The 60948-nt window shown below is 41.4% G+C and overlaps 1 protein-coding gene and 1 long non-coding RNA gene across 2 annotated transcripts; both read left to right on the top strand.

Annotated features, from left to right (window-relative positions):
- Positions 1-29881: 29881 nt before the first annotated feature.
- Positions 29882-32328, top strand: LOC118210042. Its single transcript, XR_004761797.1, has 2 exons — positions 29882-32026; positions 32131-32328. It is a non-coding gene; the product is annotated as an uncharacterized LOC118210042 (long non-coding RNA).
- A 7959-nt stretch (positions 32329-40287) lies between these two features.
- Positions 40288-58976, top strand: LOC118210036 (NACHT, LRR and PYD domains-containing protein 12-like). The gene is made up of 11 exons (XM_035385861.1): positions 40288-40438; positions 43970-44115; positions 44627-44737; positions 45047-45157; positions 46075-46185; positions 46496-46606; positions 46917-47027; positions 48754-48823; positions 53555-53894; positions 54639-56469; positions 58784-58976. The coding sequence occupies exons 2-11, from the start codon at positions 44057-44059 to the stop codon at positions 58959-58961; spliced, it is 3033 nt and encodes a 1010-aa protein (XP_035241752.1). The 5' UTR covers positions 40288-40438; positions 43970-44056; the 3' UTR covers positions 58962-58976.
- Positions 58977-60948: the final 1972 nt, after the last annotated feature.

The raw sequence follows: 60948 nt of genomic DNA on the forward strand, positions 1-60948 counted from the left end.
CACACATGTGAATGCATGACACAGATGTGAGAAATATTTTATTTCAGTTTGACTGTTTCAAATGCAAGCTGTGCTCATTTACGCAGTCCAATGGCAGCTATTTTTGCAGTGCATCTGTATGGAGCTAACAGCGTCATTTAGAACTGATCATGTGACTAAAGTGACACACTAGCCTCAGTGAAGTGAATTATTTCTAATACTGAATGAATTACATTCTGTCATCAAACTGAAGATGAATTTTTTGTGAAATTTGTAATTATAACAACTGCGCTTCTTATGAGAGCAGGGAGGCTTCAGTGAAAAGCCTGGGAACAGTAAAAAAAAAGTGTTTATCCTTTACTACTTTCTCCATACATTAAGCCAGCACACCACCAACTTGCATTTTATTGGTCAATGATTGAGCGAACGTTTGGAATGTTAAAAATGTATTTTAGATGCTGGGAAGGGTTGGGTGGTACATTACAATACAGCCCTCAGAAAGTCATGCATTCTTTGTGGTGTGCTGTATTATACACTAAATAGCCATACACCTTGGATGTGACACAGACCCCACAGAGTAGACATTACAGGACTTTCATAGGGAGAGAGAAAGAGATTACAGCACACAGAGTGCACGAGAGAGCAGGGACTTGTTGCCTGTGGAGCCGTTTCTCTCGTGAGCACACATTCATCTTATCAAGTGCATGTCTGAAATAAATTAAACTTAGTTGAAGTGGTGAAATGTTTTCTTTATTTTTAATTGTGGTATTAAACAAAAATTGACAGTAAAGAAACAATATTCATAATATACTATATTAACTCTCTGCAGACTGAACAGCTGTGACCTCACAGAGGAGTCCTGCGATATTGTGGCCTCAGCTCTCCAGTCATCAAACTCACCCCTTAGAGATCTGGACCTCAGCTGCAATAACCTGAGAGATTCAGGAGTGAAGCTGCTCTGTACTGGACTGATGAGTCCAAACTGTAAACTACAGAGACTGGGGTGAGTAGTGCTGTGTACTGTGTGACCTTAACTGTTGTGGCTGTGTAAGGGTTTGAATTTTGTCACAGGGAAGAAAACAAATTTCCTGATTTCATTCATTTTCAAAACCTGTAACCTGAATGTTCGTGTGAATACAATTTAGCATATATGCGTATTGACTGGGGTGTGCTCATATGAAATTATCGCTAGACACTGCACCCTGGAGAGAGAGACACTCTACTGCTGCCATCTAAGTGTTCTCTGACACTAAAACCTCAGTCAGAGTAAGTGAGCAATTCATGACCTCTGTATTATTTTATCCATCTGGACACTGACTCTAGCAACTGTCCCAGAGGAGCTGCACATCCTGCTAGTGAAATTAACAAATATGCCCATTGAGTAACACAGTAAGGGTGTTGCCCCAAAACCTTATTAACGAGGCCAATGCAGTGATTGGTTCTTACAGAGATGCACACTTCAGTCAACGTATAAGTGAGCCATGTAGTTTGGTGCAGTGTAAGAGAAAACAGTTTATCATATGACAAAATATGAAAGTTGCCAATAACCAGGAATAGACAGCTTTAACAATGTTAAGAGGCAATCATTTGGATGGATTTTCCGCAAACATTATACAGATGCAAAAGCAATAGTTTAAATGTTTAATTGGGATGGCGGGTACGGTATGCCATCCCGCCAAGTTACGCCTTGGCGGGGCGGCATGCCCCATACCTATACAGCCCAGAGAGTTTGGCACTTTTCAGGGTTCCCTTCAAAAATAACCCCAATGACCACAGACTCTCAGCCCTTAAAAAACATTCATTTCTGTACCTTCTGACCTCATTTCAACAGACAGAATTCACAAACAATGTCACACGTCCGCACAATAAAGCCCCAAACTTAGGGGATTTTGTGTTTTTTCCTCCTTCTTCTTTTTGCCTGATTACATCATCATAAATGCTCCAGGCCCACAAAGAATACATCTCCCCATTGGAAATTTTGGTATATCAGCCAATAGAAACATCAGATACACACACAATATACACACAATATACAAAGTACACGTTTAAAAGTACAAAACTTTGCAGCCATAATGTCTGCAGTCTTTTAGCTCACTGAGTTGCCGTTGGAACTTTTTGTAACAGATGCAGGTTCATCCCCCCTCGGACTCACGCAATCCTCTAACTAATTACACTGGATTGATGACTAACTAAAAATAAAACATTTAAACTATTGCTTTGGCATCTGTAAAATCTTTGTGGGAAACTCATTTATATTTCACAAATCCAAATAACATACACCCACACTTTAGACAGTTCCACCTTCGCCTTCAAGTTTTACATTAGCTACCTTGCTAAAGATACAACAGATCGTGTGTTTAATGTTACTACAGACGGCTCTGAAATGAAGCACTTAAATCGGTGATGCATTTCTGTCTGGTAGGTAACATTACTGGTCGTACAGAAACTGGCACTAGATAATGACTTCTCCATGCCTGGTATATCGCTTTTTTAAAAGTCAAAATGGTTGTATTATGCCAGTACTGGTACTGTAACTACTTCTTAACTAGACTACTGTAGCGACCCTGCAACGCCATATTTCTAAATTAATGTTAGCTAGCCCTATATATCTCCTCTACCGACATGCAGACAATTAGTAGGTCTGTCATGTACAATAGCCCATCAAAACCACTTTCATTTAAAAATGACATACACTTTCATTTACTTGTCATTAATGGTAAAGTAAAAAGATTAAATCTATGCCTATGTGTTTCTTTCAGCTAGAATGTGTGTTTGTATGCATTTATGTGCATGCATGTCTCTTATAGCCTACATTTATATGAATTGCTATTATCAATTACTCATAACAAACCCAGTACAAAAAGAAATGATATCTGATGAAAAACACATTTTCAACATACAAAAATGCCAAGTTACTTACACATACAGTGTACTGTCTTTAAGTCATTAATTCAAATCTAGGCCTGCCATTAAAAATATTGATATCAAAATTGCACCAAGTTACATGAAACAATATCTTAGCTCACACAAATTAAACAAGCTGTATTCCAAAGCAATGCTACCCAATGTTTCCTGAATAGTTTAAAGTAATTTGGCCCTTTGGGACTTTGTATGACTGGCATGCCCTTATGATCAAATCTATCATGTCTGTATATGTTGCATGTCCTCCTACAAGGACCTATGGTGATGGTCCTTCTAACTGTAATTTTCTTCACTAGTTACAGAAACTTTCAATTACTTTTCTTCATCTTCTATAAACTTTTATCACATCCATACATATATTTGAGCCTGTTTCTGAAGTGACTCTGCCTTTAACTGTGTGTTAAGTAGGTGGTATACTTATTAAGATGTATAACTTTTTGAGCAAAAAGATGCAATGAGAACAACTGAAGAACAAAAACACACAGTGTTGTGCGTTCTCAAGGTGCAGTGTGCGACGGCCCCCAGGGAGAACTCCGACCTCCCCCTCTCAGCTATTGGTCCAAATATCACGTGGTTGGTTACGTCACAGTTGAGAGTTCAGAGGGCAGACTTCACATGCTAATGTACGGAGAGTCAGTGTCAATCTCTCTTCTGTAGAGATGGGAATTCTGTGAGTTCCCGCATGTTTGATGAATGGTGCTACTCATTTCAGCAAGTCATCAAAATGCCTAGCACACATTCGGAAATAAGAGAAGTGGACCCCCTCGTCTAAACTCCACATTTGCCGAATGTACAGACAAAACTCTCCATTCTCCGTCCTACTCTGATTTAGAGGGCGAGCATACCTACTCCTTTGCCTTTTCTATTTCTTTTGCATAGCTAGATAAACTAAAGCCACTTTAAACACTTTATACTTTTGTTTTGTGTTGTGATCTCGCGTAGCCCTTCTCTTTATACATCCATGGCGTAGCCGCGAGACGGAGGTCTGCGCGAGACTCCAGCCCCGGTTAATAGCTGCCATGTAATTATTCTGTGCCCCCCAGCAGCGTGGAGTGACATCAAACGGTGCGGTGTTCTCACTGAGTATACCGACAGCGGTGTTCGTGGACATGTTTGCCGGCGGTTCTCAATCCTGAAGTTCTTTCTTCTTACTGAGTATACCGCCAGCTTTAGCTTGCTATTTATATGCTTTATAATGGGCAAAATGCATTTTATTAATTTTTGGAGAGATTCTGGATATGTTTCTGGACCCGTAGATATTTTAGACCACTGTGCTGACTGAAAGCTTGTAATTCCCACTTGAAAATGATGCAACAGTGTCAACTGTCAAAACAGTTGATTTGTAGTGAAATACGTGATTATGTTATGATTTACAGCAATGCATAATTTAGACATTTTGGATAGATTTGGAGATTCTGGGTACACTGCTTAGTTTTTGCTTCATACATCTATAGTAGTTCTACATATCCACCCTTGTATTTTGTGAACTTGTGGTCAAGAAGTTTTTGATCCAGCACATGTATAGTTTAACCTGCTGCATATATGTAATATCTCAGTATTTCATTGCAAACTAAAAAAGTGCAAATTCATTTTTTATTTTTTGTCTAGACAATTGCATTTGTGGCACTTTATTTATTCCAAAATTATGAATATAAACTAAACTGCGTTAGTATTGTAAATTGTACAAATGTCTTGCTTCATTTAAGCCATTTTTTAAGTCTCTGTGGTGTTCACATCTGGAGTTATAAAGCTTTAAATAGGGTACCCCCTAAAGGGGCAAGATTTGGCATGTGCGCTAAGGGGCTAAAAAATGTGTTGACAGTTCAGAAATTTTACTTTTTAACTTTAGAACCAGAAATTAGGCTAATTTGACTGTTTACAAGCATTTTTGCCTACACTTAATGCTTCACAAAAATCAGTGGGGCCATTATAAAAAATCTAACCATATTTGAAGGCATTATTACATATTCCATCACAAGAAAAACTCACTGTGAAATGTTTTAGATGTTACTTGGTTGTTGTTTATTCATACATTCGTATATTTAGGTGGCCTAAAAAGTTACAGCTGCCAGCATCCTGAGGGACTGAAGAAATTGTGCAGCCATTTCAGAAGCAAAATGGCACCAATAAAAACACCGCTAACCATCTTATTCAAAATAGCCCCAGAAGGGATTTGGTATTGCTAAAATGAAATGTCATTCAAATTGTGACCCATGTATTGACATCATCCTCTTTATGATTTGTTTAAGTTATGCTGGGAAAGAGGCCCTATAAAATGTTTACTGACATGGCTAGACAGCTAAACCTAGATTTAACAACAATATTTTTACATTTATCTTTGCCTAGATCTTGTCTACAGTGTGGTATAAAACATTTTAGTTTTTCAGATGGGTGTGTTTTTTAATTATGGTGAAAATGGGGACACAAGCCTGGTCGAAACGAGTCCCCAACTGCAATGGAATTTTGAAGCCATGGTTTGAAACTGAGACATTTTGGCATCTACAGCGTTTTGAGTACATATTTCATTAAATTTCCATCCCATAACAATATATATGAGTAAACGCATACAGTATATTAGTTTTACTGTACTGTCACCACTAAATATTGGTTAATGTCGCTTGCCTCCATGGACAGTTATTAAATACTGAGGGAAGCAGCTAAATTTAATTATATTCTGGCAAGTTAGTGATTTATGTTGTGATTTGACTATACTGTAGCATTTATGACATTATGCATATAAATTAAACTGTTAAAATGTGTTTTTGGGAAAGATTGCCAAAATAGGTTTGACCTCCGTGATATAATGTTTTATGTATAGTAATTAGGGGTGTTAACAATTAATTGATTAACTATTAATCATTAATAAGAATGGTGATTGACCAATTTAATTGATTAAATAATTAATTTTCAATATACCATTTCAATGAATAACCTAACGGTGGTTATTATACTTCAGTTTAGAAAGTCGATTCTCCGTCATTAGAAACAAATCTCTTTGACTCGTGGAAAGTCAGGGCATTAGACTGCCAGCATTAGCAAAATGCTATTTGTCCATTCCTGGTAGTGGTGGGTGTTACAGGTCCTTTCAGGGACACAGATCCTTTGACTCCCTAAAAGGATTTGTTCCTTGATTTGTTCATTGATTCCTTCATAGCTCTCTCCCTGACTCCCGCGAAGGAGAACGAGAGTCATGCAGCGACTGATTCCGACTTCAGACTCCTAGTGAAAAATATTTAATCTACTGTGCTTTGTATGTGAATTCCTACAGGAACCTCACACAAATAGGCGGCACGAGTTAGCCTACTATATAATTTGCAAATGACAGAAGGGTTGATGATAATATAGTCTCTAGACTATCAAAAGTGCAAATTATTTAGCAGGATGTGACAATTTCTTATAAATTTGTAGCGTTATTAGTGCAGAAGTTATATTTATTTCGCGGAGCATTGTAATATGGCCAAAATTGTGATTTGCCGTTTCAGTTTTGCACTGTTTATTTTCATTCTCTGTCGGCCTGTCATGATTTTATGACCCATAATTCCATGCAGAATCTACTGAATGCCGTGCCGTTCACAATTGCAGCGGGATTGTGGGATATGATTTTATCTTCCAGCTTGGCCATGTTTGTATTTATTTTGGCTAACAGCGTTGTGTCAGTTTCCTGCCTCATGCATTGCTCTTCAAGCTGGCTGCACTAATGTTTAGACAATGCTTGTGAGAAAGCATGTCAGTGGTGCCTAGGGTCCTGGTGTGATTTTTCTATAAAACAGCCTTCTGGTTTTGTTTGGCATGTGCTCTGGGAGAGCGGTAGCCATTTATGGAAACTTTCCGAATTTTGTTTTGCTGCTTGTGCGTTCATGCAACTAATACCACACACACACACAAACACACACACACATGCTACCCAACCTCCCACAGTTGGTATAATTCTGTTCAAATCCATCATTGCCATCTCTATGTCTTAATGGCAATTGCATTGCACGTGTTTGTAGAGAATAAAATATATCACTCCTCGGGAGCCAGATTCTCTAATCGGAGTCATTCGTGTCCATATTAGCCGCCTCAACCAGTAAACTCCAGGTGAAGGTTTACACCCTCTGCTACACTGGCCCTTCGAGCCGGAGTGAGTGCAGCTAATTAAATAATATGGACAAGGCGGTTCCAGATGCACCAGAGCCCCAGAGTAGGCCCCGCACAGATCATCGTTTGCCTCCTTATTTAGCCGACTATGAAGTTGTTTCCCGACCTTCTGAGGATCCTCCTCTGTCTCTGTCAGTGCATTTCCCGCTCAGGCTCTCTCCCACATCCAAACTGCCATTCTGGAGGAGAGGATAAAGCAGATGGAGTAGGACACCCTTCATCACCAGCTAGAGGAGGACTCTCGTGCGGACCTTGAATATCAGTGGCTACAGGCTCAGGCTAAGGAAGCTCAACGTCTTCAGGAGGAGGCTCTCCAGGCTAAAGAATCTTTAACCATACAACTGAAGCAGTCGCTTGAAGAAATCAGAGAGTGACTGGGAGGTAGCCAAACGTGTCACCACCTTACTCACCGCTGACCCTGAATCCGCCAGTCCAGATGTTCCATTACCTCCTGCTAGTTTCCTGCATCTTCCTCAGGCTTCTGACATGGACCAGGCTGAGACCCTTCCTTCCGCTCACCCTTAGCATTCCACGCCTCGGCAGCCAGAGTATCCTCCACCAGCTGTGTCAGCCACAGCTATTCCGACTGCTTCAGCTGCACTGCAGGCAGTGCCACAAGTATATCGAGACTCAGTGCTGCTCTCTCCTGGATCTTCTCAGCTGATGTCACACACTGTTTCAGCATCTACTGCTCCACGTCCTGCACCCCATGTGACACAGTATCTAACTCCAGCACCCATGGCAGCCTTTGGGCTACAGCACTCTGTATCACATATTTTCACACTTTTTTTCCCTTGTCGGAATAAAGCCTAACACTTTACAATAAGGTCATGTGACTTCAGTATGAATCAAATTTGTCTTTAGTTAGTAGTTCAATAATGTTACTAATTTGTTATAGTTACATGATTATTTATACATTAGCAAAACACAGGATAAACTTAACCAGAATGTTATATATGTAAAAATGGAATGTAAATACCAATTTTCTAATAAATGGTGAATTTGTTGAAAGTGAAAGGCAGAGTCACACGCTGTGACACACCCCTTTTGTGGACAGAAGAGTTGGACGCAGGGAATTGTGGGAAAAGATCCGGATTTCACCAGCATTTACTGTGGGCTTAGCGAGAGAGAGACTATTGATAGAAAATAATTAAAGGAAACAAAATTATTCTCCCTTCCCCCTCATGGATTCCAGGTAACAAAATAATGTAGTAAAATAACAAACTGAAATAACCAGAACAAGACAGCACAACGGGGACGCTTTTCAGCCCTTTCTGTTGCTAAGGCTCTCTGCCTCTCTCTCTCTCTCTCTCTGCCTCTCTCTGCCCTGAACCTCTCTCACAAACCAAGCCCTGCCACACAGAGTAATCTGATGGATCAATCTTCATGTCAAAACATGCAACTCAAACTGATTAAAATAAATAGAGGCTATATTAATTTACAATATTAAGACAAGGACACAGTATTAAAGGGGAACAGAAGCACTCATAATGTTCTCTGGTTTGTTTGCTTTTTACGTTATAAAAGATATGGCCCTGCTTTCAAATCTGAAATCAACCTGTATTTACCAGAAAAAAAGCTAAAAAGTCCCTTTTTTGCATGAGGGTGCAGCGATACTGAAACAAGCTAGGTTGTGATGTCACTGAAATTAATCTGTCTCTAATCGATTGTTTTAAACTGACCTCTTATGGAAATAAAGTAGATGCCCTAATTGACTTGCCAAAAGAAATATATGGTAACATGAAATGTGTAGAGTTGTGAAAAACGTTGGAAAATCTTTAGCCTAGTTGTACGTAAGCTTCTGGTGTCTACTGTAAGTTGTTTCTCCAAATGTTTCAGCAGAAAATTTTAATCGTTAGGTGTATTGTTTCTCTTACACAGTCATTTTTTCCCAGAGGAGCTGCCCATTCTGCTAGTGAAACTAACGATTTGCCCAGTGAGTACCCCAGTAAGGGTGTTACCCCAAAACTTGATATCTTGTTATCCTAAAACCAGTTCTCTGAAACAATGAGTGGAGAGATCCACCTATGGGGAATGTCATCCAGTCTTGACCTTCGCAGAAGCATCCAATTGCACCAAGTCTGGCTCTGACAGACAGTAGCATGTCCAATGCTAAAGGAGGCCACACTGCAGCGCCTGGTGTTTGCTCTGTTTCCCGCCTTTCTACGCTGTAAAGCGTCTTTGTGACGGTTTGTAAAATGTCTGTCTGTAAAAAGCACCATGCAAATAAAACTGAATTGAATACTCCTCAGTGAACATATGCACTTCTCACGCACGGCAAGCAGTGCAGTCTTGGTGGATTTCTGCACCAGGGTTACGATTGTAAGCTAAATTTCTCTTTAATCATCTCATGTTTGAGACACACCTATGGGGAGATATAGACAGCTCCCAGAATGCCTTATGCTCACAGCTGAGATGCTGTCAGGTCAGCAAGGGATGCCTCCTCCCCTGAGGGGAGGGTGGTGTCTGGCACATCCCATGTGGGGAAGTACTAAAGACATTCCACCGCCCAAAGCTATAGCCAGGACCCAGGAACAATGTGAAGTACTAAAACCCATAGCAGATGAGGGGAGATGTGTGCGACTCACACAGAGCTCACCCCCAGAACTGAGTGGGCTACCGGCCACCTGGTGACGTTCAGGTGCTAGAACCTAGCAAAACCCAGCCTGCAGCTGAATAAATTTCCTGCAAGGAGACCCCATGGAATAGGGCCCACGATGCAGCCATGCTCCTCGTAGAATGAGCCCTCAGGCCCAAGGGGGGCGTTATCTTCTTTGGATCATATGCCATAACAATAGCTTCCACAAGCCAATGGGACAGCCGCTGCTTAGAGATGCTTTCCCTTTGCAGGCAGGTGACTAAGAGCTCTTTCTAAAAGCCTTAGTCTTTGCCATATACGTGTGGAGAACACACATCTCCACAAGCTCCAGCATCTCACGTGAAAGCAAGGAAGCTTTTAAGCATAATGGCTGGATTGAGTTTAAGAAAAACCCAATCCGTATTAGGGGAGAATATTGTGCATGAGAGATGCACTGAGAGCACATGGAGGTCACTGACTCACTTAGCTGAGACTAGTGCAAGCAGCAACGCTGTCTGGAGAGACAGCAATTTTAAATCTCATTTATAGACTCAAACGGCCTTAGAGACAGAGCCTCCAGCTCCAGTGATAAATCCCAAGGGGAAATGAACTTTTTAGCAACAGGCAGAGAACAGTGAGCCCCCTTCATGAACCTGTGAATGAGGGGGTGCTGCCCCACTGCATAGTCTTTGAAACCAACATGCCAAACAGTGAGAGCTGCCAGGTCGACCTTAATGATAGTAAAGGATTTATCTTTATTTGTAACAGAGCACTGGTAAGGCACTGACTGACAAGATGCACACCATCTTTAAAACACCTGACACTTATTGTCATAAAGTGGCCTGGTAGAGGGCGCTCTCGTGCTCTGGATGGTTGCAGCCACATGAGGGGGAAGCCCTAATGCGTTGAGGTTATGCCTCTCACGGGCCAAGCTCACAGAGCTACTAGCTCGAGGCAGGGGTGGCGTATTTCCCTGTTCATCTGAGACAGGAGGTCCATGCGTAGCGGGAGTGTGCATGGCTGTACATAAAGGAGAGGGATAATCACTGCAGTAACATTTCCACAGTCTGGGGATGGAGACACCATTCCCCATTCAGTGGGTTTCCCCTTGACAGCAGATCAGCTCTCATGTTCAGAATTCCTAGAACATCAGTCAATCAATCAAATTTTATTTGTATGGCATATTTCACAGCAATTGTCACAATACTCTCAGACAACCCTGACCTAAACCCCCACAGGAGCAAGTCTAAAGCAACATGGGTCATGTGTAACCACAGAAAGAAAACAAGAAACACAACAAACAAAAAAACATAAAAATCAAATGTGGAGAAATGTCCTGTTTTACAGATTTCATATTTAACCAGCTTAATTGGGACAATGCAAGTGACAAATGTTTAATAAAAGCTAAAAAAAAAAAAGTGGGGGCTTAATTTCTCTAAACATCGTTCTTCAGGATCACTTTACTTCTCTTGCTAGGCAGAGGGTAGAGAGCATAATGATCATAATACAGCAAGAAACAAGGAGACTCCTCACTCCTCAAGAAAGTTTTCAAATAATTTTCAAATGCCCCCACTTATTAAATTTTTTGTGCAGTTTATATTACTCCACAAGGTCTACCAAACATTTGGTACGGGGTTTTAAAAGAAAAAGAATGACTTAATACATCAGGCTTTTATTATCATTATTGTTATCATTGTTACAATAATAATTAAATGCAGCACAATAATTAGCCTTTTATAATCGCAATAGCGCGCGAGAATAAAATGAATGGATGGATTATAGGGCAAGGACATGCAGAAAATAGGTGCAATGTGTGGAATTTTCAAAATACGCCACGTTTTTAAAAATTAAAAGTTTCTTTAAAATTTTAAAAGTTTCTACCAGCAGTAAAAGTTAGTGGCAATAATCAGTTGTGGTGTTCTCATACAGCCACCTGATGGCGCTGCAGTGTAATTCCAGTTGAAAACGATCATGCCGTAGTTGCATTACTGTAAGATCGTGCCAGATGAACTGAAGAGTAGCACAGCTGGTACAGCACAGCTTCAGGTACAATATCGCAGGTCAGACCAATGATGTGACTGCTTAGATAAAACCTTCGTGTTATTTTATATACTGGTGTATATATTTAAGTTGTCTGTGATAGTACGCTGCTTAGTTCTTCACTGGCTCCACTAGCTAGGTTGGTTCATGAAGTAACGTTGAGGTAGGTTGGTCTGCTAGCTAGCTGCTAGCTAACGCCTGCCTGTGAGTCAAAGCCAAAGCTAAATTTACAACAACTCAGTTGTCAACTTGAGGGTCATGTTGTTTGAAGAAAATGATAAAAGAATGATATTTGCCAAAGGTGCGTTCAAGTTCAGCGAACAAGGCGAACGTTTGCAAACTATTTCGAACTTTATTTCCGTTAGCTTTGTGTTCGACGCGAATGTTGGCAGACATAAGCGAACGGTCTGGAAAGGTAGAATGATATTTGCAAAGTGTTAATAGTTAATATCATATAATTGTTTTATGTAACTGTAGTTCTATATTTATTTTCAATGAATAACTAGCTGAGGTAACAGAAAACGGCTCAGAGCGAGCTGTTATCGCTATGGTAACCAACCGACCCTCCTAACGGCCACATTTTAAACTGTCGTCTTCTTCCTCTTCTTCTTGTCAGTTTCCGGCAGTGTAGACGCAACTAGGCGTATTACTTCCCTCCACAGGATAGAAATTTAACATTTGCTGCTCATACTCTCATATACAGCCCTGACTCATGCAGGAACTGTAAAACTATGTTGGTGATCAGCTGGTGGTTCTCGCTTTGGCCAAAAAAAAATTAATGGAGAATGCAACTACTCCTAGGTCTGACGATCTCTTATAGAAAGTTTCCCTCTCTGCTTTATACTTGCCACACTCCAGGAGAGCATGCTTGACTGTTTCTGGGTTTCCACACTCACATAGTCCTGTTGGATGTTTTCCTACAATGTGCAAGTAATGATTTAACCCACAGTGTCCAGGCCTCAGTCTGCTAATTTTAACTGAATCTCTTCAGGTTCCAGACCAACAACTGGGTTTTTTAATCTGAGGATGAAAATAAAAATAGTGTCTTCCTTTAGTCTCCTTTTCCCATAATCCCTGCCATTTTCTTTCAGCACCCTCCTTGATTTTTCCTCTAAGTTCCACCCTTCCCAGGGATATATTTACATCTATAGCCGCGTTTCCACCGCAGGAACTATACCCCGGAACTAGGAACCTTTTGAGGAACTCGGTGCGTTTCCACCGCAGGAACTAGGGTCTAAATTTAGTTCTGGGGGCTTTGTTTTACCCCCCAAAACGTTCCTGCTCGGGGGGTAGTACTTTCCGAAAGTACAGGAACCTTTTGGGTGGAGCTTGCAGCGCTGAACATTTCTGATTGGTCGAGTACTCGCAGCATTTGTGTTGTATTTATTTTCCGCCATTACCCGCCATGTTTGAAAATATGCAGCGGCAAACCAATTTATTTTCATAATAACTTCAAATCAAACTTGTACGTTATGCGGCGCAGTAGCCTAGTTTTGGTTATAGCCTGTCAACGTCTTGGAATTATAACGTGTGCTCTTCTGTTCTTTTCTTGCTTTAGTATTCGTTTTATAAAATGCTAAGCATTCGTGCTGGGACAGCATATTACGTAGGCTACCAAAACATTCAAACGGATTAATTCGGTTGCTGAATATTTTCTTCCGGATTTTCTTTGTTAGCCCGTTGTAATTGACTCAAAACGTTTGATACAGTTATGTGAGGTATGCGGTAGTTCTGCATATTGATGATACAGTACAAGCAAACTGGAAATCACCATCCGCACTTTTTATCCGCGTAAACTAACAGGTTAATTCTAGTAATCTTCCCTTTAGCTTTTTCAGACTGCCGTAATTTTACTGACATTTTTCAATTCCACGAAAAGACCAGGAAGACTATGGACTAATTTATGGTGCATGGTTCGCATCTGGAGGGCACACTTCGCTGCTCGGCTAGCAGTAACTTCGAAGGAAAGCAAACGGTGGCTGTACCACTACTAATTTACATTTTCACGCAAGTCCGAGTTTTCGTTCTATTCTTGTCATTTTGCCATTAGCCTATATGGAATTGACGACGAGAAAGTAATCAAACAGCAAATTGTTTACAACGTGTGCATGTTTTCTGCTGTTGTTGCCAGTTATGCATATAAATGTGAATGCATTCTGTCGCTTCGGATGTCAAGACATGAAAGCGAATGTTCGCATAAAAACATAATGAATGTGTTTGAGAGGATATATGAAAATCAATAAATACAAAAGTAACCATATATAGTCATTGTTGGTAACCCGTTGTATAAGTGGAATAAACCCCTCCGGGCTGTCCCGGTTATTAGAAAATAATGTAGGCTACTTCGGTGGTAGTATGGGGTTACGGAAGAAATCATATGACAGACGGACCGATGACAACGTTGCTTTTTCATACGTCAGTGGGCTAATTTGCCTAATCTTCGCGGTACTTTAGACCCCGGTGGAAACGCAGACAACCATTGGCTGAAGGAACCTTTTAGTTCCTGGTAAAGTAGTTCCTGGGACTGAAAGTTCCGGGTAATTTCGGTGGAAACACGGCTTATGTCTCCTTTCTTAAGACTTTCCTTTGCTATAGCGTCAGCTATTTCATTTCCCTCAACTCCAGTATGCCCAGGAACCCAGCAGAACTTGACTTTGCAACCAGATTTCCCAATTCTGAACAAAACAGATAAAATCTCATTAATAAGGTCAGGCCGAGCTTTTGATTTAAGTCCTCTTATAGCCATCAGAGCAGCTGCTGAGTCAGAACAAATGAGGACTTTCTTTAGTCTTACGTCCTCTGTCCACCACAAAGCCCAAAGAATTGCCAGTAGTTCTGTTGTGAAGACAGAACTTCCATCAGTGACACGCCGCTCAATCCTAAGACCAAACTGAGCCAAATACAGTCCAAATCCTGCTTTCCCACTCTCTGGGTCCCTAGAACCATCTGTAAAAACTTTCAAATAAGACTCCATCTCTCTGTTGAGAGTTTCAAAAACAGAATATTATCACACTACTGTCCTTTTCTTGTAAAAAAGTGAGGTCAATGTCCGGCTCTTGCATTACCCAAAAGGTACAGGTAACCAGTATGATTTGCTATGCTTTCCTGCTCCATTCTCAATTTACTGGCCCACTGATTAACACTGTCATAAAAAGTTTTCCTTTTAATCTTGCCACCCGGATCCCATGACCCTTGTAAAAGACACCTGGCTGGGAGTGTTTGATTAGCTCCACTTAGTTTTACCCAGTACTGCGGCCCCAACTTAATACGCCTTAAGTATAAGGGCATTTCTCCCATTTCAATAAGCAGTGCAGGAATTGGGGAAGTTTTAAAAGCCCCACAGCAGAGTCTCAATGCCTTGCTCTGTAGAATGTCTAATTTCCCGAGCACCGACTTGGCAGCTGAGCCATAAACAAAACACCCATAGTCAAGTACAGATCTTATCATTGCCTGGTATAGCCTAGACGCTTTCATCGGACGCACGCGCGTTGCCAAGGTTATGCGCTTGGCCCTAAGTTAACTTCCGGTCTGTGTTTGTTTATTATTGGGTTTGTGTTTACTGGTTAACATGGCACCGATTACAAACGGAGTGAAAGTTAAACTGATGAGCAGACTGACGTTGGGCTCAGGTTGTTCTGCTGTGGGGTGCAACTTGGAACAAATGCCATTTTGAAAATTTGTAAAAATACATTATTTCACTTTGTAACCCCACTAGGAAATTGTGAAACGAATTGCTTGAATCCCTGCGATTATTATAGCTGGTGCTTGCCCATTGTTACTTCGTATTTTTGAGAAATAACTGCACATCGTTACCTATTAAAATGTAAGTCCTGTAAAAATACAAAATAAACTGTATAAATAAATAAACCAACATCATACATAGGCTACACATTTAGTAATACTAATACAGGCTTATTTACTATATCAACTTTAAGACTAGCAACAGGCTCGTAATTATCTCATCGTGACCCATTAAAGCCAATGGAGCAGACATTGATTCATACTTTCAAACTGCTTTCCCAACGGCTATTTTGCGTCCTGCGACTTGAGTTACAACAGTGAATATGTACGGATTCCTAGACGTGCTGATAGGGACCACCCTTTCTCATATTAACCTCAAATTCGCAAGACAGGACACTTACACTTACAGTATGCTAGCAAATTTGTTAAGTTCCATTCATTTATATAGGGTTGTGGATACATGTCAAGCGGCCAAAACCAGACTTCGTTTTTGAAGCTCATTTCCTGGTGTCGTAGTTCCTGGTTGCTCACTAGCGCCACTACGGATGGATCCAGTATAGGTGTTTTCATATCCGGTTTCCATGTAAGTCTACGGTACAAGTGCGATCAAAATACAAAGTCAATAATTTTTTCTCACAAGAACAAATAGTCATAATAGGTGTATTTTATTCGTCTTATGACTGTCCATGGGTCGATTTTATGATTTATTGCGTCATTTGGGCACAGTGCCAATATTTGTTCTGGACCAATGAGGTACAGCTTGCGTCACTTCCGGATTACTGCAGAGGACTGAGCTACAGTAGGGGCTACAATCTGGTCACTGGGGTGGGAGGTGGCGTTTCTTGGCTTTGACATTGCGGCTCCGACCACGGTCCACCTGTGCGAAGTCAGAAAATGCAGGCATCCCATTTTGTAGTGGTTTCATTATAGCGTGCGCTATTTACAGCTGCACTAGACGACCATAAAATAATCCTCCTCTGAAGTTTTGCGGTAGCCGAGTCATTTTTAGTATTTCCTTTAGCCCACTTAACCAAATAATTAGTTGGCAGAAAGCGTAATCAGCTAACGCTTATTTGCTATATGTGGTAGTCCAGTAGCCTATGCTAACAGTTCGCAACTTCGGCTACCAAGCCATTTGACTAGCTAGCTAACCCTAACCGGCAAATATTCCATCTGTCAAACGTGTTTGACGGCTTGTCAGTCGTGTACATTCCGTAAATGTCTACCTGGGCTATGCTGCACGAATGTGACAAAGCTAGAAGCTAGCAAGAAAATAATAATAATTAGAAATTCAATGTACATTATTTTTGTCTTTATGCAACAGGTGGAAAACTTGCTCTTCAAAGTGCGTTGTCATATTTACACACCTGTAGATCAGTTATTAAAATACTTGGTAGATTTGTTAATCACCGCTGACAGTGTTAATTTTTATTCGGTAAAAAGTGACTTGCGAACGATCGGTCAGCTAGCGTCACCCAGCAAGTAAACACCACAAACGGCAATGGAGTAGTAGCAGTTAATGGCTCATTAACTGACTGTGGAGAAAACCTACGACGATAACTTTCTTGGTTAACAGCAGGTCTACCAGACAGTTATATGAAAATTAGCCTAGTCAAATCACCAGTAGTCTACACATCTCTGATTGATTGACCATCAGTGCAGTCGATGTTCTTCCCCTGTAGTTCATATTGCTAATGCGTGAGCTAACCACGGATAGCTTACCTAGCTCACTGGCAAGCTGATATGCTAGCTAAGCATATTCGTTTTGCCGGGAAACATAAATTGAAGATAACTGAACATAATTGTATTATTAATGTCAAACATATAACTTGATTACATGACACAGTACAGTCACGGATGGAAATTAAACTCCGTAAACATTTGATCATATATTTTAAAACATAACGGCAGACAGTCAGCTAGCCTCAAGTTCGTTATGCAATCGTTCGTTCAGGTTGATGGGCTTTTCCGCACCGGACTGTCAATCACATTGTAAAAATCACAAGACCGCTTAACTCTATGGTTTTGGCTCCAAATCGAGAACATGGCCGCGCCCGCCATTGAGCTTCAAAACGTGTTTTACAGACCCACGGAGAGGCAATGGGTGACGTCACAGTAGCTTTGTCCATATTTTTTACAGTCTCTGATACATGTCCCCTTAGCAACCAAAAGCTAGCGCTGGACCACCTCTGACTTATTTGCGGGCACAGAAAAAAAAAAATCGTGAAAGTGTTGAAAAAATAACCACGGGAGGATAACAAGGACATTTTTTCCTACTTAACTAGGTACAGGTTGTTACCGATATTTCACCTATTTCATATATAGTTGCAAATCAGTTTACGTTTTCCTGTCTGTCGAACGAAGGTGGTCGAATAGGTGCTCTCACTGTAGCACTGACTTTGTTTCAGGTAACAAACTCATGATAAGCGATAGCTAATAATAGCTAGCTGACCAGTAACAAGCCTTCAATAGTTATGAACAATTAGCGAACTAAATCGATTGTAGCTAGCTAGCTAGCTAAACGTAGGTAACATTGTATACATTATACACAGAAACGTTAGTTCAATGCTAGTAGTTGATACGCTATAGCTACGTTTTGAACGAACATTATGATACCTGTTTCCAATGACTTGACAGCGTTACATTGCCTGATAATTTTTTGTTGTGGTAACCTAGCAAGATGACCCAAACTATTAAGAGCCACAATGTTTTTCCAGCAATGCATGCTATACAAATAAATACCTATAGTAATTGCATTGGCTACACATGCTTCCCAGCACTAGCTGTCTCATGTAATCATCGTTTTTAAGCAATATCATAGAAAGAGTGCACTTTTTACACAGAAATGTGCATGTAACCCAGAACAGTTATGGATTATGCAAGGAATGTATGATGCTCCGCAAGGCGCAATACTGTCAACAGTTATCTGTTTCTGTCGCTTGTTTTTCTGGTAGTGTAACGTTATCGCATTAGAATTTGGCCAAGTAACGGTTCTTTTCTTCGACTGGTAACCCCAAATAATACTGGCTTGCCATAGTTTTAACCAGCTAGCTAACATAATTTACTTGTTATTTATTTTGCTTGTTATCAGAAATAGTCTAAAGGGACTCTGTTGTTATTGATTGTTTGCGGAAGTGTGCCGGAAGTTAAGTTAGGGCCAGAACAACGCACATGCGCAGTAACGTTTGTTTATGTTGTTACCGTTGAAAGCGTCTATATTAAATGCATAGTCTCTCTCTCTGCCCCCCAGTCACATCCAGCCAGACTTCTCATGACATTTAACACTTTTCCCCTTTTGCTAGTGCTCTTGCTGTATGAACAGCCCAAGTCATTCGCTCTTCAAACCAGATTCCCAGAAATTTGAAGTTTTTCACTCTCTCCAGTGAAGATCCATACATGTGCAGTCCTAGGTTAGGTAACTTTCTTCTAAAACCAAATATCATAAATTTAGACTTTGCGGCTGAGATTTTAAAGCCCCATTTGTCTGCCCATTCTTCTACAGAAACTAGAGCCTTTTGGACTTGTTTTAAAATAAACTCTGCATTTCTTCCTCTTCTCCAAATGGCACCATCACCTGCAAATAAAGACTGTCCAAACCCTCTTCCAATGTTACTAAATATATCATTTATCATTATATTAAATAGGACTGGGCTAATTACACTTCCTTGCGGGGTACCATTTCCTATTTCAACGATTTTTGAGCTTTTCCCACCCACTTGTACTTGTATTGTTCTTCTCATTAGAAAATCTTTGATCCAATTGAACGTTCTACCTCTAACTCCTAAATCATATATTTTAATCATTAGTCCCTCCTTCCACAAGGAATCATAAGCTTTCTCAATATCCAAAAATACACTTACCACTATTTCTTTACTGTCAAATGCCTTTTTAACATCTTGGTCTAAAACTGTGACTGACTCCATTGTTGACCTACCATTTCTGAAGCCGTTTTGGAAATTGGCAAAAAGTCCCTTACTTTCTAAAAAATAAACAAGCCTATTGGTAATCATCCTTTCCATGATTTTACAAAGCACTGATGTTAATGCTATAGGCCGATATGAACTGGGGTCAGATGCATCTTTACCTGGTTTCAAGATGGGGACTACGACTGCATGTTTCCATTCCTTAGGTAGACAACCCTCTGCCCACACCGAGTTAAACAAAGCTAGAATTTCTTCAAGAACTAACTCATCCAAATGTTTGAATAATTCATAAGACAGCCCGTCTCTCCCAGGAGTAGTGTTTGCACCAGAATAAATGGCATCCCTCACTTCTTTAATAGTAAAAAACAAATTTATTGGATTGTCATTTTCTGAACTCCTATCCAGCTTCCACTGATTAGCTAACATCAGCTTGCTCCTCTTCATACCTCTCTCAACTCCCAGATTCCCAGATCTATGCACTGCTTGAAAGACATCAACAAACATGTCAGCTTTTCCTTTGTCGGATACTGCTTCCACCTCACCATTCTGTAAAACCGGAATTGGTTTTCTTTTATACAATCCTGACATTCTGTGTACCGTTGCCCACAGGTGCCTTACAGGAGTCTCCGGGCCTAGTGTTCCACAATATCTTCTCCAACTATTTCTTTTTGCATTTTTAATTACTCTTCTTGTTACTGCCCTTAATCTCTTATATTCCACTGCATAACACAGCATTGGATGTTTCCTTAATTTCCTATATGCCCTATTTCTGTTTCTTACAGCGGTGTCACACTCTTTGTTCCACCAAGGAACCAATGCACGAGATCTGGGATTCTTCTTCATAGGAATAGTGCCACAGGCTGCCTTATGGATCATCTTACTGAGAGACGCATTCCAATTGTCTACAGAGCCCTCACTGTCTATCTCTTCTACTAAACTTTGAGCCCTCTCCTGAAATTCATCCCATTTAGCCTGAGAAAAATTGTATCTGGGAACTCTCTCTTCCACTTCTATTCTCAGATTTCTACCGAAACTGCATACAATTGGATAATGATCACTGCCCAATAGATGTCCATCCATAACATCCCACTTCCCTATTCTGGCTAAGTCTGAAGAAGCAATAGTTAAGTCTATGTGACTGCAAGTATTCCTTAAAATATGATACCTGTTCGGCCTTCCATCATTTATCGCTACCAAATCATATTTATCCAGGAACTCTTCTACAACTATTCCATTGATGTCCTTGCTATCACTGCCCCATAGAGGGTTATGGGCATTAAAGTCCCCAACCCATATAATAGGACATCTTACATGCTCCATAATCTCATCAAACTCTGACAATGCCAAACGCTTACAAGGATTATAAAAATTAATAATAGTTATAGACCTATGGCTACTCCAAACTTCCACCGCCAAACACTCAAGATTAGGGCGTATTTCAAGCCTCCTATACTGGACTCCTATCTTAATAAAAGTTGTACACCCCCCGCCTGTTCTGTCAGACCTATCCATTCTCAAGCATACATATCCCGGAATTACAAAATCCAGGCAGGGCTTTAACCACATCTCTTGGATACATATCAGTTCAGGTTTCTCTTTAAATGCGTCGACAAATCTCTTTAATTCCTGGCCGTTTGCTATAAGACTCCGGGCATTCCATTGAAGAATATCAAACATTAATCCCCAGTATCTTCGTCCACGTACAACTGTGAGTTACCTATATGTTGTTTCTTCGTCATGTACTCATGTAATTTTTCTGGTAACAACTGTTTCGAACCAAGAAACCTTTCAGCTGCATCAACCACAATGTCCGATTTCTTGCTTGTTATTTTTGCACCTACCAACACATCAACAATGAAAGCTAGCAAAGATTCTCTGCTCAATATCAACATATCAGGGGGAAATTGTGGTAAAGTTGGACAAGCGGGCTGGCTCCCCAACACTGCACTGTTTGTCGTTAAGTTCCCAAGTCCCCGCTCTCTATCCACTCTTTTAACTGCCTCTGCATACGAAACTTTGTGCTGTTCTTTCACATTCTGGACTCACCTGGCTTGGACAAAGTGCTCACATCCTCGGAACGCTGCCGCATGATCCCCTCTACAATTACAACATTTGGGGGCCTCTGCCTTACATTCTTGGATTACATGATCTTCCCCACACTTCGCACATCTACGCTTGCCCCGACAAGAGCTAGCAATGTGCCCAAACCTCTGACCGTTATAACATCGCAATGGTGGTCTTACGTATTCCTTTACACGATACGCCATGCTTCCAATATGCACTCATTCTGCCAGCGAGCTGTCTGCAAACGTTAGCAGGACTGGCGGGTTCCCTTTGCCTCCCTCCTTACTTTTGAATCTAAAGATTTCGGTCACTTGCCCACCCTTAATGTTGTCTAAGATTTCCTTCTCAGACAGGCCGGCGTAAACACCATAAATTACTCCTTTGAGTCCCTGTCTCTCTCTGGGAATCACGCTCTCAACCTTCACTACCAACTTCCCCACCTCCTTAGCGCAATCATATTGTTTTTTTATCTTTGCAACACACTCTCAACAGCCCATTTGACAATATCTTGGCCTGGAATCCCTTACCGATCTGAGTTTCCAAAGCGTTTGTAACTCTTAGGGGATTTAATGCCCTAAATCCTCCATCTCCCTGTTTCTGGTCTTTCACTTTAAACAACATAACATATTCTTCAGAATTACTAATTTTTCTCATTTTATTTTCCCCAGATACATCTGGTACCTCAGGTCTTTCGCTCGATGCTACCCTCTTCTGGCTTCCCTTACCCGCCATCTTCCACGCACCTCCCTCAACCCCAGCACCCTTTCCCGTAGCCATTGGCTACCAAAGTATTACACCTTTCCTTATACTTTTTAATACTAGCCAAAAAAAAAAAAAAAAAAAGAAAACGAACACCAACCACCAGCAAAATCACAGACCTGCGTAGGGCTTGAACTTGGCGTTTTCCCTATTTTAAACCTTTTGAAGGTCTTTCTACACGGCTAACCCCGGCCGGAAACCCCAAGCCGGGATGCGCTCGTGCTTCTCTAAATCCTAATCCTTTCAGAAGTGTCCGCTCCTAACCAAACAGTGTCGTCAAGGTTACCGTCACATTAAATTAGAATTCAAAATTTTGTATCCTCTTTTTAGGTCTGACGTCACTCGTGACGTATTGACCATTTCCGGGTCCAAATCAGAGACTGAAAAGGTCCAAACGCTCCTTCAGATCCCGAACCTGTGTACCTTTTCACGATCACTTCTTTAGTGAGGCACCATTGAGGGTTAAAAAGGGTCTAAATTCTTTCAACTCCAATAAAATCAATGCGCTACAAAATCCAGCATTCTAAAGCAGTTAAAACAGCAACATTATTCTTTCGGTTTTCAATTGTTGTTACGTCCCCTCCCCTTTTCAGTGTCCAATTTCACAATTGATATCAACGTTGAATCACAGTTCTAGTTACTGGCTTCATTTAGGAATGCCAACAATCCGGAAAAATACGAAATCCTCCCTTATTTTGACAGTAGATAGGCGTTTCGTATTTAAGTCATGTCTACGGGACGCATTTTCATCCATATCTTTGTAAAGGATTGTGTTTTATTAACCGCTGTTTTGAATACAGTGAAATAGCTAGCTAGCGAACCGCCATAACAAGCATGCTGTGAGACCATTCTGACCTAAAACCAAGAATTTTAATATTGGGTAGGTGACAAATCATAAAGCTAACTGGCATTCAAAACCCGTTTCAGAGGGTCTTAGAAAGACGTTATGTCTACACTGCGCGACCACACCATTTAAAAAGCAAGACAGAGCTAGGGAGATTAATTTGATTGAGTTATGGTTTCGTGTAGTGCTAATTGTATGGTATAAAACAAGAAGGAACTATTTTTTCTTGTTATAATCGTTGGTTTCATAGAATTAACCACCAGTTTTTGCTTAACAACGGTACAAATAGTAAAACTACCATTATTTTCCAATAACGGGACAGCCCGTCGCGGTTTATTCCTTACATATAATACAGTGGTAAGAATATATGGTAGCAGGTGTACAGTAATGATAAACTGTAATGTGGACAGGTTGTGCACTAATAATAAGAACTGATAAGGACAGGTAGGATGTAAACAGCTGGCTAACGTTAGCACCCACTGGCGCCAAACTTTGTTTTTCTTCATTCGTTTAAGAACTTAATTATCAACTGCAGCCATTTCCTCTTCTCTTTCTCATCACAAGGAAAGCGGTAGAATGACAATTGAATAGTTTTTTTGGACTCAGATCTATTCAAACAACAAGGGACACAGCACTGCGACATGTTGAAAAGACGAGAGCCTCAGCCAACGCAGTAGAGCAGTGGTTCTCAACTCGGGCCAGAAAGGGCCGGTGTGGGTGCAGGCTTTTGTTCCAACCAAGCAGTTACACACCTGATTCTACTAATCAAGGCCCTTCGTAAAGACTCCAAAGGTTGATTAGTAGAATCAGGTGTGTAACTGCTTGGTTGGAACATAAGCCTGCATCCACACCAGCCCTTTCTGGCCCGAGTTGAGAACCACTGCAGTAGAGGCTTGGACCTGGAAACAGTATTATCGGAAGGTCCATACGTCACGGCTTAACAAGCGAATTGAATGCGGTTTCATTTTACCTTTGTGAAACTTTTTAAATTAGTGCCAAAACTCTGTATTAGTTAACCACAAATTGTTTGATAACTTGATGGTTACAAGATTAGGAAGAAAATACTATGATAACAGTAGTGTATTCAGCTAATGGGGTTCACGTGTACATTAATAATTATATTTATCTATTCATAGTGATGAATATTGAACGTTTTTAAAACGTATAGATGTTCATGGACCATGAACATTCAGGTGAGGTGAAGTGCACCACAAAAATGCTGTTTTTTGTGTTTGCAGATTAGATGAATGTTTGCAAGTCAGATAAGTTCATCATATGAAAAGGGTTTGGCAGTGAATCCCTTGCAGTAGACTCCCAGCCTTGTGGTTTCACCATATTTATTGGTGAATAGAGCCCAGTAATTGCCTTAGACTTTTGTGAATTAGTCAGAATACTTATGAACTTAATTTACACACCCCCTCCCTGTTTTTGTGTGTACATCTCAGGAATGCGTAGGTGCATATATATATCAACTGCCAAGGAACTCAGTGTCACAGCTGTGAATTTGTGTGTGTGTGTGTGTGTACGTGCGCCTGTGTGTGTGTTTGTGTGTGCGTGTGTGTGTGTGTGTGGTGTGTGTGTGTGTGTGTGGTCTCTCCACAGGCTGGGTTGGTGTAGTCTCACAGAGGGCTGCTGTGATGTTCTGGCCTCAGTCCTGCGTTCTCCTCACTCAGAGCTGAGAGATCTGGAGCTCAGAGACAACGAGCTGCAGGATTCAGGAGTGACAGCGCTCTCTGCTGGACTGGAGGACCCACACTGTAAACTGCAGAGACTGGGGTGAGTACAAACACACACCCTTCAATAAATAAGGGCTACAATGTGACTAAATACAACACTGATGTCAATGTTTCTAATGTGAAAACAGACATTCCACAGAACTGAAACAGAATGTTCCTGTTCTTCCTCTTGGAAGCGTAAGACTCTATACACATGAATGAATAAAATGAATTAGTCCTGTTTCCTGAACTGTAGTGGGGTGTTAGTCTCGCATAGCCAGACCCATCTCCACACTTTGTTTCAGCGCTGTGCCAGCGCTGGAGAAAGGTCTGGCTCAACCCATTATCATTCCACTATAGAGGAAAAAAACGCTCTGGCTTGTTTGTATTTATTTAAACCAATCACAATCGTCTTGGGCGGCGCTAAGCCCAGGATGCAGTGACGGTGCCCTTGCAAAATAGTGTCGTAATGGAGTACTGGCTAGCAGCTATTTTCTCGTCTGTGTCTGGATCTTGCCCGGCGTACGCTGCAGCTACCCCCCTTGACTGCAGGGTTTTCACCTGGTCCTCCATTATCGCGACCAAGGGGGACACTACCAAAACCATGGCATTTTCACGCCATGTCTATATTAATGTGTGTAAGGTGTGTAACACACTGCTATGTGTCTGACACACACAGCCCTGTTAGTTTATATTAATGTGTGTAAGGTGTGTAACACACTGCTATGTGTTTGACACACACAGCCCTGTTAGTTTATATTGATGTGTGTAAGGTGTGTAACACACTGCTATGTGTTTGACACACACAGCCCTGTTAGTTTATATTAATGTGTGTAAGGTGTGTGTGTCCTTCTCTCTGCAGGCTGTCAGGCTGTAGAGTCACACAGAGAGGCTGTGATTCTCTGGCTTCAGCTCTGTGTTCAAACCCCTCACACCTGAGAGAGCTGGACCTGAGATACAATCACCCAGGAGACTCAGGAGTGAGAGCGATGTCTGCTGCTAAACTGGACACACTCACACTGCTGTAAGTACAGAGAGTTTCCACACTGCACCTCTCTCTCACACACACACACACACACACACACACACACACACACCTGAGAGAGCTGTACCTGAGATACAATCACCCAGGAGACTCAGGAGTGAGAGTGCTGTCTGCTGCTAAACTGGACACACTCACACTGCTGTAAGTACAGAGAGTTTCCACACTGCACCTCTCACACACACACACACCTGAGAGAGCTGTACATGAGATACAATCACCCAGGAGACTCAGGAGTGAGAGCGCTGTCTGCTGCTAAACTGGACACACTCACACTGCTGTAAGTACAGAGAGTTTCCACACTGCACCTCACACACGCACACATACAGACACACACATGCACACATACACACACGCAGAAGGGGTTGGGGGGGGGATCTACAGTGGAGGGTGCTGCGCGGGATCACTGCAGTAAATAGTTTTATTTCTGTGATGAACCCGGCAGGATCCCACCATTGTCCATTCTGCATGGAGAGAGAAACTGTTAATCATTGTTTTTCGGGGTGTGCCAGCCTCTCTTTTCTTTTTTGGGAAATTTATTTTGCTTACTGGGGGAAACATTTACAAGTAATATTTTTATCCTTGATTTTCCAATAAAAACAGAGACAAAGACAGATAAGTGCGAGCTCATTAATTTAATTTTGAGGCAAGAATAGCGGTTTCTACAGTTGGGAAAAATATGATTGGTGGAGGGGACAGACAAGATGTGGTTGTTGTAGTTAGGGGTTTGGTCAGGGACACAGTGATGGTGGAGTTTCAGTATTACAAAGCAATGGAGAGCCTGAGTGTGTGTTATAAGGGTGTTTAATGTTCAGTGGAGGGGTGGGAGCTATTTTTGCACATGGAATAGGGCAAGGGAATGGAATAAGTTTCCTTTGTGACAGATTTGTGTGTTTTTACATTACATTACAGGCATTTAGCAGACGCTCTTATCCAGAGCGACTTACACAACTTTTTTTACATAGCATTTTACATTGTATCCATTTATACAGCTGGATATATACTGAAGCAATTTCAGTTAAGTACCTTGCTCAAGGGTACAACGGCAGCGTCCTACCCAGGAATCGAACCTGCGACCTTTCGGTTACAAGTCTAGTTCCTTACCCACTGTGCTACACTCCCTCCTTTTTCATATGATCGTGGTTTTGTGTTTTATTGTGTCTTTGTTTTTATTTATGTGATGTCATTGGTGTGTTGAGAGTGGAAATAAAGGATTGTTAAAATTCAAAATTCTGTTCTGCTGTTCTTACAGTGTGGACCATGGAGGAGAGAACAGGACCAAACCAGGACCCAGGAAATGTGAGTGTGTATCGACACAGAACACTTTCCATAGATACACACTCTGCTGTGTGTGTGTATGTGTATCAGTGAGAGAGATTTCTCTCTTACACACAAACACACAATCAGAAACACACACGTACACAAACACACACACAGAGGTACTATGACAGTCCTTTCTCTCTCACACACATAATGAGGTGAATATTAATAATGATAATTAATCTCATTAATGTCTCTGGTGTGCAGACGGCTGTCAGCTCACACTGGATCCAAACACAGCGCACAGAAACCTGTCTCTGTCTGAGGGGAACAGGAGGGTGACATGCACATGGGGGAGAGAGGAGCCATATCCTGATCATCCAGAGAGATTTGAGCCTGTGCCCCAGGTTGTGTGCAGAGAGAGTGAGTGTGAGCGCTGTTACTGGGAGGCTGAGTTCACTCTGCCTGAGTCGTCGGGATGGGTTTTTATAGCAGTGACATATAAAGGAATCAGCAGGAAAGGAAAGGAGTCTGACTGTGCGTTTGGAGATAATAAAAACTCCTGGAGTCTGGAGTGCGATAAGCTCAGTGACTCTGATAAACTCAGATGCTATGTCAAGCACAATAAGAACCGAACACTCATACCTGTCCCCCCCTCCCCCTACCGCAGAGCAGGAGTGTGTGATGATGGTGATGATGATGATGATGGTAGAGGAGTGTGGGTGTACAGGGTAGGAGTGTGTGTGGACCGTCCGGCCGGCACTCTGTCCTTCTACAGCGTCTCTGACTCTGACACGCTGACCCTCCTGCACAGACTCCACACACACTTTACTCAACACACACCCCTCTGTGCTGGATTTAGAGTGCCGGACTCCTCCTCACTATCCCTCTGCCAACTGGAGTAGAGACACACACTCATATACTCATACACACGCACACTCAGATACACATACACACACACGCTCAATCACACACGCATGCACACACACACACTCATGTATACATGCACACACACACCTCACTCATATACCCACTCACGCACACACACACTCATATGCACACACACACCCACCCACACCTACACACACATCCACACACACACACACACACACACACACACACACACACACACACACACACACTCACTTCACTCAACACACACCTATCTGTGCTGGATTTAGAGTGTGTGACTCCTCTGTATCCCTTTGCTCAATAAAGTAGAGACACACACACACACACTCTCTCACTTACACTCCAGCACACACACACACACTCTCACTTACTCTCCAGCACACACACACATACTCACACACTCACAAATACACACACTGGTGTATACTCATGCACACGCACTCACACACCCATGCATGCACACACTCATGCACACACACTCACAAACTTGCACACACATACACACTTTCTCACGCCCAATCACACACATGCACACACACACCTGCACACATGGAAACACACAATCTCTCGCACACACATTCACAAGTGCACTCTCATGCGCACACACACATGCATGCATATGTACACACGCTCATTACCGTATGCACACACACACACACACACTCACTCTCATACTCAGTCACTCACACACACACCCTCTCTCTCTCACACGCACTCACATCCACAGTCACACACAGATTCACAGAAACGCACGCACACACACACAAACTCATGCACTCACGCACACACACACACACATGCGTGCAGAGACACAAACATGTGTCAACACACACACACATTCTCATTCCCATACGCATGCACACACATGTATCAACACACACACATTTTCTTGCCCATACACACACACGCGCACACACATACTCATGCGCTCACACATACACATTCACACAGACACACATATACATGCATGCACACACATTATACACGCCTACACAAACATTCTCACACCCATACACACACACGTATAAACACACACACACATTCACAAAGGCACTCACACACACACACACACACATACACATACATACACTCATTCTCAATCGCACACACACTCTCACATGCACAGTAATTCACTCAAACGGACGCACACTCACACACGCACACACACAAATGTATAAACACACACAAACGCATTCTCTTACCCATACACACACGCACCCGTGTGCACACACACACATACTCATGCACTCACACACATGCACGCACACACAGACATACACACATACATGTGTGCACACACACACTTTCTCTTACCCATTCACACACGCAAGCCGGGCACACACACACACACACATACTCACGCACTCACACACATGCACACACATACTAACATCCACAGTCACTCCCACAAACATACGCACGCATGCACAAACATTCACAAATACACACACACACAAACACACTCACCCAATCACACACACACATGTCGACACACTTGCAGCCTTCCTTGACCAATGCCTTACCAGTGCAATTTCAGCTGTACCCAATATTAACCTCAGTACAGCTTATACCCTGTACATAAGAGTATGATCTTTCAGCATGTTCAGGTTATTTCAAATGTTAAAGGTGTGTTAATGTAATTTTGATTATTAAAACATTAATATAACATTGAGTGTAATAATGGCAAAATATGGCAGTGTAAAATCTTTCTGAAGTAATAACTCTCTCCTGTATCTGCATCTTTGTATAAGAGAAGCCAGTGGCACTCCTCCACTTAAATGTGCATTTTACTAGTTTTTATAGTTGCTTTCATTCATTTTCACGAGTTCCAATATGCAAATTTCTGTGGGAAAATGCAGCTTATAGGGAGAAAGCAGATTGGTCACTGCAGTGTACTTGTTTCCTTATTTATTGGGTCTGTTGCTTTAATTTTCTGTATTTTCAGACAATAGTCTTCAATGATTAAACCTGAATTATAAAAAACATCAAATGTGTTGGTGTTATGGTTTATTATTGTGTGATGTATTTAACTCCTGTGACACAGTAGTACTTATTTCATATTCTGTATGGGATTATGTTTGGGCTCAATATGAGCAGATCAGCATGGGGTTAAAATCTGCACAGTTGAAGCAATGACATTCATCTACAGTAGTGGAAATAAAATCCATTGTAAGAAAAGTTGTGTAGTGTCTGATGAATGGTTGCTTCTGCTACTGTAGTGTAACCACAATTCAATACATTTTGAAACGTCACTACTTGTCTATTGAGCAGGTGTGTTTATATTACCTCTCAAATAAATTGTTTTCCTGCAGGTTTTAACCTGTATCTGCTGCACATCAGTTGAATGGATTAGACCACGAAGCCAAAATTAAGGCAGAAGTGTAGTTTGCATGAAATCCAGTCTCTGAGATGTTCCTGAGACCCTACAGTTTCTCATTTTTTCATATGCATTTCTAATATCTGCAAATACATTACAGTATGTTATGACTGCTTTGAGTGCAATGAGCTAAACCAACAACCGGCAAAATTCATACCTTAAGGCACAAATTGCTGTACCTACACACAAAGTACAAAACTCTAAATCACACTCAGTTTTCACAATACAGTCACCTCATATTAAGACTTCCAAAGTATTATTGCTAGACATGCAGATTGTAAAATAAAGTCAACATGTTTGCAATCCTGTCTCGTCCAACAACATTGCCCGGGTGAGTCGCATTGCAACATGATTGATAATCCCAACATAAAAGGCAGTTTTACAGCACTACATTCAGCAGTGTCTGACAACATGGAGCAGCCCAATGCAGTTGGTACTGATGGACGGGTCGTGGCTGAGTCTGAGGTTGTGGTAAAGCAGGTAGCAGAAATCCTGCTGTATCAAATGAATTTAGAGCCACAGTGATTGACCATGTCATAAATCCAGGCATAACAATGGGAGAAGCTGGCAGGATTGTAAGGCCAAATTTAAAAATGTCAATAAGAGTTTTTGGACTGAACATTGATAAGCCAGTAATTTACTGCAAAATGAGATACTGTAATTACATTACAGAATTGTTGTGTTGGTGTCATTTTATATTATTTCTGTTACGTGACGAGCCTGTAAGCCATGTTAATCATTTTTATTAGAGACGGCGCAACTCTGTTTTTCCAAAATGCCGGCTTATTCCACATGGGGGAAAATAGCGTTTGTGTTAGGTATTCATGTGGCAATGTCTGTTCTGATAATGTGATTATTGTTCTTCTATCAGATAAGGCCTGCTGGTGCAAGTTTGTAATGTTGCATTTGTATGTGTTATTTTACTGTTTACATGTCAAATGTCTAGAGTGTAATTGTTTCTGTTAAAATGATTGGTTGAATAATACACATCCACGCTATTTTCACCAATCATGTTAAACATACTCACTTGCGCGTCTCAGCTCCAAAGGCATGCTGATGTTAAACCCATATTCCAATCTGTTTGAAATGACACAAATTCTGCCTAGTCTGTTCAATCATCAGACATTTTTTTACCTCGACATCTTGTTTATGCCCTGCACCTGAACAAATTGGATGTGCCCATTCTACTGTACCATCTCCTTTGTAAGCTAAGAAGTTCCTTTCAGCTGACTACATCAAAATCTGTACTATTGGCATTTTATGAGAACTGAAAATGTACAACATTGTTAATCAGAAATTATGTCTGGGTTTGTAAATTGGTGGATATGCTGCAGAACATAGTTTGTCATTGATTTATAAATATACCAGTATATCCTGGGCTTTCACTGATGGTTTAATTGTGGTACATATAGCACTGGCCTGATATGCATTCTATGTTTGCAGTTTGCTTCTACCTGACTGCTTCCTGCATGTTAGCTGAGACAATCTTCTTGTTAGAGCAGATACCTACCTCCCCCACTGTCAGAGCAAATCACCAAAAACTCTGTAGAGTCAGGTAAATTAATCAGGTAAATTAATCTGACATTCGTTTTACTCTGTTTTTGCAAAGCTTTACAATTTTCTTTAATATTATCTAAATGTAAAGCACTTGTAACTGGGGTTTTGAAGAAAAAATTGACAGAGGTGAATTCAACATGATGGATGACCTCCTTGATGTCATACTTCAAGAGGTAAGATGTGAATGCTGAGTTATCGCTCACTGATATTGGTTGCATGATAAACAATAAGACTGATGTGTGAAGGGGACTAGTGACTTGTGTTTTCTGTTTTAAAGGTCATCATCAGGATCTTGGAATAGAATGAGGGCATCAGCTGCTATCGGGCAGAATTTGCCATGGCCAGTGGATTTCACCATTAAAGGCTGAAGAAATGTGACAGTCCTGATTGTATTTATTTTGGATGTTTGATTAAAGAAAAATCTATTGGCATAAGTGTTTTTTGTCTCATTTTATTAAACCTATTCAGATTTTGACATGTCTCATTGCTGCATAATTTCCCGAGGAATTATGATTCCTTGGTGTACAACCACATCTAGGATTTAAGTGTCCACAGTTATGACTCAATGTTTGAATGTGATCAATCATTATCTGCTTTTCGGCAACATGATAGCGTATATTTAAATAGCGTTGGTACATCTAATCCAGGAGTGAGATTTCTACTTGGGAGACTTCGGTATGATTAAAATGAGTTTAAAATGAGCCTCCTTGACCTTGGAGTGAGACCGGGCCTGATCCCATGGATCTGCAGCTTCATGACTGACCGCCGTCAAAAAGTGCGCTACCAGGGATATCTTTCTGATTGGAAATACCCCACGTGTTGCACAGGGAACCATATTAGGGCCTGTGGTCTTTCTAGCACTGATTAACAGTGCCCTCCAGGACAGAATAGACGACTGGAAATATGTGGATGACATGACTGGCCCAGACGTGGAAGCTCCAACTACCCTGTACCCTCCAACAGACCCTGAATGGTCTTGATATCTGGGTAGAGGAGCACAAAATGAAACTCAACCCAAAGAAATGTAAAGTTTTACATGTCACCCACATGAGGCATCCACCCGCCCTGCCGACTCTCTCCATTGACCAGAACAAGTCTGTGACACTGTCAAGGTCCTGGGGGTCACCATCCAGAGTAATTTGCGTTGGGACAGTCAGGTGGACCACATGCTGACCTCAGCTTTTTGCTCTGCGTCGCCTGAAGAAATTTGGTGTCCGAGACCCAGAACTGGTTTCCATCTACACAGGCTACGTACGCCCGGTGCTGGAGTATGCAGTCCCCGTCTGGCACAGTTCCCTGACTACAGACCAGGCTAAAAGGCTGGAAAGCACACAGAAACATGCTTCTAAAATCATACTTGGCCAGAGGTACTCAGGGTACCCAGAGGCTCTCTGCACTCTCGGATTGTGCACTCTATCAGAGAGACGCACTCAACTGTGTCTTGGCTTTGCCAGAAAGCTGCTAAAGTCCAACTTCAGTGACTGGCTACCCCCCCTCAGGGAGGAGCTCACAGGTCGTCAGACAAGGAACTCAAACAAACTGGCCATCCCAAGATGTCGAACTGAGAGATACAGGAGATCACCAATCCCCTATATGTGCAGACTCCTAAATGACAGCGGATTTTAAATTTGGGATACGAGATTAGATCTCAGCTTAGATAATTGCAATATTTAAAATTTTTAGTCTACTTAATATTGGTGTTTTATTGTAACAGCATAATAATTCAGTGTTTTTAATGACAACTGTCTTTATGAACCTGTAATAATGCTGAAAGGTCAACAAAATAAAATATATATTTTTTTTAATTAAAAAAAAAAAATTAAAAATGATCAAAAATATTCTCATTAGACATGAATACCTAAATTGTCATAAACTCATTGATCATTAGAAGCTATCAGTTGTATTCCATGAGAAACACCAGACTGATATATCGTAAATGCAGACAAGCAGGTGTGTCTCCAGAGATGACAACTCCCTTTTAAGGTGAACAAATGGACACTTCTAACACTAATTATAGACTGGGCCTACTGTAAAGCTACAGTCAATAATGTATATTTAACTAGTAATTAAAATATGCATTTTACATAATTTATACATTAAAACCCAAGCATTGGTCTGTTTCTACTGTCTCAGTAATGCTCTTGTGCCTTTATTTCGGAGATTGATGGTGATCAATGCCGGAGCTAAGCAGCATGAGATCCTTTATGTTGATGAAGCAGGTTCAGCCTTGGCAAACATCAGTGCCGTGGCCAGAACCTGATTGAGCAGAGAGCTACGGGCGATGCGCCGGGACAGTGCGGAGCAAACATAACAACGCGTGCTGCCATTTTGAGGAGCTGAGCCAAATGCTCAGACGATGTTTGGGCCGATGTCAGTACCACAATGCTCTGGTCTGCAGCAGATCCCCAGAGTTCAGATTGATGCTTCTCCCACTCCCCTTTCCTAAAGCCAATAGAGGAGTTATTTTGGGACTGGAGGTGGAAGGTGTATGACCGGTGTCCTTGTGAGTAGGCTGCTCTCCTTCAGGCCTCTGTAACAAATGATCGGCCATAATTCATACAAAACGGAGACAACACGAGTACAAGATACCACCAATTTATTATAAACAAAAGACCTGATATATGTCTGACATAGGCAGTACATATGAGTTGTGAAGTGTAATGGAATTGCAGTGTGAATGTGTGCAGGTGTGAGCACAACGAGATCAGTGACGAGGTGGCAAAGAGAAAAGAGAGAAACCATCAGCAAACAGTCTTATATTCCCCAGTCAGGGGTTAGCAATCCAGTAATGAAGCTGTTTACTGCTGCTTCTGCACCTGTAAGCCACAAGAGAACCCCCCAGCAGGGAAACAGAGGGATACAACCCCCCAGCAGGGAAACAGAGGGGCACAACCCCCCAGCAGCAAAACAGAGGGACACAACCCCCCAGCAGCAAAACAGAGGGGCACAACCCCCCAGCAAGGAAACAGAGGGGCACAACCACCCCAGCAGCAAAATAGAGAGGCACAACCCCCCAGCAGGGAAACAGAGGGGCACAACCCCCCAGTAGAGAAACAGAGGGGCACAGAAGACTCTGGGTCATCCCACCATGGATGGCGCAGGAGAGGTAGCAGGTTGTAGCAGTTTGCTAAGGTGGTCTGGGAGGATGGACAGCATGGGAATGTGAGGAGGACCGATCGCTCAGTGGGTCAGACTGATGGAAGATACCACAAGCCAGGCTTAGCTTCCTGATCAGGGCCAATTATGACACCCTGCCTTCTCCTCAGAACCTGCGCTAATGGTTTGGTGTGGATGAGACCGTCCACTCTGTGCTGCCCCCAAACGAGGCCTGTGGCACATTCTGTCAGACTGTGAGACAACTCCAGCACAGGGACAAAGAGCAGGTCTGTCAGGCTGTGAGACAACTCCAGCACAGGGACACAGAGCAGGCCTCCAGCACAGGGATACAGAGCAGGTCTGTCAGGCTGTGAGACGGCTCCAGCACAGGGACACAGAGTAGGCCTCCAGCACAGGGACACAGAGCAGGCCTCCAGCACAGGGACACAGAGCATGCCTCCGGCACAGGGACACAGAGCAGGCCTCCAGCACATTCTGTCAGGCTGTGAGACGGCTCCAGCACAGGGGTGCTACAGATGGAGGTATGACCAGCTGCTGCAGAAGCTTCCGGAAATACTGACGACCAGCAGACAGCAGGCAAACAGACGCCTCTCCTGTGAAAGAGAATCAAACCCACTTTGTGAGGCAAGCAGAGGAGGAGGGGACCGTAGAACACAAAGGTGGGAGTAGCGTCCTGGTTCCAGACAGAGGGTGGAGCATGCGTGTAGATCTCAATCCACAGCTACATTTCCCAAATGAGATCAGCACAGTGTCTCTGTGGCCTAACATGGAGACGTGGTCTACTCGGGCGACGGTGGAGCTCCTTATATGGAGACGTGGTGTACTTGGGCAAAGGTGGCGCTCCTTATATGGAGACGTGGTCTACTTGGGCAAAGTTGGAGCTCCTTATATGGAGACATGGTCTACTCGGGCGAAGGTGGTGCTCCTTATAGACGTTGTCCACTCTATGGAGACTTGGTCCACTTGGGCAAAGGTGGAGCTCCTTATATGGAGACGTGGTCTACTCGGGCGAAGGTGGAGCTCCTCATATGGAGACGTGGTCTACTCAGGCAAAGGTGGCGCTCCTTATATGGAGACATGGTCTACTCAGGCAAAGGTGGTGCTCCTTATATGGAGACATGGTCTACTCCGGTGAAGGTGGAGCTCCTTATATGGAGACGTGGTCTACTCGGGTGAAGGTGGTGCTCCTTATATGGAGACGTGGTCCACAATGGCGAAGTTGGAGCTCCTCAAATGGAGACGTGGTCTACTCGGGCGAAGGTGGTGCTCCTTATATGGAGACATGGTCTTCTCGGGCGAAGGTGGCGCTCCTTATATGGAGACGTGGTCTACTCGGACGGAGGTGGTGCTCCTTATATGGAGACGTGGTCTTCTCGGGCGAAGGTGGCACTCCTTATATGGAGACGTGGCCCACTTGGGTGAAGGTGGTGCTCCTTATGAAGCTCACCCTCCCATGGGAGGAGGGGGCAGAAGCAGCCTATGAGCAGAAACAGCTGAAGTACTCCGACCTGGCAGCGGAGTGTGAGTGTAAGGAGTGTAAGGAGGCCAGTTGGAGAGCAACAGTATATGAGTTAACACCCACTCCACCAAAAACAACAGCAGGCGGCAGCAGGGAGACATCCCATCACTGCCTCTCCACCAGGAGATGTTCTGGGATTAAAGAGACATTAAGGATCAGTGGCTCCAGGCTGATGGCCCTGCAGTGTCTCTCTGGTGCTGCTGGAGCTGCAACAAACAGCAGCACTCAGCAGAATAAGGTCTATCTGTTCATCCCAGCAGAACGATGAGCCCTGTGATGACATCACATCCCAGCAGTGCCAGGACAGGGTAAGGCACTCAGAAAGAGTCAACCAGCAATGCCGTGGAAATTAAGGCATCAGACGGGATGTGGATGAAAATCTGTGGCCAAATACAGCAGAGAGACCAGATCACAGTATGATCAGGATCATAGCATTTCATTTATTTTCCTTTGTTTTGCTGAATAATACTGTAATATAATGTATTTATTTATTGTGTATGTTTATTGTGCTACTACAGAAACTGGTTCAGTATTGTACATTATTTGTATTAAAACATTTTGTGTTATTGTTTTGTTTTTGACAGCATACCTGTATTTGCAATTATTATACTTAGTAAACAAAACGTCTAATGTTTTGGTGTTTGGAGTCTTTTGTAAAATACAAGCTTTGAGGTAGATGCAGAACACAGAATGTAAACTGATGTCATGAAGTATGGTCACTACAGATTTTTATGTTTTGGCCACACAGTTTTGCTTTATGTGTCTTTCTTGCATAATGATGGACTCCATTGTATGTATTTTGCTTTTTACAATAGACAGGATTTTTTTATTCAAAAGTCTGACTCTATATATAGAGTATATAAATATATATATATTTATTAGTAAATTGATACAGAACAGAACAGAACAGAGGGTTATGATTACGGTACAACATTCCTAATACCTATTATAACCTGAAAATATAAGTATAACCATTTCTTCAGTCATGATAAAACGAGATGTGGATGGAGTTTACAAGCTGGGATAATTTATGGATCCCATCAGAGCTGGCCTTCTGGGTCAGTTTGAGCCTCTTTGTGTCCCTGGAGTAGAGGCACCCAGCCCAGCACATACTGGTGTTGAACAGGACACCGGTCACAATGATCTGGTAGAACATGGCCAGCATCCTGCTACACACACCGAAGGAGCGTAGCCTCCCCAGAAAGAAAAGCCTTCGGTCTAGTAGGGCCTCCAAAGACATAAACCACAGTATCAAACCATCTGTCTATGTGAGTGCACGTGCGCGTGTGTGTGTGTGTGTGTGTGTGTGTCTAAAACAACATTTTTTGTAAAGATCTGAAACTATACACCAATATAGGAAAGCAGGATAGGGGAAAATATTTTTCATGGCACTGTACATGAGGTAGACAGGTTTCCTTTAACAGGCTTTAATACAAGGGGCACCAGGGAGACACACACCACACAGCCTGCAGAGGAATTCTCAGAAGTTTGCTAATGCCACACACCTGTATGGAGTATATTACCTTAACAGGAGCGAGCTCGTCTGAGTAAATGTTTCCCTGTTGTAATTACATCAAAGACCCATGTGATAGAGCCAGAGCCATGACATGACCTTATGTTTCATCTTAAGGCTTTGCTTTAAAAAAAATAAAAAAAATACTGCTTTGGTACGATAACAAGCCTACACATTAATGGATTATTTTACTCTGCTTGGATGAGAAAAAGAAACATCTACCACATTTCAGTTTGTGAGCATATATATTGTGTAATGGAATAGGACAGAAAGCTGTTTTTCATGGCGGAGGAAGACCTTTCACAAGCAGCTCTGACATGCAGTCATACGAGCACCCAAGGGGGGTCGCTAGAGAGCGATGAAACGCAGATCCCTGTCTGACTGAACCCTCCCGTACTCTGGGCAACACAGGCACCAATCGTGCGTCTCCCTGTGGAGCTACCGGCCACAGTCGGCACTGGCACGGTCTGAATTCAACCCGAGGCCGTGAGGCTCATCCATGCAGCTCAGTGTGGTGCCTTAACCGAATGAGCCATCCAGCAGCCCCAAGCCTAATTTCAATAAATGACAACTTATCAGCATCCAAAAGAAATGCTACCTACCATACAGAATGCCACATAATCACTGAATTGATAAGAACCACTGAAAGCAGGCACATGAGGTAGACAGGAAATCATCAGGTCAGACGACATTTTCCCACTGTAACAGACTTTAGTACAATATGCACCAGGGAAACACCCAATACACAGCATGCAGAGACATTCTCCAAAGACTCACTAAGTTGTCTCAGTCTTAATAGTAGTTTGTAAGCATCACACCTCATATGGTCAGATCTCACAAGCATGGAGGCTCTGGCTGTGGTCACACACGGATGTTACATCAGTAAGTGGGCCTCTCAGTACACAAGACAACAGCACAGAGAATGTGGAGACTGGGACAAGGCCACAGGCCTAGGCAGAAGTGGCCAGAAGTGCATACAGAAATACAGAAACATACACTTCCCTTCACTACCTTAAGCCTCCAAGCAGCTGTACACTGCAGAACACAGTCTGAAGTGCATTAATCACTGCAGGTTTCCCACTGAATCTACAGGAACTGAGGCAGAGCAGTGAAAAAATGGGCAGTGATTCACTATGTGCACTCATATAGACATGAAATCTGTTTCTCTGATCAATCAAACATTTAATTATTTGCAAAAGATTTTAGTTTACAGTCTCATCTACAGCAATTTATTAAGACAAGAGAACACCTGTGGAGCTCTTGGGAAGAAAAATAATGTTGTAGTTCCTCTAAACAGCCACTAGATGGTAATGGAAGTTCAATTTCACACTATTTGTCTCATGGGCGCTTCCTCGTTTGAACCGTAATCTCATGTTTGGGCTGTGGCAAACATAATAGAATTTGCATAACAAACACACAAGCAGCAATAATCATTTTGCAGAGTTCTGAGAGGTAGCCTTGCAATAGCTTGTCAATAAATGGATTATACAAGCTTTCTCTGATCAGCATAAAGTTTGGGTTTTTGTGCATTACTGCTACACTACGAGTGTCATCAAATTGTTGTTGTAGACATCATAAATGGTTGCATGTTTTCACTTGTGAGCAAGAACATGGACACTGATTCTTATTCTGAAGGGACCCATTATGTTGTGTAAAATTATAGATTCAGTGTTGGCTTTTAAACATCTGTAGACAGACTTGTGTAATTCTTTCTTTATTAGGAGTATATGGACACAGTGACCCAGTACCCAGAGGAAACCAGCACAAACACAGGAACATGCTAGAGGACGCGAACCCGGGACTCGAACCCTGCTTTTTTTTATCGTCACACAGATTGTTTTGCCGTGTTTGACTTCAGGAGAACACATTTTGCCCAAAGTTGAATTCAAGAGCATCCATGTTCTTATTTCTCTCTAGGGAGCCACGAATAAACACTAATGTGGGTAAAACCAGAACCAAAGCCAAGCCTCACTGTGAAACGTTTGGGCTTCAGTCACTGGAAGACTTACGCCTACTTGAACCAGTAAAGAACTAATCTCGCATAGCCAGACCTATCTCCACACGCGGGAGAAAGGTCTGGCTCAGGGCTCAATGCATTATCATTCCGGTATAGACAAAAAAACCCTATAGCTTTTTTGTGTTTCTTTAAACCAATCACAATCGTCTTGGGCGGCGCTAAGGCCAGAATGCATCGACGGAGCCCTTGAAAACGGTAACACGCAGATAGCGGAAAGGGAGGAGAATTCCGACTGAAATAGTTGGCCAATGGCAGGCTTATATCCGCAGTCTGGTTCCTGTGAGTCAGACTAGTAAAGAAGTTTTAAAAAAAAAAAAGTCAAAAGGGAAAGTGAAACTGTTTCAAACTCAAACGTCATTTAAAAGACGGAGGACAAGGACGATGCAGTAAAAAGGAATTAAATTCGTTAAAAGAACTGAGTAAGTAGTCTGTTGTAGATTGGGATGGGGAGAATAGAAACTAGATGAGAAGGGGTGCTTGGAGGAAAAGGAATCTGTAGCTATGATCTCAGTAACGCTTAATTTAGTGAAATAAAACAAACAGTAAAATTGCGCCCGAGGAGTAGACGAGGAGTATGCTTTTTTCAAACTCCTCATTTGGGACTTTTAAAAGTTTAACGTTTATTTTAGCATTTATTTGGTATTTTATGATCATTTTACTTATTTGGATATGACGAATGTCACAGGCCTGTCGTCGGCAACATTATGAGGCCTGCTAGACCTACTGTAACAAAAACAGACCGAACATTTTAACTGTGCGGATTGAGAAATCAATGTTATTTTTGCTCTGTATTCACACAGTTTGGATTAAGACAAATTAACTTGATGTCTGCCATGTTAAAGTCGGTGGTCGGTAGTTAATTCACGTATGGAGCTTTCATAGTTAGTCTTCTATTATTTGAAACGAGATATTAGCTTCCGTAGGCTATACAAGAGCATGCTAAAAAGATGCTTAAAGGATATTAATTTGCATATTTGCTATCCAACTCTGACTTGTTTCAATTCACAAAGACCTAGTGGCCATGTCCTTACCAAGTTTCAATGATAATACATTATCAAACTACTTTAACAAAAACTACTTTAATAGTTGCAAGAACTGAAAATAACTGCGGTTATAGTTGCATTAATACGCCGTTTCTTGTGTGAACCACAAGATGGAAGCATGTAGCTGTGTATGTAGGTCTACTTAAAATGATGAAAGCGTCTGATTTTAAAGCCACCACGTCAGACCGAATTTACGTTTTGGCTGAGTTGGATTGAAGTTGAAATTGAAATACAACATAAATTGTACTGCAGCGATTTCAAATCGAATTACAACTACTTAGAAACGAGAATACACGATACAATGACTTTTATGAAATAAAATTGGGCTTACTTAAGAAGAAATAATGATCTACTTTCATGAATTATTGATTTGGGTCGTTTTTGGATGTTTTCCAAGAAGATTTCTAACGAGCATGTTCGTGTTTGTTAGATTTTATTTACATACATTTAACAGAGTGATCAACACCCGCATGTATAAAAGACATTATGCTGATCTCAGGCCAAAGGAACTGTCATGCTCTTCCATTGCATGCTGCTTCACTGGAGTTTAAAACTGAGACAACCTGTTTATGAAATCCATTTTTCATCAAAAGCAACAAACTCACAAATGAAGAAAAAAATGGTTGTTGACCTTCAAAAATAAGATAATGGGTCAAAAACTAAACAAAGACGACTTACTACTGTGAGACCAAATATGAATCAATTTAAAACCACTGGAGTAGAGTTAAACCTGTCCAGTAGAGGGCGCTAGTGTATCTTAGCCCCATGCTCAGTGAGGTAGATGGTTCAGGGAGCAAAGAATAATCCAGTGGCCACAGTTGAAGAATTGCAGAACTTGGCTGCATTGGGGCGTCACCAAGTTTCTATTAATTGCTACATTTAGATGCTCCAAAATTAGATGCTACCTCCATGCCAAGAGGCTATTTGGAATGGTTTCAGGAAAAATGGTTTTACTGGGAGTAATCGACAGTTTCAAGAATCTAAATGGTCTCATCTACTGTGCTCCGGAGTGATGACATTAGAGCTCTTTGGCCAAGCATAGCTGTTATTCCATTTGTGGCCTTTCTGTTAGCTTGAACTAGTCTGCCCATTCTCCTTTGATCTCTCATTAACAAGGTGTTTTTTGTTTATCACACCATTCTCTGTAAACTCTAGAGACTGTGCTGCATGAAAATCCCAGGAGGGCAGCTGTTTTTGTGATGCTGAAACCACTACGTCTGGCACCATCCATCTGGCACCGACAGTCATGCCACAGTCAAAGTCGCTTAGATCACACATCTTGTCCATTACAATTTTTGCTCAAATAAAAAACTGAACATCTTCACTATGTCTGCATACTTTATATATTGAGTTGCAGTCACATGATTTGCTGTTTGGTGGAGTAGGGTATTTGCATTAACAAGCAGGTAAACCGAAAAAAATGGGTGAAATATAATACACAGGACATGGGTTTGGTGTTGTTTTAGAGAGGTGTGTACAGAAACAAGCCACATACCTACTGTTAAATACGGTGGTGGATCTTTAATGTTATGGGGCTGTTTTGCTCCCACTGGTCCTGGGGCCCTTGTTAAGGACAATAGCATCATGAACTATACCCAGGTACCAGGACATTTTAGCCAAAAAAACTGGTTGCCTCTGCCAGCTGACTGAAAGTCGCTAGTGGATCTCTCAGCAAAACAGTGACCTCGATCAGACATTAATATTCACAAATAAATAATTAATTAACCACACAAGCCACATTTTGCAATGGCTACAGTCTCCAGACTTGGAATATATTGGAAACCTGCAGTTTTAGTTGAACAGGACATTTCTGAAGCAGAGACCCAGAGGTATTAAAGAACTGGATGGAGGAAGGGTATAAGATCTCTCCCAATGTGTTCTCCAGTCTTTTTAGACATCATATAAAAAGACTCAGTGTCGTTATCCTTGCAGAGGAGAGTGAACAAACTACTGATAAGATAAGAAAAGATAAGATGACACTTTATTAATCCCTGGGGGGGGGGGGGGGGAGGAGATTCGGGTGTTACAGCAGCAGAGAGTGAGTACAAAAGAAGCAGAAAAAGCCAAGTATACATACTATACATTGTATACATAGTGTACATACACTCACCAGCCACTTTATTAGGTACACCCTGCTAGTACCAGGTTGGTCTTCTGCTGCTGTAGCCCACCTGCTTCAAGGTTCGACATGTTGTGTGTTCAGAGATGCTCTTCTGCATACCTCGGTTGTAACGAGTGGTTATTTGAGCTACTGTTGCCTTTCTATCAGCTCGACCCAGTCTGGCCATGCTCCTCTGACCTCTGCCATCAACAAGGCATTTTCGTCAGCCCGTCTGTCACCAACAACCATGCCACGTTCAAAGTCACTTAAATCACCCTTCTTCCCCATTCTGATGCTTGGTTTGAACTTCAGCAGATCGTCTTGATCATGTCTACATGCCTAAATGCATTGAGTTGCTGCCATGTGATTTGGCTGATTAGATATTTGCGTTAACGAGCAGTTGAACAGGTGTACCTAATAAAGTGGCCGGTGAGTGTAGTATACATAGTATACATAATATAGTAATAATAATAAAACAAGTGAAACATGTAAAGGAAAATAAATAACTATTTCAATGAACCCAGGGGTCTCAATAATTGTGACACTTATTTTCTGGAAATTTTGGTTGATTCCATAGAATCGTTAATGAAAAATATTTAGCAAGTTGGACAGTCAATATATAGTTTACCACTGACATTCATGCAATACAATTGTTCATCATTATCAATGGTGCAAAAACATTTGAGGTGGCTGTTTAGAATGTTTAGGGCCTATTTCAGTTCTGGATTGCTTACTGTCAACACCGCGGCGTGTGGTATATGTGTGTCTCTGTGTGTTCATTGTGTTCTCATTTTGTGTGTTTACAGCTTGGGTGGTTTGGGATAGAACCCACATGTGGTCTAAACTGGTCAGATGTGTTCCAGTCTCCTGAGATAGGGGGCACTGTTTATAAAATGAGTCTCTCAGAGGAGCCAGACACCAAAGGAGGAACCCTCAACACTGAGAGGAAGAGGTACAAGTGCATGAACCAGATATTTAATGTGCTGAGAGTTAGAGCTGCAGTAAGAGGATGAGTTTAACTGGAAGCTCTGTCTCCATGTGCTGTGAGTTAGAGCTGCAGTAAGAGGATGAGTTTAACTGGAAGCTCTGTCTCCATGTGATGTGAGTTTGATATGCAGTAAGAGGATTAGTTTAACTGGAAGCTTTCTCTCCATGTGCTGTGAGTTAGAGCTGCAGTAACAGGATTGTCTCATACATTTATAACTTAGTGCACCTATGCCAAATATTACTCTTGACCATCCACTGTGGAATATGACACATACACAATAAAACCAGCTTTTATTTAAACGTTTTAAAAATGCTTTCAGATTTTATTTCTGGCGTGTTTGGGAGCAAGGGCTCGATTTTAATCTGCACTTAGAGGATGAGTTTAACTGGACACTCTGTTTCCAAGTGCTGTGAGTTAGAGCTGCAATAAGTGGATGAGTTTTACTGGATGTTGTGTCTCCATGTTTTGTTCACAGGGTCCTGGTAGAAAGAGCAGGGTCACCTGTACCCAGCTGTCTGTCTATGAAGAGTGATCGTTCAATGGATCGTCCATTCACATTCTGTGGAGAGGTCACAGGTGACCAAAGGTAATTAAAGAGGTTCAAATTGACAGCCATTTTTTAATTATAATTCAATGTTACTGGCACCTTTCAGGTGTCTGTGTGTGTATTTAGACTTTCAGGGGGTTATTATTGCACATATAGCTGTAGGTTTGTGATTTATATCACATTTAGGTGTAGGTGAGGTGTATTTTGTAGTATTTATTTGTGCTCTGAGTTAGAGCTGCAGTAAGAGGATGAGTTTTACTGGAAGCTCTGTCTCCATGTGCTGTGAGTTAGAGCTGCAGTAAGAGGATGAGTTTAACTGGATGTTGTGTCTCCATGTTTTGTTCACAGAGTCCAGGTAGAAAGAGCAGGGTCACCTGTACCCAGCTGTCTGTCTATGAAGAGTGATCGTTCAATGGATCGTCCATTCACATTCAGAGCAGGAGTCACAGGTGATCAAAGGTAATTAAAGAGGTTCAAATTGACAGTACTGTTTAATTATACTTCAATGTTACTCGCACCTTTCTGTTGTCGGTGGGTGTATTAAGACTTTCAGATCTAGGTGGGGGTTATTATTGCACATATAGCTGTAGGTTTGTGATTTATATCACATTCAGGTGTAGGTGAGGTGTATTTTGTCATATTCATTTGTGCTGTGAGTTAGAATTGCAGTAAGAGGATGAGTTTAACTGGAAGCTCTGTCTCCATGTGCTGTGAGTTAGAGCTGCAGTAAGAGGATGAGTTTAACTGGAAGCTCTGTCTCCATGTGCTGTGAGTTGGCGCTGCAGTAAGAGGATGAGTTTAACTGGATGTTGTGTCTCCATGTTTTGTTCACAGAGTCCAGGTAGAAAGAGCAGGGTCACCTGTACCCAGCTGTCTGTCTATGAAGAGTGATCGTTCAATGGATCGTCCATTCACATTCACAGGAGAGATCACAGGTGATCAAAGGTAATTAAAGAGGTTCAAATTGACTACTGTTTAATTATACTTCAATGTTACTGGCACCTTTCTATTGTCGGTGGGTGTATTAAGACTTTCGGATCTAGGTGGGGGTTATTATTGCACATACAGCTGTAGGTTTGTGATTTATATCACATTTAGGTGTAGGTGAGGTGTATTTTGTAGTATTCATTTGTGCTCTGAGTTAGAGCTGCAGTGAGAGGATGAGTTTTACTGGAAGCTCGGTCTCCATGTGCTGTGAGTTAGAGCTGCAGTAAGAGGATGAGTTTAACTGTAAGCTCTGTCTCCATGTGCTGTGAGTTAGAGCTGCAGTAAGAGGATGAGTTTTACTGGAAGCTCTGTCTCCATGTGCTGTGAGTTGGCGCTGCAGTAAGAGAATGAGTTTAACTGTATGTTGTGTCTCCATGTTTTGTTCACAGGGTCCGGGTAGAAAGAGCAGGGTCACCTGAACCCAGCTGTCTGTCCATGAAGAGTGATCGTTCAATGGATCGTCCATTCACATTCTGTGGAAAGGTCACAGGTGACCAAAGGTAATTAAAGAGGTTCAAATTGACTGCCATTTTTTAAATTATAATGCAATGTTACTGGCACCTTTCAGGTGTCTGTGTGTGTATTTAGACTTTCAGGGGGTTATTATTGCACATATAGCTGTAGGTTTGTGATTTATATCACATTTAGGTGTAGGTGAGGTGTATTTTGTAGTATTCATTTGTGCTCTGAGTTAGAGCTGCAGTAAGAGGATGAGTTTTACTGGAAGCTCGGTCTCCATGTGCTGTGTGTTGGCGCTGCAGTAAGAGGATGAGTTTAACTGTATGTTGTGTCTCCATGTTTTGTTCACAGGGTCCGGGTAGAAAGAGCAGGGTCACCTGAACCCAGCTGTCTGTCCATGAAGAGTGATCGTTCAATGGATCGTCCATTCACATTCTGTGGAAAGGTCACAGGTGACCAAAGGTAATTAAAGAGGTTCAAATTGACTGCCATTTTTTTAATTATAATGCAATGTTACTGGCACCTTTCAGGTGTCTGTGTGTGTATTTAGACTTTCAGGGGGTTATTATTGCACATATAGCTGTAGGTTTGTGATTTATATCACATTTAGGTGTAGGTGAGGTGTATTTTGTAGTATTCATTTGTGCTCTGAGTTAGAGCTGCAGTAAGAGGATGAGTTTTACTGGAAGCTCGGTCTCCATGTGCTGTGAGTTAGAGCTGCAGTAAGAGGATGAGTTTAACTGGATGTTGTGTCTCCATGTTTTGTTTACAGAGTCCAGGTAGAAAGAGCAGGGTCACCTGTACCCAGCTGTCTGTCTATGAAGAGTGATCGTTCAATGGATCGTCCATTCACATTCACAGGAGAGATCACTGGTGATCAAAGGTAATTAAAGAGGTTCAAATTGACAGTACTGTTTAATTATACTTCAATGTTACTCGCACCTTTCTGTTGTCGGTGGGTGTATTAAGACTTTCAGATCTAGGTGGGGGTTATTATTGCACATATAGCTGTAGGTTTGTGATTTATATCACATTCAGGTGTAGGTGAGGTGTATTTTGTCATATTCATTTGTGCTGTGAGTTAGAGCTGCAGTAAGAGGATGCGTTTAACTAGAAGCTCTGTCTCCATGTGCTGTGAGTTGTAGCTGCAGTTAGAGGATGAGTTTAACTGGAAGCTCTGTCTCCATGTGCTGTGAGTTAGAGCTGCAGTAAGGCGATGAGTTTAACTGGAAGTTCTGTCTCCATGTGCTGTGAGTTAGAGCTGCAGTTCGAGGATTGTCTATTACATTTCTAACTTATTGCACCTATGCCAAATATTACTCTTGACCATCCACAGTGGAATATCACACAAACACAAAAAATCAGTTTCTATTTAAATGTTTTAAAAATGCTTTCAGATTTTATTTCTGGTGTGTTTGGGTGCAATGGCTCGATTTTAATCTGCACTTTGAGGATGAGTTTAATTGGAAGCTCTGTCTCCATGTGCTGTGAGTTAGAGCTGCAGTAAGAGGATGAGTTTAACTGGAAGCTCTGTCTCCATGTGCTGTGAGTTAGAGCTGCAGTAAGAGGATGAGTTTAACTGGAAGCTCTGTCTCCATGTGCTGTAAGTTAGAGCTGCTGTAAGAGGATGAGTTTAACTGGAAGCTCTGTCTCCATGTGCTGTGAGTTAGAGCTGCAGTAAGAGGATGAGTTTAACTGGAAGCTCTGTCTCCATGTGCTGTGAGTTAGAGCTGCAGTAAGAGGATGAGTTTAACTAGAAGCTCTGTCTCCATGTGCTGTGAGTTAGAGCTGCATTAAGAGGATGAGTTTAACTGGAAGCTCTGTCTCCATGTGCTGTGAGTTAGCGCTGCAGTAAGCGGATGAGTTTAACTGGGTGTTGTGTCTCCATGGTTTGTTCACAGAGTCCAGGTAGAAAGAGCAGGGTCACCTGTACCCAGCTGTCTGTCTATGAAGAGTGATCGTTCAATGGATCGTCCATTCACATTCACAGGAGAGATCACAGGTGATCAAAGGTAATTAAAGAGGTTCAAATTGACAGTACTGTTTAATTATACTTCAGTGTTACTGGCACCTTTCTATTGTCGATGGGTGTATTTAGACTTTCAGATCTAGGTGGGGGTTATTATTGCACATATAGCTGTAGGTTTGTGATTTATATCACATTTAGGTGTAGGTGAGGTGTATTTTGTAGTATTCATTTGTGCTGTGAGTTAGAACTGCAGTAAGAGGATGAGTTTAATTGGAAGCTCTGTCTCCATGTGCTGTGAGTTAGAGCTGCAGTAAGAGGATGAGTTTTACTGGAAGCTCTGTCTCCACGTGCTGTGAGTTAGAGCTGCAGTAAGAGGATGAGTTTAACTGGAAGCTCTGTCTCCATGTGCTGTGAGTTAGAGCTGCAGTAAGAGGATGAGTTTAACTGGATGTTGTGTCTCCATGTGCTGTGAGTTAGAGCTGCAGTATGAGGATGAGTTTAACTGGAAGCTCTGTCTCCATGTGCTCTGAGTTAGAGCTGCAGTATGAGGATGAGTTTAACTGGAAGCTCTGTCTCCATGTGCTGTGAGTTAGAGCTGCAGTAGGAGGATGAATTTAACCTGAAGCTGTTTTGTTCGCAGGTTACTGCAGTCTCTCCAGTCCTGCTTTTTAGAAGAGACGAGTTCAGAGAAATTATCTTTCACAAGACAGGTGAGTTCTGTTTTTTTTCAATTGTTTTTAATTAATTTGTGTTTTATTTGTATTGTAATTTTCATTTGAATCTATAATGCACGTATCATATACAATATATAGAATACATAGTTGAGGCCAAACGTTTACATACACCTAACCTAAGGACATTCAAACGTTATTTTTTACTACAGCACACATTTCATGTTACCATACGTTCCCTGTGTTAAGTCAATTAGGGTATCTACTTCATTTCCATAAGAGGTCTTTTAAAAAAATTAGCTGAGACAGATTTATTTCAGCTTTTATGTACTATATCAGATTTTAGCTATGCACTTAAATAGATTGTCAAAAGCAAAAAGTGTGGTTTTTCTAAAAAACAAAAAACAAAAAATTTTAAAACTACTTTTTACATTTTGATCAAAAAAAAGATTGCAATTAGACATTCCAGTGCCAAGTAAATGACCTAAAAGCAAACTACTGCTACCCTCTCTAAGATCTACCCATCGTGACTTTTTCCCCTGTTTGGAAGCCTCATATACGTTACAGTAATCATACAGTTCTTCAAGCTCGCCGTCTTTCTAGCTGAAACTACAGCTTAGCTATTCTACTGCGTTCTGACTTACTTTCACTTTGCGTTTTCACGTAGCGCATGAGTGGAAGCTTAGCGCACACTTTAGTAGAGCTTTGACTATTGGCAAATGCTTTGCATAAAAGATACTGTAGTACTATAAAGGGCACTATATTATTATAAATAGTTAATGATTTGATTTTATATTTTTGTCATTTTCCTCCTTGTGATACCAAAAATGGCAAACATGGAACTGTGTAAAGTGTGGGTATATTTTATTTGTAGTTGTGTAAATACAGAAATATGAATGACATTCCCGGCAAGATTATATAGATGCAAAAACAATAGTTTAATGTTTTATTTTTGGCTATCCAGCAAGGCAGTGTAATGGCCGAGAGGTTTTCATGAGTCAGAGGGGGGCTCGAAGCTGCCTGCACACATCCAAAAGTGCTGCAGGCAGCCACGCTACCCAGTGAGCTACTAGCGAAGGAGATATATAAGCAGAATTTTGTGGTTTTAAACAAGTGCACTTCTATACATGTCATTTTGCGTGTGCATCCGATGAGTCGTTAGCAAGGTACCTATAAGGAAGTTTTATACCTACTGGTGAGGCAGGGTTATGAGAGGACACTTTGTTATGGTTGTTAGAGTTACACAGTACATACACCTCAGTGCTCGGCAGTATCCTTGTGCCTCGGAACTTGAACTCATTCAGTTACTTTCTTTCAGACTCTAATGCCAAACGATTGTAATTATACTATATTCTAACCCGAGTTACTGGGACAGGTGGTTTAGGCCCGAGGACTCAGTTCCAGCACCTCAGAAATTCAGAAGTTGTGTGCTATGACACTTTGCACCAGTCTTAGAGGTTTTAACATGGGTTCCACATGTGGCAGATTCCAGATTCTTGTTGTAGCCTGGGGCTGCACTATCAGAGGGGTGGAGACTTGTATCTGCCGTGGCACCCAGAGGTTGCGACGTTACATCGGGCTCAGTACTCAGAGGTCCAGTGACCACTAGTACCGGCCTCCATCTCTGAGACTTAAAGGTGTGGTTCCCTCCGGACAGATACCGGACAGTCTCAGCTGCACTCTCAGAGGGGTTGAGACGTGTACCGCCGTGGGACCCAGGCACCCGGGTTTAGTATCAGCACTTATCAGACTCTGCTTTCAGGCTGGAACTTAGGAGCCTAGGCTATGCACTCGGCTTAGCACTGGTCATTTATTTGTTCCTCATAGGCTAGAAACCTAATCCTTTAGCCTTGTTACTGCACTCAGAGGTGTTTATATTAAGGCCTAAAGCCTTTAAACTTATTACTAGACTGGTACTCAGAGGTTTTTATATTAAGGTCTAAAGCCTTTAAACTTGTTACTAGACTTGTACTCAGAGGTTTTTATATTAAGGTCTAAAGCCTTTAAACTTGTTACTAGACTTGTACTCGGGTAATCAGTTCCGAGGCTCAAGAACACTTACCACAGTGCCCTGGGACACCGCACCTCAGCTTGTCTGCACTGATATTAGTGGGTTAGCATATGGCCGGTGATGCTGTGGACAAAGTGAGGTTATTCACGAAATTATGGATCATACTGAAAACATAGTGGTTTATTGTTACTATATATATATATATATATATATATGGAAAGTAGAAACATAAGAGTCTTCTCACACATTTAAGTTCTAACATAGATACATTCTAATGAACACACATATATGTCACATACCCAGCATGTTTCCGTACGGACAAGAGTATGGTACCCGGAGAATCTGATAAGCAGGCTTCTCCCAGATCTGCTTCCTTGCTCCCCTTAAATGTCATCCCGACCACACCTCCCAAACTCCACGTTTCCCTCAATTTGCCCAAATAAGGCCGAACAGAAGTAGCACTGTGGCTCCACCAACCAGAGATCCCCTTCCCCCTTCTTACCCTGATAGATACAGGGGAGCCATTATCCAAATGATAGTATTAAGATACTTTGTACGATGGCCGTGATCTGAAGATTGATTTTGATACCTTTCTTTTGTGGAGGCCCCAGGTGGTGGTTCTTCTATAATCCAGTCACTTATGTAGGCAAATTAATCCCCCTCACTCCTCAATCCTTCAAACACCTTAATTCCTTTCGTCTTTTCCATATTGCCATCAGACCCACATCCAACCAAGCCTCTTCCACCTCATTACATTTATATTGCCTCAAATGTTTTAATAATAGCTCATACTGTATTTACAGAACATGTCATGCCCCAGAGTTATAGGATATAGGATTCTGTTTGAGGGTGACCTGACCCAATGACGCCATATGGAGGCGCTGTGGCACTGTCCGTGAGTGGTGTCCAGCCTCGCCTTGTCCGCCTGGCATGTCCAAGCGGCAGGAGGGTGAGCTGTATGTCCATTGATCCCCAAGTTGGTATGTCCAGAGCCCTATCTTCAAAAGGGCAAGATGGCTGAAGAATGCAGAAGATCGCTCTTCCGCAATAAACGGTGTGGTAAACAGTCCCATGCAGGATGCATTGATTGCTTTCCTAGCTGCAGGTCTCATCCTTTAGGCATTTATGGCCCCCACCTGTGTGTAGCAGTTGAACACAAGTAGAAACCAGATGTGACAGAGTCCTTTTGCAGTGGAATGTTTACCTTACATAGCTAATGTTAAACTCGGTGAAAATGCAGAAAGCGGAACTCTCTAAAGTTTGGGTGCATTGTATTATTTTAATGCTTATTAATTTAGCATCTGGAGGTGGAACATGGCTGGGATAAAAGATATACACAATATTCCAATCTGGAGAGGTTTTCAGGATATCTGGGCCCACCTTTGGGAAAACGCATGTCAAATTTTACTGCTTTGTTAAATCCACTTTTTTATTGGTGTTGCATACATCCCGGGGTACGATTGTAAAAAGAAATCTGGTTCCATCCAGTATCTGAAGTATATATAATCACTACAGAATAAACACAATACAAAACATTTCTTCTTTGTTTTTCAGAATGAATGTGTCCTGTATGTTTACAGAGCGAGACTCCTGTACGATCAGGGGTTATTTTGGTAGAAATGTTCTCTTTATTTCAAGCTTTGAACCATGTCTGGACTGCATATAGTTTCATATTTGGAGATAATAGTACTGCATGGAGATAATGAGGTTTCTTTAAGACAGGGGAGGTTCCTACAAAAAGCCCTGGATTTTTAGTGGGGTTTAAGGGGTTAACTCCTCTAAAGACACAACTTAACATCAAATCCAGTTCTGGAGTGCTGCCTGATCCTCCCTGACTCACAGAAAGTCCAGATTCCTTTAGCAGGTCCCACAAATGGCAGCAGAGGAAGACTCCAAACTGAGAAGCATTCAGTTCAGTTAGCATTTACTAAATGTACTGCACATAGCAACTCCTTTATTATATGGAAATTCATGATTTAGCACAAGTAGTATCTCTAGTATCTGTATTTGTCTCTTTTCTGGCTGTCACAAACACTCAACACAAAACAAGGATCCTGTTGCGTTTATTTGAGCAACTGTAATACAACACACGCTGTAAAAAAAGTTTGGTTCTCCCAACTAAAACATTTAAAGTAACTGTATACAATAGCACTTTTCAGTTTGCTGTACCTTCAAGGTTCTCTGCATTCCAAACTCTATGATCCAGCGACAATTATTTTATGTTGGCTGAGCAACGATAAATAAGTTGTATTATCTTTGATTTGACAATATTGACTTACATTAATATTGAGGTATTCAGCCAACAAAATATTTTCACTTTTTCTCTAAATCTCTAAATATAATAATAATAATAATTAATAAAATAATACTACTGCATTTTATATTCAAATACAATAACAAAATTACCAAATTCATGTAACTAAATATTTTACACTGGGCCAGCCTAAATAATAAAGGTATTTGTAGGGAAAAAAACAAACAAGACAAAATTCTATCCATCCATCTGGTAACGTTTTTGTAACATTTATTTAATTATTATTTGATAATAATATGATTAATGGTCAATAAGGATGAATTGACATACTCACCAACCCACCTTCATGTGTTTATTTCACACTGGTGCAGCACACCTCTTCATGTGTTTATTTCACACTGATACAGCACACCTCTTCATGTGTTTATTTCACACTGATACAGCACACCTCTTCATGTGTTTATTTCACACTGATACAGCACACCTCTTCATGTGTTTATTTCAGTCTCTCCTGCGCACTTTGATGAAGCTGCAGAAGGATGAGAGGTTGAAACAGTTTCACAGCCATCTGAGTCAGGATTGCCCAGAATGCTTTAAGACTCTGTCTGAAGATCCTTCTGTACTGGTTAAGTTTATGAAGATGAAGGAATTGTTCAAAAGTCATCAAATTGAAGATTACCCAGAATACATTGGGAGAGAGCAGAAGGATCCTGAGGCCCTGTACATAGTTGAGAAGTTGCTGGAGACCTGTGGCAGTGAGAGGTCTCTGAAGATCACACTCCACATCCTGAGGAACATGAAGCAGAAGGATCTCACTGACTCACTGGAGAGAGATGAGCAGCGCAGTAAGAGTTTTTTCTCATTGCGAATGTGTGTCCATTCAGATGCTGGAATTAGCTATAGCATCCACACTTTCATAATAGTGTTTTACATTGACAACATTACATATAGAAAGTGTCACAACCAATGTGCACACAAAGGCATTGCAATGAAATTATAGCATGAAGCAGTGATTATGGGGGTAAGCAAATGTACATGAGATTAAATGTCCCTGAGGGGGATTCAAAGCAGGAATCTTGTGCTCAAAAGCCAGTGACTAAACCACTGTCCCATTAGACAGACTGCCCCAAGGTTGTATCCAGGGCTAAAGAGCACTCAGGATAACAATATTATATTTTCAAATGAACATGTAACAAAAACCAGAAACATGAAGTGTAGAAGCACATTTGAACCCATTTTCAGTGTTTTAATGTTTGTTCTCTTCATCCGTAGTGTACAAATGCAACAGTGTGTGCTTCCTTGCTGATATGTTGTATTTATGATGGATTATATTTCAGAGTTATTTAATACTGTGTGAATAGTGTGTAACACTGTGAAAGAGGTGTGTAACATACTGTTTGAGGTATGTACAACACTGTGTGAGAGGCATAACATACTGTTAGACTTATGTAACACTGTGGTGTGCGTAAAATGCTGTTAAGAATGAGTCTATTAATATTTTTATTGGCAGTTTTTAAAAAATCTGTTAATGAATGGGAAATGTTTATCACATTTTAAACATAATTGTTTCTCATATTTCCTCTCTTCAGATGGATCCATAAAAATAGCCCAGAAAGCACTTAAAGCTCATCTAAAGAGGAAGTTTGAATGCATATTTGAAGGTTTAGCAAAGCAGAGCAACCCAACCCTCCTCAATGAGATCTATACAGAGCTCTACATCACAGAAGGGGGAAGTGGGGGGGTCAATAATGAACACGAGGTCAGACAGATCGAGACCGCATCCAAGAGACAAACCACACAGGAGACTGCAATCCTCTGCAATGACATCTTTAAGCCTTTACCTGGACAAAAGAAACCCATCAGAACTGTGCTTACAAAGGGCATCGCTGGCATTGGGAAAACTGTCTCTGTGCAGAAGTTCATTCTGGACTGGGCAGAAGGAAAAGCCAATCAGGACGTTGATTTCATCTTCACTCTTCCTTTCCGAGATCTGAATTTGAAGAAGGAAAGAGCATTCAGTCTGATGCAACTTCTGCAGCACTACTTTCCACAACTGAAAGAGAGCCAAAGTGTTGAAGGTAATGAGGTCAAAGTGGTGTTTATCTTTGATGGCCTGGATGAGTGTCGACTTCCTCTAGATTTCCAAGGTAATGAGATCTGCTGTGATATAACCGAATCATCATCAGTGGATGTGCTGCTGACCAACCTCATTAAGGGGAATCTGCTTCCCTCTGCTCTCCTCTGGATCACCTCCCGACCAGCAGCAGCCAATCAGATCCCTCCTGAGTGTGTCCACCGAGTGACAGAGGTACGCGGGTTCAATGACCCACAGAAGGAGGAGTATTTCAGGAAGAGAATCAGAGATCAGAACCAGGCCAGCAGAATTATCTCGCACATAAAGTCATCCAGGAGTCTCTACATCATGTGTCACATACCTGTCTTCTGCTGGATTTCTGCTACTGTTCTGGAGACATTGTTGGGTGAAACAGAGATTGGAGATCTGCCCAAAACTCTGACTGAAATGTACACACACTTCCTGCTCATTCAGACTAATGTGAAGAATCAGAAGTATCATGGCACTGATAAAACAGACTCAAAGATGATGTCAGCATCAGATACAGAAATCATCCTGAAACTGGGGCGGCTGGCTTTTCTACAGCTGGAAAAGGGCAATCTGATATTCTATGAAGAGGACCTGAGAGAGAGTGGCATTGATGTCTGTGAAGCTTCAGTGTACTCTGGGGTGTGCACAGAGATCTTTAAAGAGGAATGTGGGTTGTATCAGGAGAAGGTCTACTGCTTTGTGCATCTGAGCATTCAGGAGTATCTGGCTGCCTTATTTGTGTTTCATTCATGTGTAAATGAGAACAGAAATGTACTCAGAGCAGAAGAATCAAAATCTCACAGTGACAGAGTGCAGCTGTCTGAGTTACACAGGACTGCAGTGGATCAGGCCTTAAAGAGTAAGAATGGACACCTGGACCTTTTCCTCCGATTCCTTCTTAGCCTCTCTCTGGACTCCAGTCAGATTCTCTTCGGAGGACTACTGACACAGACAGGAAGCAGATCACCTGTACCAGACCTACAGACACAGACAGAAAACAGATTACAGAGCATTGAGGAAACAGTCCAGTACATTAAGGAGAGGATCAGAGAGGAATCTTCAGCAGAGAGGACCATCAATCTGTTCCACTGTCTCAGTGAACTGAATGACAACTCCCTAGTGGAGGAAATCCATAATTCCCTGAGATCAGGAACACTTTCTGATAAAAAGCTGGAACCAGACCAGTGTTCAGCTCTGGCCTTTGTGTTACTGATGTCAGAGGAGGTCCTGGATGAGTTTGACTCGAAGGACTACAACACATCAGAAGCAGGTCATCAGAGACTGGTACCAGTAGTCAGGAACTGCAGGAAGGCCACGTGAGTATTATGTCATTAATAATGTAGATGATTGACAGTGTATTTTCACACTTAATATTTCTAGTGAGAGTACAATAAAATTGTCTGGGAAGTGAAATTTGGTATAAATGATAACTTCTGGATCATTTTAACAGTTAGTGCCCTCATTTAAACCCTTTGCACGCATGCCAAATCTGCCCAATCGTTGCCCATTCACGGGGTACCTTATTTAAAGCTTTATAACTCCAGACGTGAGCATCACAGAGACTCGAATAATGGCTTAAATGAAGAAAGACATTTGTACCATTTACAATACTAACTAAGATTTGTTTATATTCATAATGTAGGAAGAAATAGGCAAAAAAATTGAATCAAATCAAATTGAATTTGCTCTTTGTTAGTTTGCAATGAAATACTGAGAGAACCCATATATAAAACAGGTTACACTATACATGTCCTGGATCAAAAACTCCTTGACCACAAATTCATAAAATCTAAGGGTGGATATGTAGAACTACTATAGATTTATGAAGCAAAAACTAAGCAGTGTACCCAGTGTCTCCAAAACTATCCAAAATGTCTAAATTATGCATTGCTGTAAATCATGTATTTCACTACAAATCAACTGTTTTGTCTGAAGAAACTCACTGTTGCATCATTTTCAAGTGGGAATTACAAGATTTCCATCGGTACAGAGGCCTAAAATATCTAGGTGTCCTGAAACATATCCAAAATCTCTCCAAAAATAAATGAAATGCTTTTTTTCTGTTATAAAGCATATAAACGTGCCCCGTTTGAAGGTTTAAGATTTACATTGATATTAGATTAAAAATAATGCAAAAACATTATCACACAATGTGGAGCAGTACCTGCATGTGTAATCATTAATTCTTGTATGTTTTCCTGTACTCTACGGTATGTAATGTTTCCTTGTATGGGAATTGGACGACATTAAAACAAATTCAACTGTCTGCCACTATGTTCCAGTTCAGCTCTCATTCGATGCATTAAACACAATGACTACTTGGCAACCAATGAACAGTTACATTACAGTTACATTACACTCAAATTCAAAAAATGAGCACAGCTATTTTGGAAGGTACCCAGGCATCACAAATAAGTGTATATTCAACAAACGGATTGTCCAAGACAAAATATGACCACTCAGTCTTGAAAGGGACATCTCTACGCGTAAAACCAGTGGTAAGGTTGTATATTTATTCCATATTAATGCCCAGATATTATCAGTAGAATGACATGGTATAATTTTTTAAAAATTCCTCTTCTTTATTTAGCCTAAGTGTTAAGTGAGCAGCATTTTTCATAGCTGTACTGGCATACCTTTGGATATTGTTGGCTCTATCTTGCTGCAATGACGGAATACAATTTTTAGCAGTAAAAGAATGTTTTTATGTATGCCCAGATGCGCAAGTTCGGTGTTGAATAATGTGTTTCCATTTAAACCAATCCAGACCAGGTCTTAACTGACAGCACATTTTGCTATTTTGGTGGCGTTATGAATGCAGCACACATGTGAATGCATGACACAGATGTGAGAAATATTTTATTTCAGTTTGACTGTTTCAAATGCAAGCTGTGCTCATTCACGCAGTCCAATGGCAGCTATTTTTGCAGTGCATCTGTATGGAGCTAACAGCGTCATTTAGAACTGATCATGTGACTAAACTGTCATGGTAGCCTCAGTGAAGTGGATTATTTCTAATCCTGAATGAATTACATTCTGTCATCAAACTGAAGATGAATTATTTGTGAAATTTGTAATTATAACAACTGCGCTTCCTATGAGAGCAGGGAGGCTTCAGTGAAAAGCCTAGGAACAGTCAAAAAAAAGAGTTCATCCTTTACTACTTTCTCCATACATTAAGCCAGCACACCACCAACTTGCGTGTTATTGGTCAATGATTGAGCGAACGTTTGGAATGTTAAAAATGTATTTTAGATGCTTGGAAGGGTTGGGTGGTACATTACAATACAGCCCTCAGAAAGTCAGTGCATTCTTTGTGGTGTGCTGTGTTATACACTAAATAGCCATACACCTTGGATGTGACACAGACCCCACAGAGTAGACATTACAGGACTTTCATAGGGAGAGAGAAAGAGATTACAGCACACAGAGTGCACGAGAGAGCAGGGACTTGTTGGCTGTGGAGCCGTTTCTCTCGTGAGCATACATTCATCTTATCAAGTGCATGTCTGAAATAAATGAAACTTAGTTGAAGTGGTGAAATGTTTTCTTTATTTTTAATTGTGGTATTAAACAAAAATTGACAGTAAAGAAACAATATTCATAATATACTATATTAACTCTCTGCAGACTGAACAGCTGTTACCTCACAGAGCAGTCCTGCGATATTGTGGCCTCAGCTCTCCAGTCATCAAACTCAACCCTGAGAGATCTGGACCTCAGCTGCAATAACCTGGGAGATTCAGGAGTGAAGCTGCTCTGTGCTGGACTGATGAGTCCAAACTGTAAACTACAGAGACTGGGGTGAGTAGTGCTGTGTACTGTGTGACCTTAACTGTTGTAGCTGTGTAAGGGTTTGAATTTTGTCACAGGGAAGAAAACAAATTTCCTGATTTCATTCATTTTCAAAACCTGTAACCTGAATGTTTGTGTGAATACAATTTAGCATATATGCATATTGACTGGGGTGTGCTCATATGAAATTATCGCTAGACACTGCACCCTGGAGAGAGAGACACTCTACTGCTGCCATCTAAGTGTTCTCTGACACTAAAACCTCAGTCAGCGTACAAGTGAGCAATTCATGACCTCTGTATTATTTTATCCATCTGGACACTGACTGTAGCAGCTATCCCAGAGGAGCTGCACATCCTGCTAGTGAAATTAACAAATATGCCCAGTGAGTAACACAGTAAGGGTGTTACCCCAAAACTTTTTTTTTTTATTAACGAGGCCAATGCAGTGATTGGTTCTTACAGAGATGCACACTTCAGTCAGCGTATAAGTGAGCCATGTAGTTTGGTGCAGTGTAAGAGAAAACAGTTTATCATATGACAAAATATGAAAGTTGCCAATAACCAGGAATAGACAGATTTAACAATGTTAAGAGGCAATCATTTGGATGGATTTTCCACAAAGATTATACAGATGCAAAAGCAATAGTTCAAATTTTTAATTGGGATGGCGGGTACGGTATGCCATCCCGCCAAGTTACGCCTTGGCGGGGCAGCATGCCCCATACCTATACAGCCCAGAGAGTTTGGCACTTTTCAGGGTTCCCTTCAAAAATAATCGCAATGACCACAGACTCTCAGCCCTTAAAAAACATTAATTTCTGTACCTTCTGACCTCATTTCAACAGACAGAATTCACAAACAATGTCACACGTCCACACAGTAATGCCCCAAACTTAGGAGATTTTGTGTTTTTTCCTTCTTCTTCTTCCTGCCTGATTACATCATCATAAATGCTCCAGGCCCACAACGAATACATCTCCCCATTGGAAATTTAGGTATATCAGCCAATAGAAACATCAGATACACACACAAATATACAAGTACACGTTTTAAAGTAGAAATCTTTGCAGCCATAATATCTGCAGTCTTTTAGCTCACTGGGTTGCCATTGGAACTTTTTGTAACTGATGCAGGTTCATCCCCCCTCGGACTCACGCGATCCTCTAACTAATTACACTGGATTGATGGCTAACTAAAAATAAAGCATTTAAACTATTGCTTTGGCATCTGTAAAATCCTTGTGGGAAACTCATTTATATTTCACAAATCCAAATAAAATACACCCACATATTAGACAGTTCCACCTTCGCCTTCAAATTTTACATTAGGTACCTTGCTAAAGATAGAACAGGTCGCGTGTATAATGTTACTATAGACGGCTCTGAAATTAAGCACTAAAATCAATGATGCATTTCTGTCTGGTAGGTAACATTACTGGTCGTACCGAAACTGGCGCAAGATAATGACTTCTCCATGCCTGGTATATCGCTTTTTTAAAAGTCAAAATGGTTGCATTGCGCTAGTACTGGTACTGTAACTACTTCTTAACTAGACTACTGTAGCGACCCTGCAACAATAATTAATGTTAGCTTGCCCTATACATATCCTCTACTGACATGCAGACAATTAGTAGGTCTGTCATGTACAATAGCCCATCAAAACCACTTTCATTTAAAAATGACATACACTTTCATTTATTTGTCATTACTGGTAAAGTAAAAACATTAAATCTATGCCTATGTATTTCTTTCAGCTAGAATGTGTGTTTGCGTGCATTTATATGCATGCATGTTTCTCATAGCCTAATTTATATGAATTGCTATTATCACTTACTCATAACAAACGCAGTACAAAAAGAAATGATATCTGATGAAAAACACATTTTCAACATACAAAAATGCCAAGTTACTTACACATACAGTGTACTGTCTTTAAGTCATTCATTCAAATATAGGCCTGCCATTAAAAGTATTGATATCAAAATTACAGTTACATTGC

Source organism: Anguilla anguilla, chromosome 12, assembly GCF_013347855.1.
Source record: "Anguilla anguilla isolate fAngAng1 chromosome 12, fAngAng1.pri, whole genome shotgun sequence".
NCBI classification, from domain to species: Eukaryota; Metazoa; Chordata; class Actinopteri; order Anguilliformes; family Anguillidae; genus Anguilla; species Anguilla anguilla.

Coding starts and splice junctions, on each gene's coding strand:
- LOC118210036 (XM_035385861.1), top strand. CDS start 44,057: ATGAGTCTCTCAGAGGAGCCAGACACCAAAGGAGGAACCCTCAACACT. Junction 44,116..44,626: donor CTCAACACTGAGAGGAAGAG/GTACAAGTGCAT, acceptor TTTTGTTCACAG/GGTCCTGGTAGAAAGAGCAG. Junction 48,824..53,554: donor AATTATCTTTCACAAGACAG/GTGAGTTCTGTT, acceptor TGTTTATTTCAG/TCTCTCCTGCGCACTTTGAT.